The sequence below is a fragment of the Medicago sativa genome, chromosome 4, assembly GCF_051527215.1.
Source record: "Medicago sativa cultivar Bolivia chromosome 4, Bolivia_mono, whole genome shotgun sequence".
NCBI classification, from domain to species: domain Eukaryota; kingdom Viridiplantae; phylum Streptophyta; class Magnoliopsida; order Fabales; family Fabaceae; genus Medicago; species Medicago sativa.
Genome location: NC_140752.1, coordinates 92566577 through 92637802, shown reverse-complemented (window position 1 = coordinate 92637802; position 71226 = coordinate 92566577). Strand labels below are relative to the sequence as shown.

The 71226-nt window shown below is 34.8% G+C and overlaps 8 protein-coding genes, 1 long non-coding RNA gene and 1 pseudogene across 12 annotated transcripts; 7 read left to right on the top strand and 3 right to left on the bottom strand.

The window, feature by feature from the left end:
- Positions 1–6406: 6406 nt before the first annotated feature.
- LOC146933849 (uncharacterized) lies at positions 6407–7091 on the top strand. The gene is made up of 2 exons (XR_015008442.1): positions 6407–6601; positions 6697–7091. It is a non-coding gene; the product is annotated as an uncharacterized LOC146933849 (long non-coding RNA).
- Positions 7092–10300: 3209 nt separating this feature from the next.
- Positions 10301–12853, top strand: LOC146933848 (uncharacterized). Its single transcript, XM_085705641.1, has 3 exons — positions 10301–10399; positions 10748–11811; positions 12511–12853. Exon 2 carries the CDS (start codon positions 10758–10760, stop codon positions 11784–11786), a length of 1029 nt encoding a protein of 342 aa, XP_085561767.1. The 5' UTR covers positions 10301–10399; positions 10748–10757; the 3' UTR covers positions 11787–11811; positions 12511–12853.
- Positions 12854–16062: 3209 nt separating this feature from the next.
- On the top strand, positions 16063–16741 carry LOC146933847 (histone H3.2). The gene has a single exon (XM_085705640.1). It carries the CDS (start codon positions 16140–16142, stop codon positions 16548–16550), a length of 411 nt encoding a protein of 136 aa, XP_085561766.1. The 5' UTR covers positions 16063–16139; the 3' UTR covers positions 16551–16741.
- A 4799-nt stretch (positions 16742–21540) lies between these two features.
- LOC146933846 (telomere repeat-binding factor 1-like) lies at positions 21541–27446 on the top strand. 3 transcript variants are annotated; one of them, XM_085705638.1, is made up of 7 exons: positions 21541–21849; positions 22629–22803; positions 22929–23149; positions 23994–24078; positions 25461–25544; positions 26450–26814; positions 27158–27446. In XM_085705638.1, the coding sequence occupies exons 2-7, from the start codon at positions 22654–22656 to the stop codon at positions 27159–27161; spliced, it is 909 nt and encodes a 302-aa protein (XP_085561764.1). In that variant the 5' UTR covers positions 21541–21849; positions 22629–22653; the 3' UTR covers positions 27162–27446. The 3 variants fall into 3 exon arrangements, with proteins under 3 accessions (XP_085561764.1, XP_085561762.1, XP_085561763.1); XM_085705636.1 differs by having other exon boundaries at positions 21542–21849; positions 22626–22803; XM_085705637.1 differs by lacking the exon at positions 21541–21849 and adding an exon at positions 21882–22104 and having other exon boundaries at positions 22626–22803.
- Positions 27447–29577: 2131 nt separating this feature from the next.
- LOC146933845 (histone H3.2) lies at positions 29578–33073 on the bottom strand. Of its 2 annotated transcripts, XM_085705634.1 has the most exons (4): positions 32593–33073; positions 30429–30478; positions 29710–29820; positions 29578–29659 (listed from the first exon to the last, which is right to left on the bottom strand). In XM_085705634.1, the coding sequence occupies exons 1-4, from the start codon at positions 32995–32997 to the stop codon at positions 29578–29580; spliced, it is 648 nt and encodes a 215-aa protein (XP_085561760.1). In that variant the 5' UTR covers positions 32998–33073. The 2 variants fall into 2 exon arrangements, with proteins under 2 accessions (XP_085561760.1, XP_085561761.1); XM_085705635.1 differs by lacking the exons at positions 29578–29659; positions 29710–29820; positions 30429–30478 and having other exon boundaries at positions 32421–33073.
- A 4520-nt stretch (positions 33074–37593) lies between these two features.
- LOC146933844 (uncharacterized) lies at positions 37594–38520 on the top strand. The gene has a single exon (XM_085707861.1). It carries the CDS (start codon positions 37594–37596, stop codon positions 38356–38358), a length of 765 nt encoding a protein of 254 aa, XP_085563987.1. The 3' UTR covers positions 38359–38520.
- Positions 38521–43898: 5378 nt separating this feature from the next.
- On the bottom strand, positions 43899–44771 carry LOC146933843 (pterocarpan synthase 1 pseudogene; annotated as a pseudogene).
- A 447-nt stretch (positions 44772–45218) lies between these two features.
- LOC146933842 (uncharacterized) lies at positions 45219–47062 on the bottom strand. The gene has a single exon (XM_085705633.1). It carries the CDS (start codon positions 46830–46832, stop codon positions 45486–45488), a length of 1347 nt encoding a protein of 448 aa, XP_085561759.1. The 5' UTR covers positions 46833–47062; the 3' UTR covers positions 45219–45485.
- A 1346-nt stretch (positions 47063–48408) lies between these two features.
- On the top strand, positions 48409–50724 carry LOC146933841 (BolA-like family protein). The gene is made up of 3 exons (XM_085705632.1): positions 48409–48508; positions 50075–50097; positions 50204–50724. The coding sequence occupies exons 1-3, from the start codon at positions 48446–48448 to the stop codon at positions 50397–50399; spliced, it is 282 nt and encodes a 93-aa protein (XP_085561758.1). The 5' UTR covers positions 48409–48445; the 3' UTR covers positions 50400–50724.
- A 759-nt stretch (positions 50725–51483) lies between these two features.
- LOC146933840 (Plastid-lipid associated protein PAP / fibrillin family protein) lies at positions 51484–54017 on the top strand. The gene is made up of 7 exons (XM_085705630.1): positions 51484–51855; positions 51972–52087; positions 52316–52438; positions 53091–53189; positions 53280–53324; positions 53429–53502; positions 53642–54017. The coding sequence occupies exons 1-7, from the start codon at positions 51621–51623 to the stop codon at positions 53727–53729; spliced, it is 780 nt and encodes a 259-aa protein (XP_085561756.1). The 5' UTR covers positions 51484–51620; the 3' UTR covers positions 53730–54017.
- Positions 54018–71226: the final 17209 nt, after the last annotated feature.

Below are 71226 nucleotides of genomic sequence, written 5' to 3'. Positions count from 1 at the left end.
AACAGTTGACATAATACGAACATCGCACATGATCGCAAGTTAAATTGCTAATTGAAACCGTAACGAGTTTTACGAAAAATAAATTCAATCAGCAAAAAAAAAATCAAATACGACTACTATACATGAATCGTATAAAATAGTAACCCCGAACATTAGGGTTCTAAATCATATAACAGAGGCTCTGATACCACATGTAAAAAATTAAATCATCAAGATCGAGTTATTATATGAAATTAGAACAAACTTACTTGGAAACCATGGTGACCGGATTCGCCGAGATTGAAGACAAAGTCTTCCTTTGCCTTTCACATGCTCCAAACTTAGGGTTTTCAATGGGGCAAACCACTAATGAGCAGAATAGTCAGAGTGATGGCAAAGGGGACCTAGCCTCTCTATTTATAACCGTGCAACCCTAGGCATCACCCATCATGGGCCTAGTGTTTGGGCCTACACTATGTTTCTACACAAATCAGATTAAGTGTCCAAAAGCCCATTATTTATTGATCACTCTTATTAGGGCCTAAAGCATCATCAAATGGATCACAACATCAGTCCGTTTTTATTAAAACCAAAACCAACAATTGATTGTAGCCCACAAAATATTAGAAGAAATTCTAACAATAAAAACAACAAAAATTAAATTAGCATGGTAGTAACAAAGCAAATTAAGAGAATTGGTTTTCAATTAATTAACATGAAAATTCAAGTCAAACGATGGAAAAAATGGAAAAGAAAAAATGGAAAAAAACGCACCCATGCAATCAGAATACCAACTAGTATGTCAAAGGCTTTTTCCAATATTTTGAAAACGATGCTTCGACGGCAACATCGGCGATTGCTGGTGTTGTGAGAGGAATTTCCGGTTTCCGATGATGATAGGCCACATCGGCAATTGCTGGTGTTGCGAGAGGAATTTCCGGTTTCCGATAATGAGCGAGTTGAAGAATTTGAGTTGCTCGGAGCGCTGATGGGAAGGATGCTTGGTGCTACACAGAACAATTTTCTTGTAATGGTGTTGTTAACGATGCCGTGATTGCTGGTTAAGATGGCCGTTGACACTATTCTATGTAGGGGTTGGTAGGGTAAAACGGAGCTCCGGTTATCTAGTGGTGGCGGTGTTGAGTGGTGGTGGTGGAAGGGACAAAGGTTGAATCTTGGCCTGTATCGTTCGACCCTGGTCATTGTGACATTGCTCTTCTTCAAACGTGATGGCGGTGGCGGTAGTGGTTAGCGGTGGTGGTGGGAGTAAGTTGTTGGTGTTCGAAGCCGGCAACAGAGGGGGAGAAAGGGTCCCATTGCTCGACCCTTATGACATTGCTCTTCAAGCAGCGTCGAGATGGTGATGAAGGTGGCGGTGGGAGTGACAAAGGTGGCTTCTTGGTTTCTGGAGACATTTTCTTGTCTTTTCCGGTGACCGATCAAGTGTTTGTTGCTGCTTGGTTAATTAATTACTACGCAATAAAAGTTTAAGCTGAATATATATATAACGCTATTTATGCAGTTTTATTTCATCATTTCTCTGCATTGCTCGGGAATATTAGTGCAAATGAGACCCTATTTTGTCTTTAGCCACCTATGTAAAACAACAAAAATCCTATTTATGTAAAAATATATTTTTACACTGTTTAAATATAATTAAATAAACTATTTTCATCGTCAAAAAAAAAAACTATATTCATATATTGTAGTTTTTATTTTTTAATATGCTTTATAATATAGTATACTTGGTTCATAATAAATAAAAGCTTCAGTTATCCTCTTCTTCTAATTCACATGAAAAATGTTGTAATATTCAAACCAAGTAATTAAAGGAAATAACAAAGTTAGAAAAGTAAACCAACATTATAGGGTCCATTTAGTTTTGACCAGCGCATGTTTTGGTCCAACTTAAACCACTTAAATGACCTAGTATTGCAGGTTCTCTTTCAGTTAAAACATACTATACATCCTATTATCCAAAAACACACTAGCAGCCCCCTTTTCTAATTTAATTTTGTTGAATATTTAGATGTGGAATTTTCATGTATGAGAAGAAATTAAAAGAAATATGATAACAAATAATTAAGACCAGTAATAATGAGAAATAAAGTAAAGGAACTTATCGAATTTGGTTGCCGACACAACTCAATCAAAATCTTCACAAATCAAATTAGAGGAAACCTACAAAACAACACACTGTTAAGTAATCTGAGGCGTGACATAATCACTGTCCTTGAGGATTTTATCCGCCTCATAAGCGCATATCCTCCCAGGATACAACAGTTCTTCCCCGTTATGAATCATAACCGGAGGTGACAGAACAGCTCAAATTTATCTCAAAGATATCAGGAGATGTGACCCAAAAACTTAATATTTTGGAGGAGGGAAAATAATTTTTGTATGGGTATATGAAGTAAGGGAGTATGCATGTACTATATGCAGACTGATCATTTTTTATATCTTGCGTATTGCTCAAAGCAATATATATAAGCTATATACAAAAAATGACCATAGCACAATAATAAACGTGGGAGCATAAAAATAGCTTCTTTGAAACAATCATAGCATAAATATAGGGATGCTATTAAGCTAATTTAATGAGCACGTTAATAAGTCAAAATTATGCCAACATATTACATAGATGGGTAACTATATGAAAAACATGTTTATATGCTTTGATGAGTCATAGAAAGAATAGAGGAATGGTTTGTTAGAATAGAACCGGTCAAAAGCAATAACTTCAGTATAATTCTAATAATAAAAATTTTACAATTAATTTATTTTTTTCAACTAAAATTATTTTTCACTTATTCTAAGGAATATTTATATTTGAACTTTTGAAATATAAGCAATATTTACAACAATCCCCCACATATTTCAAAAGTTAAAATAAAAAGTTAAAAAGAATTTTTTTTGGGTAAACATCGTAGATGTAATGCATCGGAACGGTATAGCAAGCTATGGAACCCGTCCTAGACTAATAAGACTTAACACACAGTGAATTGGTTTAGCAAGCTATGGAACCCAAGACACTTGTTGTATGTTAGAGGTCTTATAATCACACTACACCCCCACAATTCATGCTGTTACGCGGTTGTGCGCGAATAGGCCGTGCGCGTGCCTGGTATTCATGAGTGCTCTAGAGATTTTGCCAAGATCTCATGCAAGCGGCCCCACTTGACACTCATATAGGCGATTTCATCAAGTGTATGCTGCAAGTCATACACCACCCATAAGGGATATGATAATCGTTGAAAGCAGTATAGCTTATCCTCTCAATATTGCAGTGTCTAGCACTTACTCAAATACACCATAGGAAAGAGACTAGGATTAAATTTAGCGCTAGCAGAACTAACATGTGACTTGTTCTTACCACATTGAACCTTCTTCATGGGATCTCCAATCACAAAGGTTGGGTTCCTATCACATGTCAATTTCGATTGGCTTAAGTCTCAATCCCCTCGATGCTCACAAATTTATTTCATCCCAGGGGCTTTATTAGTAGCTACTTTATACACAAATGATGAAGACAATTTTCTTTCATCATATAAGATTGACTAAGACGTCTCTAAGTCAATCAATCTCATATTTCATCAAGTCTATGAAAATAAACTTGGTTACACAATAATTTTATACAAGTCGTTATCAACATGTTCATAAATAAGAAAAATCTACTTATAGATTTATTCTCGTTGGATTCATATTTATTTGACATCTTTGTAATATTTTAATACAAAGGTTTATCCACTCTATAAACAATATATCATATATCATCAACATACCTTCTACAGTATACTCTTCAGGTCTACTTAGATAACTTCTAAGCGACAACATCTCTACAAAGGAAAAATTGATTATATTTATCACACAGGTCTACTTAAAAGACTTTCAAGCGACAACACCCCCACATTAGGTAACATTAGTGAATGTTTATTCATTTACTTGAATAATTTCCAAGTAACAATGTCAACTCAATTTTATTTAATCAAGCAGCATTAAAATCATGAAATATACTCAACATTTTAATTTCAAAATATTTATCTAACTATAATATTTTCATAACTATAACATCAACTAACTCATTTATTGAGGTCAAATAATAATCCAGCTTAATTCAAATAAGTCAGTAGCACAAAGTTTCATATGATCAAATTAATGAGCATCAAACCAAAACTTTCATATAAACCATAAAATTCTAATTAGAACAACTCCAGAAACATAACTTAAAATAATAGTTTGACATTCCGACACATACAATCATATTAAAGGAAAATTCCCCACTTTGTATGTCATATATATTATCATGAGAACTAGATAAAATTTCACTAAATTGAAGTATGTAGAATCATATCAAAAGTTCATGATCATAACCATCACACAATAATGCGAGAAATAAAATTAGTCATAAAGTAATATTATCCCCTTAGCTCACAATGACTATCACTTGTCACAAACAAACATAAGTTCTATCTTCTAACACAATAATTATGCAGCTTATTCCAAACTATCAAAGTCAAGTTTTCCAAAACAATAATCCAATATCAAAAGCATTAAAACATGGCATGCTTTGTAGTAGTTGTTAATCACAAAGTTGAAGATACTGAGCAATAGTGAGCATGGAGAAATCAAGTAATGTCATGAGGTCAAACTAAATACAAAACAGCTTCACATAAAAGTTAAAACCCCCACATTTTGAGAATTGCACATCCATCAAAAGCAAATTCTCTTATTGAGAATAAATGACACACACATGTTAAAAGGATATTTCAGTTATTCAAGCATGTAAGAAATTCACCACTGGGTGCATAACCAAACTTTAATTTAAAGAGAAAGATAATTTCAAGCTTAATTATTCTCGTGAAAGTTTTGGCTTAAGAAATTGTCCATGCTCACCTCTTAAAACCATGAACAAGCAATTTAAATATGATATTCACATAATGAACAAAATAGATTATATGCAAGTGTTGATTCAAATAAATCTCAAGATCAGAAACTTGGACTAGTATCATCTAGATTAATTAACCATTCAATAAGTGCACATATTTCAGTTTCATTGTATAAATTATAAAACCATTAGGAAGCTGAAAAATCAATCAAGTCTCATGTAAATTCAATTATTATCAAATAAAGCATATACCATATTCACAGGTAAACCTAGCACTAGAATTGCACCAAGAATACACGTAGCCTATAAATCTTATCAGCTTACAGTCACATATGAACCCAATATAGATATACATTTATAACTAGCACAAAGTAAATCATATGTAATAATGATAAATGAGACAAAATAGATAGAACCTGAGAGAAATATATGACTCAGAATTTATTCTCCATTTTCTGCAAAATCAAGTTCACCAAACTCCTGTTGCATCGCTCACAGTTTTCATCAAAATAGTGGCAACGGGTCACATACTGCCGATCTCCCATCCTCTTACTTTTTCCATTCCTTTTCTATTCTTCTACCAGCATATGAAAGCTGCGGCAACAACTTACGATTGTGAGTTGCATTGTAGGGTTTAATTAGTAAAATCCTCAAGATTGTTGAATATTTAGATGTGGAATTTTCATGTATGAGAAGAAATTAAAAGAAATATGATAACAAATAATTAAGACCAGTAATAATGAGAAATAAAGTAAAGGAACTTATCGAATTTGGTTGCCGACACAACTCAATCAAAATCTTCACAAATCAAATTAGAGGAAACCTACAAAACAACACACTGTTAAGTAATCTGAGGCGTGACATAGTCACTGTCCTTGAGGATTTTATCCGCCTCATAAGCGCATATCCTCCCAGGATACAACAGTTCTTCCCCGTTATGAATCATAACCGGAGGTGACAGAACAGCTCAAATTTATCTCAAAGATATCAGGAGATGTGACCCAAAAACTTAATATTTTGGAGGAGGGAAAATAATTTTTGTATGGGTATATGAAGTAAGGGAGTATGCATGTACTATATGCAGACTGATCATTTTTTATATCTTGCGTATTGCTCAAAGCAATATATATAAGCTATATACAAAAAATGACCATAGCACAATAATAAACGTGGGAGCATAAAAATAGCTTCTTTGAAACAATCATAGCATAAATATAGGGATGCTATTAAGCTAATTTAATGAGCACGTTAATAAGTCAAAATTATGCCAACATATTACATAGATGGGTAACTATATGAAAAACATGTTTATATGCTTTGATGAGTCATAGAAAGAATAGAGGAATGGTTTGTTAGAATAGACCCGGTCAAAAGCAATAACTTCAGTATAATTCTAATAATAAAAATTTTACAATTAATTTATTTTTTTTCAACTAAAATTATTTTTCACTTATTCTAAGGAATATTTATATTTGAACTTTTGAAATATAAGCAATATTTACAACAAATTTACCGAGTTTTTTTTCTTTTTCTTTTCAGATCTAACAAACCCCAGGACTGCAATGGCAATGGAGAGAAATTTCTTCTTCAATTCTAAATGTTAAATTAAAACAAGAGAATATTATTAAATTAAAACAACTTCAAGCAATTTTAGGATGTATTTTAATTCTCAACTAATCCATTTGTTGCAGAAATTACTAGGACTTGATGGTTTTGTTGCAACTTCACCCAAATCACGTAAGAATTTTAAGTAAGCCAAACTGAATGTAAATTTTCAGTTTATAAAGCCATGAAGATAAATACTGATATTTATAAATTTGTCAATCCAGCAGCACCTAGAGAAATTAATCTACGAATGGATCATTCCGTGTCTAAAATTGATGACAAAATAATCATAAACTGGAGAAGAAGACAATAGGGATGAAATTGAGGATTGGATTTGATGGAAAGAAGAAGAAGGCGACGCAGGTGATGGAAAGAAGATGAAACTGGAGGATGAATCACTCGTAGGAGAAAAGGAAGAGAAATAAATTTTGGTTTTTAGTTTAGTATAAGGGTATTTTAAGTATTTCACTTGATGATAAAAATGATAAGGTGTGGTTGATCTTACATAAACTCGGGTGTCCTACAACTTGTACAGCAGGTACTAAACTATTAATCCTAACCGTTTATATAAAATATTATTATATCAAATACTAAATTTCAATTGGTCCAAGTTGGACCCCAACTTTCACTAGTCCAAATTAAATTTAACCAACATTATATCAATAAAAGAAAAAAAGGTAAGGCTATAATATTTGGTTAATCTAAGGGCAACCTAAGTCTCTATCATGTTTTCGAAACTAATGAATAGCCACGAGATGAAGAATTAAAAAGAAGAGCAAAAACTATAATACAAAATTGAAAAGGCATTATCCAATTGTTGCTTGGAGAAATCCTTAAAAAAATAGTTGTTTGGAGAAAGTGATGATGAACATAACCAAAATTTGAACTATAAACATTTATAGTTGCCATTCTTATATAGAAGCAAGGATGAAACCAAAGTGAAAATGGAATCATCCTTTATCCTCTTCTCCCAATTTAGATAAAAAAAAACTGTCATATATATCCACGTTAAGGAATAAAAGAAAATAAGAAAGTTAGAAAAGTAGACTAATTATCAAGCATTATAACAATTAAAACATGTCTTAGAAACCAATGAATAATCAAGATATAAAGAGTAAAAAAGGGATGAAATAAACTATAATAAAAAATGAGAAATGATATTTGTATAACCATTTTATGACAACTTTTGACGTCTCTTATACTCATACGATGTTCTTATTCTCTCTTTCCATTTTTTTTCTTTCTATTGTTTTTGACCAATAAAAAGAAAGAAAAAAGAAGTTGTTTCAAATGATTGTTCAAACATCACTACTCTAACAAGTTGAAGAAGTATCATCCGAAAGTTATGATGAACTTATCAAGCATAATAACAATTAAAAACATGGGTCAATTATTTGACCACTCTAAGAGTAACCTGGTCTCTATCATGTTTTAGAAACCGGTGAATAATCAAAACATGAAGAGTAAAAAAGGGAGGAAATTAACTATAATAAAAAATTGAAGAAATATCATCCAATAGTTGCTTAAAGAAAGTCACGATGAACAAAACACAAAATTTGCATTATGAACATTTAACACTTGTGCACAAAATCGCATATTTGTATGAAAACTTTATGTTTAAATATCATAATAAAACTCTATGTTTAAATATTAGAGACATGATTAAATAGCTTATTTAATAGTTATCATGTCTCTATTAAAAGATTGTAACTTACCAGATTTTTAATTAGAATTTTGTGTTAATACAATGAGACCTATTTATAGTCTAAAATTAAAGACGTTACATTAAATTCGATTTACAAGTCTTAAACTAGAGAATTGTCAAAGTTTGTAACAACCATTTTCTGATTGCACAGGACGCACGACCGTGTTTAGGGGTTGTGCTCCATTTTATGCTTTCTCACAACTTTTCAGGTTCCTATGTTCTGGAATGCGCACGATCGTGCTTGAAAGGCGCACGGACCGTGGTCAACTTCCTACCCTTTCTCCCTTCTTTCCTCTGCACATGCACATGGTCGTGCTTGGGGTCGTGCTCAGGGTCTTGTTCGATTTTCTGGTCGTGAAAATTCTTCTTTTTCTTCATTATTTGTCCTGCAAATGAAAACTAATATTTTGTAGTAAAATAGATCTAAAGTAAGACCAAAGTTCCACAAAAATTATTGAATTCGAAAACTAAAAACACATGAAATTAAGACTTATAAGTCACACGGATCAATCCCAAATCCAAAACACGTGAGTCACTCCCTCTAAAATTTCACTTCAAGCGTTCAAATTGAAATCCCTCTCATCTCATCAATAAGACCCATTTTCATATCTTAACCACACACTAATTTCACATTCAATTTAAAAAATCACTGCAACTGGAAATCAATCTCTAGTAATCTTCTCACAATGGCTCGTACCAAGCAAACTGACCGTAAATCCACCGGCGACAAGGCTCCACATAAGCTGCTGGCCACCAAAGCCACCCATAAATCAACTCCGGCAACCGACGAAGTGAAGAAGCCACACAGATTCAAACCTTGAATTGTTGCTTTGAGAGAGATATGTAAGTATCAGAAAAACGTTGAGCTTTTAACCCAAAAAATTCCATTCCAACGTCTTGTTCGTGAAATCTCTCAAAATTCAAAGGCAGATATGAGACTTGAGAGCAATGCTGTAATCGATGAAAAAAAAAAACGATTATAATTTTGTGATAATGTTTTAAGTTGAGTATTAGAGGGAATTAAAAGGGTCGATGAATGACTAGAAATAGAGCGAGTGGGAAAGGTTTGAGTCACATAAATTTGCAGAATGGGTCATTGAAGGGAAGCCATTGAAAGAAATATCAAAACATTAGAGAGTTTATATTACGGTCATCAACGCCTATCTCATCAGTTTGATAAATAAGTGAGTAAATATTGTTACAAAAACAAGTTTTAGGTTATTTTCTAAAAAATATTGTTTATACCTATTAAATTACTCTCTTTTATTCCCGTGTCAAATGATGATTTGTAAGAGTGTTAGTTTGAAATGATTTGTTAGAAGGATATGGTGATATGATTTATGGCTTAGCAATTTGTTAGTCACTTGTTAGATCGATAGAGTATGGTTACGATATATGTAGAATGGATGAATAGATAACCGAAATATAAATGGAGTTTTAAAAAAAAAAATTGTGCAGCGGAATTGTGGAAAAGTCGAATTATGGTTGTTGAACATACATAAGTTAATCTAACAATAAGAAAAATCGATGCAAATTACAAATACGAAATTAAAAAAAACCAAATGGTCAAGTCAAATTAAATGACTGAGATAATCACTTAATTTGAAGTCATTGCTTGATAAGCAAAAATATGATAATCACTTTTTTTTTTTTGGTGGCCGGAGTTTGAACCTCAGACATTGTATATATTATGCATATTGTCCATACCAATACCAACTGAGCTAAGCTCACAAGAACAATCACTTATTTGAATAAGCATTCAAGTTGTTTTTTTTTTTTTTTGAAAGAAAACACTTAACTTGTTAAAAACTAGATTAAGACTAAGTTGAATTTATAATAACTTTGTTGCAAAAAGTGAGGAGAAGTGAAATAAGATGAGATTTTGTGTGATTGTTTGGTGGAAGAAAAAAAAAGATAAGAAAATATATTTGATTTAATTAACTGAAACTAAATTATTTAAAATAAAAAAAAATAGATTAGAGTCCATTTAAACAGATTTTTGTTATAAAAGAAAATATAAATTTATTGAATTGATTTTAGTCCACCTAAATCGCTTTTAAAAGAAACTAACCCTAAATTACTATGAATATAAATAGAGGGCTTATTATACTCTTATTATTATTATTTAGCTTAAAGCTAATAACTGCTCTACGATTAAAAGAATCGAAAAGTCGGAGGAGGAGAAAAGGAGATCGGGAAAAACGAACGCGGACCTAAGCAATCTGGTAAACTTCTGTAGTTTCTCTTTTTTAGTTATATATGCTCTTAGTAAAAAGTAGCAACGTTAGTATTATTTTCGATTTTGTGGAATTCGATTTTTGATGTTTTTTTAAATTCATGCTCTTGTGTGCTGGTAGAGGCATCTATCTGCATATGTGATGGGTTTATCGGATTTATCTCTTCCCTTGTTTGTTAGCACTTAGAATCATTATTTAGCTTTTAGTGTTATTTTGTTTTTGATTCCAAAACCATTCATTTACAAACTACAATATGTTCTGTTATATTCATTCATAGTATCCATCTATTATTATTATTATTATTATTATAATCTCATCGTTTCTTGTAAACTGTAGGTTTAAAGAGATGTTCTACTATTCAAACGGTGATGTCTATGTTGGTAACTTCAAGGATGAACTTCCTCATGGCAAAGGAAAGTACACATGGTCAGATGGATCAATATACGAGGGTGATTGGGTTGATGGAGAGATGACAGGGAAAGGACTGCTCATACAATCATCAGGAGAAATGTACGAGGGTGAATTCTTTGAGAATTGTCGTCATGGCAATGGCACCCAAACTTGGAAGGATGGAGGTAGCTACACTGGGAATTGGGAAAAAGATAAAAAAGACGGAAAAGGGACTGCGACTTGGGCTAATGGTGATGTTTTTGATGGTTGTTGGTCAAATGGACTTGTACATGGATATGGAGTTTATAGATCTGCAAATGGGGATGTCTACACTGGAAATTGGAAAATAGACAGAATGGATGATGGGAGAGGGATTTTGGATTGGGCTAATGGTGATGTTTTTGATGGTTGTTTGTCAAATGGACTTAGACATGGATTTGGAGTTTATAGATTTGCAAATGGGGATGTCTACATCGGAAATTGGATAAAAGACAACATGGATGGAACAGGGATTATGAGTTGGGCTACCGGCGATGTCTTCGATGGTTGTTGGTCAAATGGACTTATACATGGATTTGGAGTTTATAGATATGCTAATGGGGATGTCGATATTGGTAACTTCAGGAGTAAACTTCTCCATGGCAACAGAAAATACACATGCTCAAATGGAACAATATACGAGGGTGATTGGGTTGATAAAAAAGTGACAGAGAAAGGACTGATGATATGGGCCCTTCAAAATCCTGATGGTTCCACTTCATTGCAGATTTCAAATAAAGCTGAGTCTAAGGCATCTGGTGTGAGCCCTTTGGTTCTCGAAAGGGAATATATGCAAGGAGTTCTAATTGTTGAGAAAATTATACAGTATTCAGAAGTAACACATAATAATAACAAGAACAAAAAACAGGATGCATTTAGTGTGAAGAAAGTAAAGAAGAGATCGTGTATATGGGCATTTTTTAAGACCATCAAAGCTATTATCTGAATCTTAATCTGCAACTTGGCATCCGGTAAATCATTTCATCTTTTAAAAAAATATTATGGAAAATTTACTATACCATTCATGGTTACAACTATTATCACCTTTCTTTCAACTGTTATATGCTTAACTATTTTATATAATCACGGCCTTCTGTAGAAAATCATTTAACTTATAGAGTAGATGGGTTTCAAGTGTTTAAAAAAAATGTCCGGGGGCGGTTTGATAAAATGCGCACTTGCTGCTTGATTCCCAAATCAGATTAGTATAACAAATAATTTATAATATAAGCTGTGTTTAATATTGTAAGGATGATATTTGAAAACACTGACAGAAACGTTTTGGTATGGATAGAGAATGTAAACAGATTAAGAGTACATGAATTCCACAAGAAAATCCAAACGGGTTCCGTTTTTCTACTCACCATTGATGAGCGTAACCCAGATGGAAGGCTATTTAGTATTTAGTTTGCTTCTCTATACTTTGACCTGTGGCCGAGATAAATATAGTTTCGAAGAAAAAAAAATTAGTCTGGCATATGGCTGTTCAATTACAAAGCATTGGGTTGTTTATCTTTTTTTATATATAAAAAAGAAGTCTTGGCGTATTGGTAGACGTGTCTGATAGGATAAGGTTGCGGTAATTACAATCATGAATATGTGCATTACATTTACTCTTTGTTTAGGACATCTATTTCCATGTTCACTAGTGTTTTATTTTTCGTATGCAGAGATCGTGAAGAAGAGAAAGGGTGATCTCATAGAAATACTTAACACTACCAATGAACATGATGATGAGGGGATGACCAGATGGTACAGGAGATGAAGATGGAGAGCAACTTTTTACATTTGAACTCTATTCTGCAGTTTCAATTTAGGATTTTAATGGATGAATATGTGAAACTCTCATTTTGTTTATCTTCTGATGCAATATTCAATGCCAGTTAATTTGTTCTGTTGCTATTTATAGTCCCATGATTTAGTTAGTTTGTTATCAGGGCCTATAATTGAATCATGTATGTTTCAGTTCTGTGATGAATGTAGACATGCAAGCTGTAGATTGGATATTCAAAATGCATCTCTTACAAAGAATGTGATTACGTGCATGAGACATGTTCAATTTACTTAATGACAGGCAAATTTTACCAGGTATATGAAGGTAATCGTTACACAAATTGACTTGTTCACTCTCTGTTGGGAACCTAAGGAGTGTATACAAATGACATCGGGTTTAAAACGTTTACTTTTTGAAACCATTGTCTTCTTATCTTTTACAATAAAAAGTACAACTATGGTGCTTGGCGGATATTTTGAAGGAAGGATTGAGGATTAGAGCTCCTCTCGTATAACCATAAAACTCAGAATAAATCGTCAAATCAAATTTGTTTGCTAATAACTATCTTATAAATAATGTGTATTTTCATTAATATAGTTCCTCCCCCCAAATAGAGAGAAAAAAAACTGGGAATTGCTATAAAAAAATAGAATTTTTTTCAAGTATAATCCAACATAGAATCTAATCTTGGAAGACACTCTCCCCCCTTTCTTCAAATTAGACATGTACTGTGCTCGGTATTACTCCTAATAGGACCAACAATGCCTGAAATCATCATGGTTCTGCAATGGTTCTTCTCTCGGTGTGGATAAACAAAATTAAAGAATTTTCATATTACCATTTTTTTTTTATAAAGGATAACCAAAATTCACTAATATTAAAGGGATAAACATGTATTAAACCAAAAAAATTACTCCATCCGTCCCATAATACTTGACACAGTTGACTTTATTACTCATGTCAATGCATAATTTTGAGCTTAAATATCTTGAATAATATATTAGAAAAAATTATGAAAATTTGATATTTTGAAAATACTCATCGAGACAAATCTAACGACATCTCATATGATATTATTTATCTTTATATATTAGTAGAAAAATATAGTCAAAGTAAGTTAGGTCAAAATTACATATTTTTAAATGGGTCATATACTACCTCCGGTCCTTTTTATAAGAAGCAAATGGGTCAACAAAAGTTAATGTATTTGGTCTATATTATGAACCAAATACATCAACTTTAGTTGACCAATTTGTCTCTTGTAAAAAGGACCGGAGGGAGTATTACGGGACGGAGGGAGTAAAGGATAACCAGGGTATTTGCTCCGTTTATTTTGAGAGTTTTGAAGGTGAGGGAAGGGGAGGAAAGATTTTTAATTTAACTTGTTTGGTTCAATTTTCAGAAGGGAAGAGTAGAGTAGTAAAATCCTTTCAAGATCCACTTTTTGCTTCCCTCCAAATTGGAGTTTTTCGGAGGGGAGATGAGATTATCTCTTGCAAATTTTATTGCAATCCCAAAATTATTCTTAGATTAATTTAAAATCTCAATATTATCCCCATAACAATATTTATTATTATTAGGCTATATTATTCGTCCTCGTAAGCTTAGCGCAGTTGGTTGGGACAATGCATAAAATATGCAAGGTCCGGGGTTCAAACCCAACCCCGGCCACTACAAAAATACAAAAAAAAAAGGCTATATTATTCTTATTTTTGTAACAACTTTTATTATTGTAACAACTTTTATTATTAATTTATATTATCCTTGTAACCACCTTTATTATTGGGTTGTCCATCATTCTTATTTGTTACCGGTAAGAATCAAATTGTTTTCTAGGTTATATTATCATGTAACAACTTTTATTATTATGTTATATTATCCTTGTAACAAATTTTATTATGCGGATGTCCTTCACTCTTATTTGTTACCCGTAAAAATCACTTTTCCAACTCTAATGCGACTTTGTTGCTGTCAACTGCTGCTTCAGACCTCCATTAACGTGAACTATGAGTAATCCATTATCTCATCGTGTACATTGTGTTGTTATCAATTATATAGATGTTGTTTCGTTAATTTATTATCCTTATTTAATTAAGTCTAAGACTAAAACAATAAATTAATTTTAAAATCCCTCCCCTCCCCTTCTCTCTTTTGAATCAAGCATATATTTAATTAGGGTCATGTTAACTTGTGCCCTTATGGCACAAGTTAAGAAACTAAAAATAGAATTAAAAGACAACTTTTGCATTGAAAATATAAAGTTTTAGACTTTTAATACAATGAATGTACAATTTCCAAGAAAAAGTTTCTATGTTTAGTTTTTAAACTTGTACCCTAAGGGCACAAGTTAACATTTTTTATTTAATTAAAATATCTACCCTCTTTTCTTTCCCCTCCCTTATATTAAAATCCTTCCCTTCCCCTCTGTAAAACGAAAAAGACCCTAATGGAAAACCTATGAAGCCCGAATACGGATACGGGTGCGGGTACAATACAATACGAGAACGCGGATACGCGAATTTTTTAAAATTTAGGATACGATACGACTAAGATACGTTAACAAAAATTTTATACTAAAACAAATTTTAAATAGTTCATCGAGAAACAATTATGGTGATGCATATCTAAAATTCAATCATATACATCTCTAGTGAATGTTTACAACATTGTCTCACTTTTTTACAGTTAATTTTTTAACTTTTTCTAGGATCCATTAAAATACTCCCTCCGTCCCTTAATGTAACCTCCCTTTGTTTTTTTTTCTTCACATTTCTTAAGAAAAACTGTCAGTGTAATTATTATGTCTGTTTTGTGTGTTAATATTACCATATTGTCCTTTGTTTGTATATGTATTAAATTTGACTTTTTAAATTTCAAGGTAAGTTAGTAGTATTAATTAGGGATATGTTTAGGAAAAAAATAATAAATGCATCTAGTAATTTGAAAAAGGGGTTTAGATTTAGGGACAAAAATAAAGTCAAATGGATGGTTAGATATAGGGACGGAGGGAGTATTTTTTAAAAACTTAAATAATTAATTCCAATACTTTGTGTGTGTATTCACAAGTATCCATAGAGTATCAATGTCTAATACATACTATCTGATACCGATACGTCTCTGTTTTGTAGTACAAGACTTCACAGGGGAAAACCAAAAGGCAAAAGTTGAAAAATGTGAAAACCACGGAATCTCATGGCGCCAAACCAAAGTTTAAGCGGAGCAATGGGAAAGATATGAGGACAAATAAATAAATAAATAAAGGGAAAGTGGAATCCGTGTGCTATCCTCTAAGCTAATCATAGCCGTTAGATTGACACTCACACGGATCGATCCCGATACTGGATGATGGATCCCTCACTTGACTCCCTCCAAAATTTCACTTGTTCAAGCTTTGAAAATTGAAATCCCTCTCATCTCATCTCATCTATAAAAACCCTCTTTCAGACTGAACCATACACATCAATTTCACATTCAATTTTACAATTACAGCACAGTTAGTAATCAATCTTCAAAAATCTTCTCACGATGGCACGTACCAAGCAAACAGCTCGCAAGTCCACCGGCGGCAAGGCTCCCCGGAAGCAGCTCGCCACAAAGGCCGCTCGGAAATCAGCTCCGGCGACCGGAGGAGTGAAGAAGCCACACAGATTCAGACCTGGAACAGTTGCTTTGAGAGAGATTCGTAAGTATCAGAAGAGCACTGAGCTTCTCATCCGTAAACTTCCATTCCAACGTCTTGTTCGTGAAATCGCTCAAGATTTCAAGACAGATCTGAGATTCCAGAGCAGTGCTGTTTCTGCTCTTCAGGAAGCAGCTGAAGCTTACTTGGTTGGACTCTTTGAAGACACAAACCTTTGTGCAATTCATGCTAAGAGAGTTACAATCATGCCCAAGGACATTCAACTTGCAAGAAGAATCAGAGGCGAGAGGGCTTAGTTTCAATTTCAATTCCCAATTCTTCAATTTCGTAACCCTAAAATTAGATAATTGGTTGTAGTATTAGCAATTGTTAATCTTAAATCGTTTAGTTATGTTTTATTTACTTAATTTGATTTCCTTTGTTATGTGATTGTGTTTCCTTGTCACTGCCAATATATTGGCTAAATCAAAAGTTTAATTAACATTTATATGATTCATGATATATATGCAAAATGTCCCCATCTAAAGTTTCTTGCGCAATTTTAAAATCAAAGTTAGACTGAAAAATCAGAATGTGGTGTACAAGTGATTAATTATATATGCAAAATGCTTTAAGTTTTATGCTGAATGTACTAATTGTGCTTAACAAGATTGGGGCAAATGCCCTGCTTAACAAGTATTGTGGCATGTTGTCATTAGCAATTTTTGGATTTTCCTTAAGTATATTTTATGAGGCCATTAATAAGTAGTAAATGGAAAAAAATTGGGAAGATCAGACTCTTGTATTAATCTACTTTTTCTTGTTAGTGTATCAATCTCGTCTTGCTTTTTTAATTACAAGTGGGTTGTTTACTTGTTTATTAACTCAGCTAATGCCCATTCAATTGTTGTAGAAGATGTTGTGTCTGTTCCTGCTAAAAAGATGTCCTGCATAAATCGAAGTCTAAAATTAAAAATAGTATAGGTAATTTTGCAAAATGGTCTCTAACATTTACATCAACGAAGTAGTGCATGGCACCTATGTGTCCATTGACAGGTCGTCAATGAGGCACGTAATGATAATGTCAGCCGCTAGCAAGTTGAAATCTATTAGTTGACAGAAACTGACGAAGGAACTGACTTGATTAACATTCTATAATGCGAAAGGAGCTAACTGAATTGAAACAAGTGACCAAAGTCAGAAATTATTTTAGGTATTTACTCCGTAGATACTATGCTTCTTATATCTAAACATACACTAACCAGCACTTTTGAAGTTCATCAACTTTTGAAAAGAATCAATAAAGGTATCTAAATAGTAGATGCTTTTTCTGTTCCTCAATAACTCAGGTATACATGCATGTAGATCAAAATAATGTAGGAAGGGATGGAAGTTAGAAAAAACACTTACAAAGATGAAAGACTTGACATTCTCTCTGGTTAACTTTATCTCATTGCTCTCATCCTATAGTATTTCCAACCAAAACAAGCACCTTTACCATTTTTCTTCCTTTTCCTCCTTTCCTCTTGATGCTCCCTTATCACCCTCTCCATCATTGTGTCAAACCTGTTCTGAGTCCTTTAAGCCTTTTGCTAATTCCCTGCATATACAAATTCTTACAGCACTTATATTCTAACAAATCAAACTTCCCTGCAATTCTGAATAATCTTGAACTAACTTCCTAATATCTTCAACATCACCATCATTTTCACAACAAGTTTTACTCATTGTCATCCTTGTTATGATTCTATTGGTGTGAATCAAGAGCTCGCCACCAATATCAACGGCCTCCCCAGCTTCGTCTTTCTTCTGAAAAAGTCTCAGAAACCTCGCAGTCTCTTGCTGCCTCAAGGGACGGAGTTGATCGAGAGTTCTTCCACCAAGAAGTTATGACATGCATATATATTTTTTTTCATGAACTTCCAATAGTCACTATACGATGCAAACCGAACCCTGTGATCAATATGATAAATAGTGAATTACATAATTATTAATTTACTAGAGAAGAAAGTTTCATGAGTTTTGAGAAAACCTTAGGCTATTTCTGGACTAGAAATTGCTATACAAGGCAGAGCCTAGGAAAAGTTTCACTATGGGTCCATATTGAATTGAAAGCTTGTGAAAATTTTGGTGAGCTGGTGGTACAAACTTAGGCCTAAGGATATTGCCCAAAGATAGGCAAGACTGCAAGAAAAGTTGGATATAGTATTGCATAAATTCAGCCATACTTGAAATATTTGGAAGAAAAATATGGTGGTTTAGGTGGCTTGAAACATAAACTTAGGAGTAACACATGAAAATCGTATTTGTGTGTACATGAATAGATATGATTTGATAGCTGATGTGGTTGTTGTCTGTACCTATATGACAATATGAAATTACAATAAGTTGTTTTTGCTTCCCTCGTTATCAGCTGGTCAAGCTCAAACTATAGAATGTTAGATTTCATATTTGCTTATCAAACTTGATATATTTTTTTCTCTTACATATTTTCTGTGTTAATGAAGGTGAAATTAGAATGGGTTTACTTGGCAAAACATACCACTGAGTGGGAGAGTCAATCCCCACAAAACGTTTACTGAGACAGAGTTTTAAATCATTGAAAAGATAATTAGGTCCATGATGGCTCAAGAGGTTGAAGCCACAGGCAAACCTCAGCCAAAAACTCTATTATGGTTACGTGATTTTAAATTGTAGTAGTGGTCGCTTATACGGTCGTTGCGATTGTGGTTGTTGGGCGTAATTTTTTTTTTTTATTAAAAAATAAACAACATTCATTAATTCGAAATCGTTAATAAAAAATGGGTTAGTATCAAATGACACCAAGGTGTCAAATTAAATATGACACCAAATCTCATCCATTCAATTTGTTTAATCCAAAGGCTTAAACACAATCACTAAAACAATTAAAGTGATCAAATATTTCTTGATTTGTTTTGCTATATCTTTTTTTTAATGGTGTATTTTGCACTCAAGTCTCAATTTGTTTTCTCACATATGCCCTTCATTTCAATTTCAAAATACTCATGTATTTATCTTGCGTCTACCATCACTTATGGTATTTTTTGCCTTTATTTGCGTCTATCATCACTTATGGTATTTTTTGCCTTTATTTTTTAGGCTTATATATGTGATCAGTCCTTGCAGTTTGACCATTTTTTGGTTTTGGTCCCTGCACTTTTTTTTGTTTGGTTTAGGTCCCTCCACTTTGGAAAAAATTTGTTATTAGTCCCTCTGTTAGTTGACTGTTAAAAAAAAAAACCAAAATTAACAGAGTGCCACGTGGTCCAGTAATATCATGCCACGTGGCACACTAAAAACAAAATTTAAATAATAAAAGAAATCAAATAAAACAATGTTTTTTATTGTGTTTTATTATCATTGTTTAATTAAAAATAATAAAGTAAAAAAAAAAAAGATATATCAAACACGAAAGAAAAGGGGAAAAACAATTGAACTTGCGGAAAGGGGAAGAAGTGGATTTAGGGTTTCAACCCAAAAATCCAACCTGTTCTTGTTCGATTTTCAATGAATTTTTTGGGCTATTTCTATTTCGCGTTTCTGTTCACTATCATTTATTTATTTGTGTTTCCTTCGTTGTTTCTGCCCATTTTGAGCTGTTGTTCACCATGCTGCTGCATTTCTGGGAATTCGATTACTGAGCTTTTCCGTTCATCAGTTTGACTTGGCATTTTCGTTTTCACGTAGTCGCGTTTCTGCAAAATCAATTATCCACAAACCCAACTTAAGCTACGTTTCACTGAACTGCGTTTCTGCAGAATCAATTTTCTATTACAGAGTCGTCGCGTTTCTGCGTTTGTGGTATTGCTATTGAGGATTTTGGCCTCACGATTAATCCGTCATTATAAGGATTTTGTATTTTTATTTTTAATTAAATCTGAATAAATAATAATAATAATAATAATAATCAAAAAACAATTATTTTATTTGATTTCTTTTATTATTTAACTTTGTTTTTTAGTGTGCCACGTGGCATGATATTACTGGACCACGTGGCACTCCGTTAATTTTGATTTTTTTTTAACAGTCAACTAACAGAGAGATCAATAACAAATTTTTTCCAAAATGCAGGGACTTAAACCAAACAAAAAAAAGTGCAGGGACCAAAACCAAAAAATGGTCAAACTGCAAGGACTAATCACACATATAAGCCTTTTTTTATCGAATGATTTTCTCAATTTCTATATAGTTATAAGTGTCTAAATCTCGGTCCACTTCTTTATAGTAAATGCAAACCGATGGATAGTGAAATTAAATTGAGTGATAATACATTTTAACAAATTTATCCGAAAAATCTTGTGTTATTCAAAAAGAACATTAGCATTGTTGCAAATAAAGTTTGTACAAAATATCAATTTAAAAAATTAAGAAGAGTGGTATGGTAGCAATAGAGAAGTGATCAAAGAAAGCGAAATACGTGAGTGAGTATTTTCAAATAGAAATCAAGGGCATATATGAAAAATTAAATTCATACTTGAGTGCAAAATCCACCATTAAAGGAAAGATATAGCAAGACAAATCAAGAAATATTTGATCACTTTAATTGTTCCAGTGATTGTTTTAAGCCTTTGGATTAAACAAATTTAATGGCTGAGATTTGGTGTCATATTTAATTTGACACCTTGGTGTCATTTGATCCTAACCCATAAAAAATATATGAACCTATAAACAAACACATAACATCTATGTTGATAACATAAAACGACAAGATACAAGAACCTACATATATGACTATATTTTCTTAGAGAAATGCTAGCAACACTCTCTTTTGAGCACTCTCTCTAGCACCCACTCTTTTATTGGGTCAAATCATTGTAGGACTAACACTTTGGAAATGGAACCTACATAAAGTGGTGGGACATACATTGATTTCACCCAATAAAAGAGTGAGTGCTAGAGAGAGTGCACAAAAGAGAGTGTTGCTAGCATTCCTCATTTTCTTATTTACATGGATCATATAAAAATACATATATTTATTATAATTCTTTACATTTACTTTTTATTTATTTATGATGTTATATAATTTTTCCTAAGAATTTGCATACAAATTAATTTTATCTAAGAACTCTAACTTAGTAATTTTTTTTTATATGTAAATGAAATTTAACTTAATTAGTATTTTTCGTAGTAGTAGTATATAATGATTAAAAAAACATTCATAGTGTACCCAAAGAAAAACACATTCTAGAAATTGTAGAATGACATAGCCCAATAATATATAACCAAAAATAATTAGAAAGGCCGATGTAATTCCTTTTACCCAATTTAAAATGCACCATTTGAACAATACACCACCGGATGTCCCCACTTTCAGTTGTGTACTTTGACAGATATGATTGCAGATTGAGAGCATATGTTTGGTTGGCGAAGGTGTCCTTCATCCCTTCTTCTCTCATGTTGGGTTGGTTGGGGCTACCCCTAACACGCATACTACTCTTGCTATCTTAATGTAGCTAAGCTTAGGGATTTCGAATCCCTTCTCATCAAAATCGACACAATGGCCAAACATGTTTACACTGACAGTGCTTGTAGCTATTGATTGAAGAATGATTTCTCTCCAATTGGTTCAACTCATAATGGTGGCCAGCCAGCCAGGTATGAATTTTTCATCACAATTACTTTCTGGGCTTCCAAACGCTTATAAAATAAACTTGAATTTCCAAACTTGGCGAGCAAGCAATAGCATTGATTAAATAGAGGGCCAAAAAGGAAACAAAAAATAAAAAATTCTAATTTTATTTATAGCATTAGGGTTGTGTTGAGCGACAAATCGTTTACAGTTTAACTCTAAAGCAACAAACCTAAGCAGCGAATCCACATTCTCAACGCAGCAGCCGTCGGAAGTTAGGGGTGAGAAACTCTGCTTTTTCTTTTATTTTTTCGATTTCCCTTCCTCTCACTGTAGCGCCGTGAACGTGCGATTCTGACGCAATTTAGGGCGCCATAGGAGAGAAAGGGAAGGGAAGGGCTTTACGAAGCACTGAAACGTATCAGACACTCATTCGATCATAAGTGTCGGTGTTTTCTAGAGGAGGGTAAGGGAATGAATAGGAATTTCTCAACTTGTTTAGGTAAAAAATAAGGAAAAGAGATGAGGGAGAACATTCTTATTGTTACTAATATATATATTTTTTTATTTTTTATGAGAAAGAGTAGAATTATTTGGATAGATTAATAAATCCCTTTCAATACCTTGATCCAATTCCTTTTTTGGCTACCCATGTAGGAAAGTTTTAGTTTGGCGGGGAAAAATAGTTCGCCAGGGCAAGATGGAACTATTATCGCTTCTGCTTTAATTTCGCTCCTAAAACTTGTGATTATATGTTTGGAGGTGAATTTGATATTTGTATAATTTATGATGTTGGTTGTAGAAGAGATTGAATTTTTGGGTTGCTCTAGATGGGTGCTACTAGACAGAAATGGTCATCAGAAGAGGAAGCGGCTCTCAAAGCTGGAGTTGTGAAGCATGGCGTAGGTAAATGGAGTAAGATACTCAAGGATCCTGAGTTTAACCATGTGTTGTATATCCGCTCAAATATCGATCTCAAGGTTTGCTTATGATGTTGGTTGTTATGCTTATTTGTTTATTTATTCCCTTTACACATAATAATGTATTGAATAAATGTTGGACCGTCAAATGTGGATCTCAATGTTTGGTTATGTGGGTTGGATAGGATAAATGGAGAAATATGAGTCTGAAGGCAAATGGATCATCCTCCGGGGACAACTCTCAGCTAGCAATAAAAAGGGTGCGTCATCAGGCACCAGAACAGCGTGACGACTCCGTGGCTGTAAATCTCGTTACTACTATTGATGATGAAATTCTTGATGTTCAGCCTCTTCAAGTTAAAACAGATATGCTGGAAATTAAGGGTCCGGAAAGGTCTATCAAAAGGTTGGCCCCATATTTTTTGTTTTGTTTAGTATGGTAATTTATTTAATGGAAAATGCTAACAAGTTCCCAAAGACATTTGTTAAAAAGTTCAAAATGAAAAATTTATCTTGGAAATTATGTATTCAACACATTGAAACATTAAAAAGAAATTTTTTCTACATAAACTTATCAACTGTTTCCTTTTTTGAATCCTTAACTTAGCATGACCCTTATTTAATTGCATCTTATAGAGATTGAATTTTAACAAACTGCTATTGTTCTGCGATGCACAATTTAATACAAAATATCGACCGTAATATCCCTATTGGTTTATTTGGTCGAAATGCGGGAAAGCTCCGTTTGGTGGAATCGAGTTTTGTGAATTATCCTTGGAAGTGGAAGATAATTTTGAGATCTTCAAAAGATATCCGGGGGTTCATTGTGACTAGTGTCACTTCAGCCAATACACAAGACGAGACTTTACCACAGTGGAGCGGCTTTTTGCAAAAAGATGACGGAGAAACTCAGCAATAGACTATAGCAGCACTTTATCACTGTAGTGTAGCAGAACATGAACAAACTAATATTTTCCGTGATCTGTGATTGGCAACACTCGCATCTATGAACCTTGTTTGCAGAATAGGACATATATAATTTAATTGTGCTACCGGCGATTGTCTTTCAATTAGGGATTCTTGTTAATTACCAAGCGTGTTAAGATCATCCAGTTTCCTTGCTAGTATGCTTGCCTAATTTCATTCTCTTGTTTTGCTAGCATCGTGTAGAGTATTCTTTTATTTGAAATTTTGTTTATATGCATTCCTCATTTTGACAGTGTATGCTTAACCATGTTTACATTATACAGATTGGACAACCTTATAGTGGAAGCAATATCTAGCTTGAATGAGGTCGATGGTTCTAATAAAACAACTATTGCTTCTTTCATTAAGGTATAATTATGATTTCTAGGCCCAACTTTTATTTGTTCTGCTTTTAAATTATTAAATTTGGTGTCATGCTATTATTTTAACTTCATGATTGAAGATGTTGAACTACGTAAATATCACATAAAATCATTGTTCTATCTGAACAGTATTTTAGAATATCTTAGAAAATCTCTCGTCTATATTCCATGATGTTATTTGTTTAATTTTGATTAGTACAAAAATTGGTTAGTACTTCATCTGCAAGCGAACCTTGGCACATTGGTAAGGTGACTACCTTGTAATATGGAGGTCATAGGTTGAACTCCTTGCAACAGCCTCTTCGCTTGCGGGTGTAAGGCTGCTTACATCTATACTCACCTAGTGGGAGCCTGTGCACTGGAGTAATAAATGAAAATCACTTTTGCGTGAATAAATTACAAGAAAACTATCCTTGTTTGCAGTCGTAGAATTGTATAGAAGAAAATGTAAGAAGTAGGGAAAGAAGATATACAAATGTTTAATCAACTACATATAATAACACTTATTACGCAAATATTTAATTGCATCAAATTTCTTCTTCATTTATATATATCAAGGATTGCTTACACATGAATAGAAGGCAAGCGGGCAACAAGCTGCGCTGCTAAGCCTTTTTGGATGGAAAAACCAATCCTCGGAAACACAACATTCATGGACCTAGGAGACATGACATTGCTATGCATGACCCTTTGAACTCTATGTAGAAGGTTAACACCCTCTGGTGCTAGGAAGCGGAAAGTGTCAAAAGCAAATGGTATAAAAGCATGTTGATTGTCAGAACACGCTTTCTCATGTTTGGCCACTTTGTTTGGCGCGGCTTTTAGGGCTGTCTGTCCTACCATAAAAGCCCCAACCCTTAATCCCACAAGTGGTGATACCTCAGTCAAGTCCACACATGCATGTTTTCCTCCTACCCATCCGTACACCATAATTGCTTTGATTTTGCCAAGACGATGCCATCATGAAGCAGAGCTAGTTTAGAAGAAGAAGGTTAAAATTAAGCCATGTGCTGAAAGACAAGTGAACCTATTTGCACAAAGAAGCTTGAGTGGTGTGAGTGTCGTGCAACTCGAAGCCTTTTGAAACCTGGTTACTGTGACTTGTGATTTCCATGAATGGAAGCTTAGTATATCTTGACCCTTTGGTGCTTCAAATGCCCCTTGTGGTAGAATGCGATCTATGATGCTATTTCAACTTTCAATTGGCTAAATCTTATGTGGTTAAGAAATGATTATATTGATTATTGCAATACTAACTAAAGTTCTATAGCATTCCATTTGGTTGGATACTTTTCTATTTTATTTTTTCTTATGCACTATTGTTTTTGTGTTAAACATAAGTTGAATTCATTACTCTGTATTCTGTAGAACCAATACTGCGCACCGGCAGATTTCAAAAATAAGCTGTCAGCAAAACTGGTGGATCTTGTATCTAGTGGAAAACTGATCAAGGTATATTACAACATGTTTCATTATGTCATAACTATTCCATCTCATGCAAACATACAATAAAAATTGTCATAAATGCATTTGTTTTCACAACGTATTTTTTTGTGGTTTTATCCAATCACCAGTATCGGTGCACTTTACAACCCTATCCTATGGGTTAATGTAGGAACATGAGCATCAAATGATATTGAAACATGGATATCCCCATTTGTAGCAGAGGTTGGCCTGTCTTTACATCCCCTATCTTTTGAGAGTGGGTTCTTCTCTGCAATACTGTTTTATATTTACCGCTTCATGGACAAATACTAAGTCAAACATTTACTCTAAAGAGGTAGTGGATTTGTATTCGGAAAAACCAAAGTCTCACATTGGCCAGAAATAAGGCCTAAGTAGAGCCTTAGAAGTTAGCTTGGTGGAGTTGAGACTGCTGTATTATCCATGAACCAAGTTCAGTAGTGTTGGGTGTGAGAAGATGTATTAGAAAAAACTCGTGCGTGAGATAAGGCCTAAATAGAACTTCTAATATCTAGGCAATCTCCTCCTTACAAGCCACTTTTTTCTTTCTTTTTTTTTAAATTCAGAATACATATATTTGTTTCAAATAAGCTGTTGCTGCTGATGCTCTTGTTATATTCTATTCTCTGTAGTCTGCTGCTTAGATACAGCTGCTGGTTGTGAGTTTGGGTTCAGATTCTAGTATACAACTCTACATTTTCTAATGTTTACATGGACAAAATTAGTATTTTTTGATGTGAATTAAAAACAGTTTTTGTTCTTTATATTTTAGGAATCAATATTTTTTCTTGATTTAGTGTTATACATTTATTGTGAGCCATATTTGGGTGCTATTCTCATTTTTGGTTGATTCAATTAGAGATCTTACTAATGGGTTGAGCTTTATATTTCAGGTGAAACATAGGTACATGATTACGCCTACCCAAGCATATTCAGATAGAGGAAGAAACCGACCCATGTTATTATTGGAAGGGAGGCAGAAAGCCTCTATTAAATCTGACAGGGGTGGGGGCAATATCCCTAAAAAGTATGACATAGATTATCAAAAAAGAAAGGCTGAGATAGACTTGGAATTGGAAAAGTTAAAGTCCATGTCTTTACAAGAGGTAATCGCATGTGCTGCTCAAGCAGTTGCTGAAGCAGAAGCCGCCATGGCAGAAGCTGAAGAGGCAACAAAGGAGGCAGAGGCTGCAGAAGCAGAAGCTGATGCAGCGGAAGCTATTGCAAAAGCTGCAGAAAAATCACTAAAATCACTGCGGTAAATCTCGGCTTTTCCTTCCGTTGTAATACTACTGTTACATAATACATTAATAGGGAACATGGAAGATTCTTTTGTATGCAACTTAGAAGCAAACTGACATAGAATGATTTATTTATTTTTTCATATATTTACATATGACGTTATTTGGGAATGCCAATTTTATTTGCGTTATACATAAAACCTGCTTGTGAGGGCACAAAGCCCGTCTCTTCTCAAAACCGATCATCTAAATATTGAAATGTGATTAGGTTGCAGATGGATTTATCATTTCAGAGACTTTCTTTTAGGCATCGTAGTGATTATTTGGTATTTTAATTTTTTTGCATATATTAATTTGTAGATGATCCCTGCTCTTGATTGAAGTGTGAAGAATGAGACATGAGGAGCCTGATCCGTGGCTTTGAGTAGGAATGATAGCCAGATTCAATTCGTTTAGAGGAATGATAGCCAGATTCATATTAATCATTTCCTTGCATTTTCTATATCTTATATTATTTATTGAAAGTGGCTCTAGGCTTAGCCTTTATCAGGGGATTATTATGAAGAACTAGACCTTGAAATTTCCTTGTTGGAGAAAGGAACATTGTTTGAATCTTTTGTCGTAATTTCTTGAGTGGTTGTTTCCATTAGCCATTTGTAGAAAGCATATGTTCAGATGAATTGGAATCTATTCAAATTTCTCCAAAAAGCATACAGATTTATTAGTTCGCCCTGACAAATATATCTAAATGTCAGTTGGAGAGAGTGAGGTGAATGGATGGAGGGAAATACTAATCTCTATTCCACACACCTCATTACGCATTTTTCTGTCTAGATTTCAAATATAAGGCCTCTTACAAGGAATTGTGTAGTAGAAACTGATTTTTTATACAATCGTGGTGCTTTATTTTTTAACCCGTTTGTTATAGCTTTTTTAAGAAAAAAATCATTTTTTTAAAAAAATAATCACTTTTAAGAGTTTTGCATCCGTTTGTTACAAATTTTTTAAAAAATCAGAATCTAAAAATAATCTAAAAAACAGCTTCAAATGAGAAGCTGTTAAAAGCAGCTTCTCAAAAAATAGATTTTTTTTATAGGAGTGAGAAAATATGATTTAAAAGATTGAACTAATTTTGTAACAAAAAATCACTTTTATATAGTTGTATCCAAACAAACTAGATTATTTGTTTAAAAAAAGTGATTTTTATTACGGTAAACAAACGCAAAATAGATTCTGATTTTTCACAAAATCTCTAAAATATAATCTCTAAATTATTTTATGTCAAAATCACTTTTATTTTAATCCGTAACAAACAGACCCTAAAATAGATTTTAAAACATATGATGGATATAACGTAGATTTTGACAAGTTTCGGTGTTTTTGAACAGAATTGTTTTTGTCTCCAAATTTAATTTGATTTTTTTTCTTGTTAACACTGTTTTTAATATAACAAAAGGACCAAAACTGAGTTATTTGAAATTGGAGAACCAATTCCATGAGTGAATGAAAATAGGGGGACCAAAACAATAATTAAGCTTTTTTTATGCATTTTTTTATGTTATTTCTAAAAACTTAAAGGGGTTTGCTAGAACACACCGACTAGTTTTTATGTGGGAGTGTTTTAGCAAGTAAATAACTAAAAAGTGGTTAAATACACCCTAAGGTGTATGTTGCTATAACACACCTTCTAACAATAACAAGTGGGTGTGTTCTAGCAAATCCTATAGGCATTTGCTAGAACACACCCACTAGTTTTTATGTGGGAGTGTTTTAGCAAGTAAATAACTAAAAAGTGGTTAATTACACCCTAAGGTGTAGCTTTGCTAAAACACTCCCACATAAAAATTAGTGGGTGTGTTCTAGCAAACCCCAAACTTAAATGTCGATATATTTGAACCTAAGTAATTTTTTTACATTCAGTTGACTTTCATTAAAATTAATTTTTGCCATAGTAGAAAGGGTGGATATGCTATCTTTGTATGAAGAGTTATTCGTTTTTAGGATCATGAATTTATGGGTCTCATTGATGCTGCACTTTCACACCCTAATTCTTTTTCATTAGCTTTTACTTGAGTAGTCTTATCTGTCAACTTATACCCACAACGCAACAATCACTTTCCATTTTTTAATTATAATAAAGCAATAGTTTCTTATACAAGTAACATTGTTACGTGCCACTGGAACTTGTGTGTAGTATGGTCCAATGGAAAAACTCAATACAAGACCTTATAAAATGACTAATCTTGTGATAGGAACATACCAATGGAGTGTTTGGATGCACGTCTGCACCTCTAATACCGCGCTCCGAGGCACAGTAATGTGAAAATGGAGATGCTACAATATGTAGCTTTTTGGCAGACGCACATTTAAAGCAAATGTGTCGTGGTTCCAAATGAGCACTAAATTGTTCTTCAAAACATAGCATCTGAACTCACTTCCACCATCGGTATCCTTTTTTTTTTCTTCTCACGTTGGGGTTACCACTTACACGCATACTACTGTTGTTTTTCTTCTCTCTTGCTATGTTACTGTAGCTTAAGGATTTTATATCCCTTGCCGTCGTCATCACAAAATGGCCAAACCCATTCACAAAATTAACTAAAAATTCAGACCTGTTTTCTTATTTCCCAGAGTATCACGTTGCATAGAACATTTGTTTAATGTAATTCCCTTACAAAATAATGCATGCACACATGTTCTGGTGTAAGTAAGAATTATAACGATGCGAATGACAGTAGAAAATCATTTATCATCTACTATAGCCCTGCCTTAACCTTGGCTTAAGCAACATAAACCAATTTAATCACCTCCCTATCATCAACACCTCCACATTTTGTTAACCTATCATCAACAACTTCCATGATTTTCCCTTGTTTCACTTTCTCTGTTTCTCATTAACAATCTTTGAAAAATACTGCCATTTCCATTTTATGTTGTCCTTTTCATCTACAGCCAAACACACTTGTTTTCTTCCTCCATCAATTCTAAATAAAACTATATCATTATCATAACTAAAATCGTTTCTTGTTCCAACATTCTCATACATTAATCTCATCAGAAACACCCTTTTCTAAAATATTGAAGAGCATAGATTTTTAACTTCTTACTATTACAGAGGCTACGAAAAAACAATAGAGTCGTCTTCAGATAAACATAGGTTCTGGATATTGAAACTATTGCAATGCACTGCAACTGGGTTCTAAATCACAGCAGTGCAGTAAGATCTTAAAACTACTACAAAATATCATCAACAATAAGGCTTTAAAATGTTGATGATATATTAATGTTCTGACCTAATAATTTCAACAGTAAGATCTTAGTATTTTGTAATAATGTTCTGACCTATTAATTTTCAATTTGAACTATTTGGCTAGAAATGCAATCAAGATACAAGAGTATACCGAAATGCTTTAAGGGTATGTACTCTATGAAACAAAACAACAAAAATATTAGGGACATAAACAAATTACTAGAGTGAAATAGCAAACTCATTGATTAACATTCAAATTCAAATAGTGTTACAAGTAGAGCTTAAGATTCACATCTAGAAGCAAGTACTAACTATCTAACTCTAAGGATACGAAAATGAAAATTTGGGAATTGGAATTGAAGTGGATAATAAAACTACAGCAACTTCCATGATTTTCCCTTACTTTCACAAGTTTTTCTCCCTCCAACAATCTCAAATAAAACCATCTCATAATTATACACATAAATCTCCCTATCTCAGAGGCTACTCCTTAAACATTATTGGAACTCATCAAAATTCAAGGGCTTACTAGTAAGGTTTTTAAAACTACTCACCAAATAAAACCATCTCATAATTATACACATAAATCTCCCTATCTCAGAGGCTACTCCTTAAACATTATTGGAACTCATCAAAATTCAAGGGCTTACTAGTAAGGTTTTTAAAACTACTCACCAAATAAAACCATCTCATAATTATACACATAAATCTCCCTATCTCAGAGGCTACTGCTTAAACATTATTGGAACTCATCAAAATTCAAGGGCTTACTAGTAAGGTTTTTAAAACTACTCACCAAATAAAACCATCTCATAATTATACACATAAATCTCCCTATCTCAGAGGCTACTCCTTAAACATTATTGGAACTCATCAAAATTCAAGGGCTTACTAGTAAGGTTTTTAAAACTACTCACCAGGATATACTAAAATACTTCAGGGTATGTACTCTATGTAACAGAATAACAAATAGTATATGGGAAATAAACAATTAACAAATTCAAACATCTATCTTCAAAGTGTAAACAAAGAAACTAGAGTGAAATTGCAACATTACTGATTAGTATTCAGATTAAAATAGTGCTACAATTAGATCTGAAGATTCACACATGCCAGTGCTAACTATCCAATTTTAGGGTTACGAAATTGAAATTCTAGCAAATAACTAAGCGCTCTCTCCTCTGATTCTTCTTGCAAGTTGAATGTCCTTAGGCATGATTGTAACTCTCTTAGCATGAACTGTGCACAAATTGGTCATAGTACAGGCTTAACTGTTAGTTTGAACTTGTGGTCAAATGCATTAACGGAAGAAATCCGATACCATTCAATGTCAGCTTTGGCAGAGTTACAATCACTTGATCTTTCTCTAACTAGTCTCATTTCACTTCCTTGAATATCTTCTACAACGATTTCTCGGGTCCTATTCCAGTAAGGCAGTAACACCATTCTTCAAAAGTCTAACTTCTAGTTCATATCTTCAAAACCTGCATTTGTGCCAAACTGTCAATCCATTGATGCTGCTACATGTTATTTAAACCTGATTCAAAATAATGGCTTAAAATCAGCAAAAAACAATATCTATGATGACGATTATTCTAGCTTTGGTTACCATAGTTTTTGTTGTATCTTGGATTCTAGTAACTTGTAATAATCATCTATATAAGGTTGAAATAGCTTTGAGGATATCAGGTCCTCCTGAGGATTTCTCTTACCCTTGAACTTTCATCCCATTTCAGAAACTGAATTTCAGCATAAACAGTGATATCTTGATTGCTTGAAAGATAAAAATATGATCAGAAAAGGTTGTTTTGGTGTTGTGTATAAAGCTGAGATGTCAGATGGAGAACTTATAGCAATGAAGAGTCAGATGCTAAGCTAAATGTGGCATTAAGACAATATTTAAGATAGCTTTTGCAAGTTCTCCAATCAGTGATGAAATTTAACCACCTCATTAGTACAAGTGCTAGTGTCAGAGGCTAAAGTGTTACTAAGTTACACTTGTAGAGAACAAAATGACAATTTACCAAAGTAGAATGACATTGATTTGTGCCCTTTGATTAGACATTGTGTCCAACCATGGCATGTCTGTAACATTATCATCACCAACCAATAGAAAATCATATACTAATTTCCTCCCTCTAAAAAACACCCGCATATTCCATTAACTGAAGATCAGCAACTTCCATGATTTTCCTTTGTTTAAGTTTTCATCTTCAATCAAATCCACATTTCACCTTCAGCAATAAGGTTTTAAACGTTCCATATTATATTATTCTACAATAAGGTTGCGACCTAATAATTTCTAGGGTATGCTAAAATACTTCAGAGTATGTATGTACTCATTTCAAAGTGTAGTAGATAAACAAATGACTATAGAGAAATTGTAACAACACTGATTAACATTCATAGTCAATTAGTGTTACAATTAGAGCTTTTGATTCACACATTGAAGCTAATACTATACTACTACAAGCATTCTAATTCTAGGGTTACGAAAATGACTTTTTTTAGGAATTGAAATTGGAAAAGATGAAAAGAACTAAGCCCTCTCTCCTCTGATTCTTCTTGCAAGCTGAATGTCCTTAGGCATGATTGTAACTCTCTTAGCATGAATTGCGCACAGATTTGTGTCTTCAAAGAGTCCAACCAAGTAAGCTTCAGCTGCTTCCTGAAGAGCAGAAACAGCACTGCTCTGGAATCTAAGATCTGTCTTGAAATCTTGAGCGATTTCACGAACAAGACGTTGGAATGGAAGTTTACGGATGAGAAGCTCAGTGCTCTTCTGATACTTACGAATCTCTCTCAAAGCAACAGTTCCAGGTCTGAATCTGTGTGGCTTCTTCACTCCTCCGGTTGCCGGAGCTGATTTTCGGGCGGCTTTGGTTGCCAGTTGCTTCCGGGGAGCCTTGCCGCCGGTGGACTTGCGAGCAGTCTGCTTGGTACGTGCCATCGTGAGAGAAGCTTCTGGAAGATTGATTTCTAACTATAATTGCAAAATGGAATGTGAGATTTTAGATTAGATGTGTATGGTTCAGATCTGAAAAATGGGTTTTATAGACGAGCATGAGCTGTTTTGAAAATTTTGGAGGGAGGGAGTTTTGGTTTTGGGATCGATCCGTGTGAGTTTCAATCTAACGTTTAATATTGGTTTTAGATCTATCCGTGTGTGTTAATCTAACGATCACAATTTGTTTTGGATCGATCCGTGTGAGTTGAATCTAACGTTTATGATTGGCTTAGAAGATAGCACTCGGATTCCACTTTTGTTGATCCTATCTTATTTCCATCGCGTAAATTTTGGTATGGCGCCAAGCCATCATACTGTGTGTTTTTCACATTTTTTGTTTTCCCCCTTTTCTTTTTACATGTCACCTCTATAGAAAATTAAAATTGGGAAAATGTTATATAATAATTATATTTTGGTACTTGTGTAATTATATTTAGGTCCTTAACAAATTCTCTTAGGGGTCGTTTGATGGTCAGGATAGGATAAAGACATGATAGGATATGAAACAGGATAGAGATAGGATATGATATAAACAAGATAAACACTAATCATATCATGTGTTTGATGCGCACATGATAACAACCCATATAACACTATTTTATCTTATTAAATGACAAAATTATCCTTATAATTAATTACATTTTTAACATATTTTAACAAATTTTCATAAAAAAAAAGATGAAAAATTGAAAATGATAAAAAAAAAAGAGATGAATCTATAAAAAGAAAACAAAAAAAAACTAGAAATTTGTGTAACGAAGAGGAAAATAAATTGAAATCACAAAAACAGAAGTGGAATGCATAAAAATAAAAGGACGAAGAGGAATTGAAATCGAAAAAGAAAAAAATGAATTTATAAAAAGAAGATAGATGGAATCTATAAAAAGAAAAGGACGAAGAAGAATTGAAGGAAAAATGATATGAATCCATACAAAAGTAAATTGATATCAATAATAATGATGGATGAATTGAAATAAAAAAAATTATGGAATGAGCAGGAAGAAGATAATAATAGTGATGGATGAATTGAAATCGAAAATGATGGCATGAGTAACAGGAAGAAGAAGAAGAAGATGAGGGTAAATTTGGGATTTCTTTTATCAATCTGATAGATTAATTTTAACCCAGGTCAGTCTCAGGATAGGATAAATTAAAGGAATAATTTATCATATCCTATTGATGCATCAAACAAAGGATTAAAACAGGATATGATATATCTTTCCTATCCTGACTCTCTATCCTGACCATCAAACGCACCCTTAAAGTTATGAAATGTTTTTCGGTATAATTCTTACGTTAAAAGATTATAAGAATACTCCCTCGATCTCTTAATATAATCACATATTATTTTTTTCACTCTTATTAACAAAAGTTGATAGTATAATTAATGTTTCTATCTTATGTAAGAGTGTATATGGGTTGGGTAATTTGGTTAGTTTGATTTTGAAAAATGAAAAAGCCATAAAAAATAATGGATTTAAGGTAAAATCAGACTCAAATCCAATAAGATCACTTACTCAATGATGTCCATATTTTTATTTTTATTTTCGTAGGAAGGAAGGAAAATACCAAAGGTCTTGTCGTAAATCAAGTCTAATTTCCAAAATTGATACAAGTCATCCTCTATGTTGAAAATCAAAACATACTAGAGTTACAAATTAATATGTTGCACTATTTAGTTAGTTTGATTCTAAAACAATTTTACATCATCAAATATTAGTTTGTTTTAAGTATTTTATGATGAAATTTATTATTTAATATTATAATTTATTATTTTATGACGCTAAAATATAATAAAAATAGGTTGCACAATTTTCTTAAGAAAATAAAAGTTGAGTAATTTTTATGAAAAAAATATGAGAACTCATTATTTAGTCATTTACTATTAACAACAAAATCATAAAAATAATTTGGGTAGTCCACTATCTAACACAACCTAACCCAAACTGTAAATTAGTGGGTTCACCCAAATTGACCCATTAATGTATCAGATGACCATTTTAATTCATCCAAACCGAAGTATTTTATATGGCTCGGGTCTTGGGTTCGACCAAATCCAACTCAACCCGACTTGTGTACGTGAAGAAATTATTCTTTTTAACAATTTTGTGCGTGAAGCCGAGTTGGATGATTTGAATGTGGTGGGTAGGCGCTTTACGTGGTACCATCCAAATGGGAGAGCAATGAGCCGTATTGATAGGGTGCTCATTTCCGAAGAGTGGGGGACTTTGTGGGGAGACGCCACCCTTTGGGTGCTTCCTAGAGATGTATCCGATCATTGCCCGCTTATTCTTAAAGAAGCCGGGTGGAATTGGGGTCCTAGACCCTTCCGTTTTAATAATTATTGGTTGGAGAATAGAGATTTTAAAAGGGTGGTGGAGGATGCATGGAGAGGTTCTAATATCCAAGGATGGATGGGTTTTGTTTTGAAAGAAAAACTTAAAGAGTTGAAATCTACTATCAAGGCTTGGCATCTAGGAGCTTATGGGGATTTGGAGTCTAGAGTGAGTAGGGCGGTGGAGGACATTCTTGAATTGGATGTTAGAGGGGAGGATAGTGGTTTGTGTGATGAGGAGGTTGAATTGAGGAAGACTTTGTTTAAGGAATTATGGAGATTACTAAAGGCGAAAGATTCTAACATGATCCAAAGAGCTAGATCTAAATGGCTTAAGGAAGGGGACTCTAACTCAAAATACTTCCATAAGTGTGTTAAATTGAGAAAGAGTAGGAATGCGATTAAGGCTCTTAGGGAAGGGGAGGAGTGGGTGCAATCTCCGATGGAGGTTAGGAGGGTGGTGATGGAGTACTTCTCTAATCAAGTGGCGGCGGAGTCTTGGAACCGGCCAACGCTTGATGGGGTGCCTTTTGAGAGGGTGACCGCGGAGGATAATGCAAGGTTAGTGGCTCCTTTCTCCTTAGAAGAAATTGAAAGTGTGGTGAAGGATAGTGATGGGGACAAAAGCCCGGGCCCGGATGGATTTAATTTTGCTTTTGTTAAGAGATTTTGGTATTTATTAAAAGGGGAGATTAGAATTATGTTTGATCAATTCCATGGTAATGAGGTTATCCCTAAGGCTATGTTGGCCTATTTTGTGGCTTTGATTCCAAAAATAAGCTCTCCTTTGGAAGTTAAAGATTTTCGGCCTATATCACTTCTAGGTTGTCTTTATAAGCTTTTGGCGAAGGTCTTGGCGAGGCGTTTAGCTAAGGCGATGAATCATATTATTTCCTTAAATCAATCGGCTTTTCTAAAAGGTAGAAATTTGGTGGATGGGGTGGTGGTCATCAATGAAATTGTGGATTATGCCAGGAAATTTAAAAAGGAATGTTTGATTCTTAAGGTAGATTTTGAGAAGGCGTATGACTCGGTGGATTGGGGATTTTTGATTTATATGATGAAAAGGGTGGGTTTGAGTCCAAAATGGATAGCTTGGATGAAAGCTTGCGTTTGTGGTGGTAGCATGTCGATTCTTGTCAATGGGAGCCCAACGGAAGAAATTAATATTCAAAGAGGTCTTAAACAAGGTGATCCTCTAGCACCTTTTCTTTTTCTATTGGTGGCGGAAGGTTTTAGTGGTATAATGAGGAATGCCGTGAGATCAAACTTGTTCCAAGGATTCAAGATGAAGGATGGGGGGAAAGAGTATTCGCATCTCCAATATGCCGATGACACTATTTGCTTGGGGAAAGCAACGGTGGGAAATCTTTGGACCTTGAAGGCGATGCTTAGAGGGTTTGAAATGGTTTCCGGGTTGAAGGTTAATTTTTATAAAAGTTGCTTGATGGGGATAAATGTAGATGCGGATTTTATGGAGATGGCTTGCAACATTTTGAATTGTAGTCAAGGGAGTTTTCCGTTTCGGTATTTGGGCTTGCCGGTAGGAGGTAATCCGGGTAGAGTCTCTACTTGGGACCCCCTTTTGGAGCACCTAGTTAGAAAGTTGAATTCTTGGGGTAATAAGTATATTAGCCTTGGAGGGAGGATTGTTCTTCTTAACTCCGTCTTGAATGCTATTCCTATTTTTCACCTTTCGTTCTTTAAAATGCCGGTCAAAGTTTGGAAGAAGATTGTTAGAATACAAAGGGAGTTTCTTTGGGGGGGAGTGGAGGGGGGAAGGAAGATTAATTGGGTGAAGTGGAATGTGGTGTGTCAACCAAAGGAGTGTGGAGGTCTTGGGGTTAAGGATGTGAGGTTGATGAATTTGAGTTTGCTTGCTAAGTGGCGGTGGAGGTTATTGCATGGGGAGAATTCCCTTTGGAAAGAGGTGCTTGAGGAAAGGTATGGGGGGGAAAGTGTGCACGAAGATAGAAGGAGGGGAAGACCTTTGTCCAACAAATGCTTCTAAGTGGTGGAGGGATTTGGTTAATTTAGATAAGAAAGGGGAAGAGGTGTGGTTTAATGAAGAGATTGAAAGGAGGGTGGGGAATGGGGCAACCACTAAATTTTGGAGGGTTGCTTGGAGAGGGGAGGTGCCTTTTATGGTTAAATACAATAGACTTTTCTCTATCTCAAACCAACAAGAGTCTTCGGTGGAAGAGATGTGGGAGGATAGTCAAGAAGGAGGGCGGTGGGCCTTTACTTGGCGACGTCGTTTGTTTGTATGGGAGGAAGAGCTTCTTGCTAATTTGTTGAGTGATTTAGAGTGCTTTGTGTGGAATAATGAGGAGGATAGGTGGAGGTGGGTTTTGGGGGAGGAGGAGGTTTTTACGGTGAATTCCTTGTATGCGAAGTTGGAAGAGGGAGGGAGGGGAGAAGGTTCTTTTGCGGAGGATGAATTGATAGTCTTTCGTAATATTTGGAAGACCGGTGTACCTTCCAAGGTTTCCGCCTTTGTGTGGAAGGCTCTTCTTGACCGTATACCTACTAGAGTGAATTTGGAAATTAGGCGTTGCTTACCTCCGGACATAGCCTCTAATTGTGCCTCTTGTGGATTGATGCCGGAAAAGACTTCTCATATTTTTCTTCATTGTGTCGTGGCTAGGCGAATTTGGTATAAGTTAATGGAATGGGTGGACGTCAACTTTATCATGCCTCCAAACTTGTTTATCCATTGGGAATGTTGGAGTGGAGGGTCTTTGAATAAGAAGATTAGTAGAGGTTTGAGAATGATTTGGCAAGCGGCTATTTGGTCAATTTGGAAAGCAAGGAATGATAGTATCTTTAATGCGATTGAGATGAGGTGGGATGAGGTGGTGGATGCGATCAAGGTGTTGTCTTGGAGGTGGTTGTTGGAGAGATTTAAGGTTCCGGCACCTTTATTTTACGAATGGGAGTGGAACCCCCGTGATTGTCTTATGAGATAATGTTGTGCAGCTGTCGGTTCAGCTTGACTGTTGGTGTGTGGTAGCGGAGTGGCCTTTGCGGGAGACTAGGTGTTGAAGCAGTGGTATTCACGGGGTGTTGTCAGTTCTGGTTTTGTGTGCGGGAGGAGGTGCTGTTCTGGCCGGCTGTATACCTCGGCTTCATTCTCGGTGGTGCTGATCCTGTGCAGTAGCCGGTGTAGCAGTATGGTGCGTGCCATGAAGTATCATATCAGCAGGTTTTTCCATTTTTAGGCCAGCTGTTCCTGCTGTGTTTCTTTTGCAGTTTATGGTGCGTTTGTGTTTGGTGCTGCTGTGCTGGGGGTTCTCTTTGTATTCCTGCCGGCAACTTTGTCTTACTGGTGTTGCTTTGTGAGGGTCCTCTGTGTTCCTTGCAGGATAGCGCCAATGCTTCAGCAGTAGTTCAGTTTGTTTTGTTTTGATAGGGTGGCTTTTTGGTCTTGACGCAAGGGTATGCATGTGTTTCATCAATTGTATATTCTTGCGTCATTACTCTTCGGGTTGATCCTTGTGTTTTTGGGTGGTTTTTAAAGGGGTTTTTGTTCGAGCCTGGTGATTGTATGGCAACCGATTTCCCCTTATTGTATTTTTTCTCCACCCGAGCTTATTAGTGCTTCTCGCACGGGCTCGTCGGTTAATAATATTTTGCCGTTTCAAAAAAAAAAACCCGACTTGTGTACACCTCTAATTTTATGTATGAATATACCTAAAATGTTCTTTGTTGTATGTGTAGTAAATTTTGACTTTTCATATTTCAAAACACATAGTCGTATTAATTAGAGGTTTATCTCAAAAAGAAACAATACATATATTCAATAATTTGATCAAAACACATAGTCGTATTAATTAGAGGTTTATCTCAAAAAGAAACAATACATATATTCAATAATTTGAAAACGAACTTATATTTAAGGACAAACAATACATATATTCAATAATTTGAAAACGAACTTATAACGAACTTATATTCAAGGACAAATTTTTAGTCAAATGAATGTATTTTTTTTTTTGTGGTGGTCGGGGTTCGAACCTCGGACCTTGCATATTTTATGCATTGTTTTACCAACTGAGTTAGGTTCACGAGGACAGTCAAATGAATGTTTATATATAGTGACGGAGGAAGTATTTGATATATTAAATGCAGGTTTGAATGAGCAATTTCTCAAATCGATCAAACACAAATTGTGAACTTATAAAATAAAAAAAAAAGAAGAAGAAAGACTCTTTGAATTTTTTATCCCTTTCATGAAAATCATTCGAATCATCCATCAAATTTTGAATATTTGTTCGAACCAATTGAATTTACAAATTTCTTGTTAGCATTTCCCCATTAATATTAGATTTTTCTGAGAATAAAGATGATTACATCCATCAAAAGCAAGAAAATATAAATTGCATATAGGCTAAAAACTCAGAAATTATCTATAAAAAAAAATTACTTTTTCCAATAAGTTTTTCATCGCCATAAAATAATGCTCTTTTGGTGATCTTCTATATTTTTTCTTCTCTTCTATCTATACAAAACTTATATTTAAGTTATTTTGTTTATGGAAATATTAGTCAATATATAGTTTCATCTTGTAAGTTCTCAAATGATGGATACTATTTTTTCTACTTCTTGATGATGGTCTGATACTTTTTTGGTTTTTAAAACTTTCGCTGTGTACCCCACACTAAACAGTTCTCACTCTCTTGGTAATAGATGATTCCATTTAAGTAGAATTTCATCTTGCTTTTGTGTTATAAATTTTGATTGGATAAACTGCAATGGTCTGATAAATTAAATTAACATTCCCTTGAGTTTTGCTTCATTTTTTTTTTGAGAGATTGAGTTTTGCTTCATGTGCATCAGCATAATTACGGGAGAATTGTGATGGACCAAAATCAGAAAATGAGATGTTGTTCTGCCTCAAGTTAAATGACCTAAAAATGGGGCATGGATTCTCTCCTGTGAAGTTTTTACTAGAGGAGGTCCAGTGCACATCCACATCATTTATATATTTTTAATGATTAGAACTACATTAATTATAAGGAAAATATGGGGTTGAGATTTCAGAGGACAAAAACTGCATTGGAGAGGATCTCTTCCCCTAAAAATGTTTCAGGATGGTGGCCTTATGTAGCATAGGACATTATGTTCCATAATAATTGTAATTTGTATCAAAGTTTAGGCAACTGATCTGGTGCGCTTTTAATTTTGAACCTAACCTTTGTTTTTTATTTATTTTTGGACAGATTTTGGATTTAGTCCCTGCACTATCGCACCTGTACTTCCAAGAAAAAAATCCTGTTACATTATCACATGCTCAAGCATGCGTTTTGCTCTGCAGAAACAGAATATTTTGCACATTGAGGTTAACATTTTTGGGTGAAATAACACAATCATGTGATTATTTAGCAGTTAACACCTAATGTACAGGCAATAAATTAAGGGCAACCAAATGCTGAGTACCATTATTGGATTAGTGTTTCAGAAAATTTTAGCCTCATTCTTTTGAATTTTTTTATATTATCTGGTCAATTCATCATGATACAAATTGTCTGTTTAATCAACAAGGTCTTCTAAAATTCATTGCTTAATTTTGTGAGTAGGTTTGAATATACCATATTTTTTTGCCATTAAGTAGAACTATTTATCCTGTTTGATTACTTCCCTGTTGGTGCCCTTTCAAAAAGATGGAATCGCATTCTTATTTGTGCACTTTCGTTTAATAGGGACAAATTAAGTTGGAAAGGCAACAAATATTGTCTCTATTTATAGAGGTTATGAAAAAATTCTAACTAGTATCTATATGGCCTTGCATCCAAGGAGATTGAATCAACTATGACACTACTGAAAGAAGTACGTTAATAATCGTTGAACATTGTGTATTGACCTGATGTTTTCACTGAATTTCATAGCAAGTTTGGTTAGTGAAGATTGAAATTCTCACATGCACGTGCTGCAGTATGTTTGTTTCAGAATAACATGGCAACTTCGCTTTTTATCCTTCACTAATCTTGAGACTCTTTTTCTTTTCCCCATTTATCCTGGTTTTCTTCTGTTTTGTCCCCTACCTCAATAGTGTTTCTGTGGATGAAGACCTCAACGATGGAGCTAAACAAGTTGTGGTATGTACTTCCATCTTTTGCTTTAGTTTTTTATAAGATCCTAAAATAATCCCCATCCTTGTTTGTTTCCACATCCAATTCTTGATAAATCTTATCTTTAACATTATCACTGGATTACTGTATAGGACGATATGAAGGCAAAATCAGAATCACTCTTTACTCATAAATTGATCTAGCGGTATGCCTTTGAAGACGGAGCATCTAGCTTTGACGATGTTTTGCAAAATATTGGTGATAAAATACCCACAGGCCACAGGAGTTCTGGTCAGTATTGAATCGAATAGGAAAGTAAATTCTGAAAACGAGAACGGAATTCATAAGAGTGATGAAAAGCGACACATGGACAATCATAACCATAAAACAAGTAAAAAGGAAAAGAGGAAAAGGTCTTGACCTAGAGAAGAACCATTGCAGAACCGTGATGATTTCAGGCATTGTTGGTCCCGTTAGGAGTAATACCGAGCAAAGTACATATCTAAATTGAAGAAAGGGGGAAGAGTGTCTTCCAAGATTAGATTCTATATTGGATGTCCGTGTCTTGTTCTTGATGGTTGAGTGGAATCATATATGTTAATTTCAAGTACAGGAATCTGTACTACTGCTGTACTTAAATTCTGTTTTTTTTTTTTTTTTGTTTTGGCAATTCCCAGTTTTTTTCTCTCTATTTGGGGGGAGGAACTATATTAATGTTATATACACATTATTTCCAAGATAGTTATTAGTAAACAAATTTGATTTGGCGATTTATTATGAGTTTTATGGTTATATGAGAGGAGCTCTAATCCTCAATCCTTCAAAATATCCGCTACGCACCATAGTTGTACTTTTTATTGTAAAAGATAAGAAGACAATGGTTTCAAAAAGTAAACGTTTTAAACCCGATGTCATTTGTATCAAACACTCCTTAGGTTCCCAACAGAAAGTAAACTGAACATGTCTCATGCACATAATCACATTCTTTTGTAAGAGATGCATTTTAGATATCCAATCTACAACCTGAATTTCAACATTCCTCACATAACTGAAATATACATGATTCGATTATAGGCCCTGATAACAAACTGATTGCTAATAACTAAATTCTGGGACAATTAACAGCAACAGAACAAATTAACTGGCATCGAATTTGGACTACAGAATGAAAACTTGGACAAACTAACTGGCATCGAAACTGGACTGATTGCTAATCACAGAACTGAAATTAACTGATTGCATCAAAAGATAAACAAAATGAGAGTTTCACGCATTCATCCACTCTTTGATTAATCACAGAACTGAAATTAACTGGCATCAATGCATGAACAAAAAAAATGCTCCCACACTTTGATTTCACATTTCTCTAGTGCAGCAACAATTTTCGTCCTTTCTCTTTCAGTTGGAAATGCTTAACAAGTATTACCCCAGTATAAGACCGCACAGCAACTCCATTATAGTGGAACAAACCCCAACTAAGATCATTAGCTACATCCACAATTGTCCAAAACTCATTTGAAATAACTCCATTATCTAATACACTGAAATAGAATGTGCCATATATCTTACCTTTCTTAACCCTACATTTTCTCCTCCTGCATACCATTTATAATGATAATGTAAATTGTAAAGTCTGAGTATAATGATTCATCATACTGCTTTGTGTAAAAAACGGTTATAGTAACTTAGATGCATAATTTCAGCAAACTACTTCTCTGGTCTCTTCCACTCACTGTCCCTAGTAGCTACTTTTATGCGACCTTATTTTCAATACATATAATTTATTTATTGTATTTTCCCATTCAAACATGATATGCACCAGCTAGCCCACCATACAGTTGGAATGTTGGATTGCCTTGTAATCTAAGGAATGTTTTTCCGATTAACATAAATTTATTATTTGCCTAAAAAAGTTTTACCACAGGTCAAGCAATCCTATTTAACTAACTTTAGAGAAAAATTGGAGCATTATAGCTCATTATTAGAGTACATAGCCTACCTAAGGAATAACAGTTTGGTAGCACTGTAAATTGATTAAGTTGACGCAGTTAGATAAGGCAATATGTAGTTAGATTTAATTATATTGCTTAACCATTTATTCTAGTTATAATTATTCAAAAAATTCTATAACCTCTCTCACATCATCACATTCATCATTTGACGAAAGAAAAAAATGAAGGGAAGATTATTCTGTTTTCTGCTAACTCTTCAAATAGTGAGTTTGGTTTCTGTTGTAAAGAGACTTTTATTTTCAAATCAACTTACTAATTTTCAGTTATTAATGTTAACTCTTTTCAACTTTTATTTTTTGCAGCTCAAGAAAAGGCTCCAAAATCTTCACCACCTTATACCATTGAATCAAAAAAGGTATGTTCTAATGTACATGACTATAAAGGTATTTAGGTGAGAGTGTAACAGGAACACAATAATAATTTAATAAGAGAAATGATATTTTGATAACCACTTTTTGACAACTTTTGGACAACTTTCTCTCTCATACTCACATGATGTTGTTATCATCTCTCTTCCTTTTTCTCTCTCCATTGTTTTTGACCAATAAGAAGTGAGAAAAACAAGGTTGTCAACAAAGTTGTCATCAAATGGATGTCAAAATATCATTACTCATTTAATAAATAATAAATAAAAAAATAAACTCTACTTTAGTAGTAATACACCTAGCTAATAATGGAATACAAATACATCATATTCCACAATAGCATCTCCTTTGGTATAATCAACGGAATAAAATTTAGCTTGAGCATACTGCATACCCACGTACAAAACGAAAAGCCCCAGTTCCACCAATGATGGCCATTTCTCTAATAGGTTCACTCATGATCATGTTCCTTTCCAATATACTAAGGGTGCTTCCATTGAAATCTCCACATAGTGAACGCAATGGTCATCACCATCATTAGTCCCATCTCCTCTTGTGATATGGAAGTGTAAATTCCTTGAGCCTTACCCACAAAGTCACGTTCAGGACCAGCCGTCAATGGGTCGTTCATCACCACAACCATCCCGAATGGCAACACATTTTTTACCTTGCCATTGGGCTCAGCTACAAATACCATGCTTGGTTTTGGTCCTGACACGATGTCGTGAAAGTAAAAGTGAAGGTGAGTGAATTTCTCTTCTTGAAAACCCAACATTGTTGAGGATAGGCTTTTATAGTAATTAGTGGCAGTGACAATGGATATTATGGAGAGGAGAGTAAGGTTCAAAAAATGAGAAGAGTTATGGAGGATTGTGAAGATTTTGCCATGGTTGATGCGAATGAACTAAGAATGTTGTTTTGGTTGTCATTGTTGTTAGTCTCATAACTGTTTTTTTTTTAATTGGCCAATATTATCCACGTCAAGTAGTACTAAAAACAGTGCCACTCGCGGCTAAGAAAAGGAAAATACAAATGCACCGAATATAGGCGGAGCACTAATAAAACACATGTCAAACAAATAACCCCATGATTCAAACTAGAATAGTCAAATGAATATTTAGAAGGATTCATTGCACACTTAGTTCACATTAGTAAAATAAATTTCAAATGGATTTGTTCAATTTGACTAGTTACTAAATCATTTAACCAAAAAATTATCTCTGGACTTAAAATATCACACTAGCAACTTTTGGAAGCCAAAAAGAATGCGCAATGAGTTCGAAATAAACAAATTCTTGCAGGAAAACTCATTAGTTGACACCAAAAGACTCACTAAGCAGAAAGCATGAATTGATAAACAAGATAATCTCAAGAAAATCTGTAAAGACTAAATCCACAAATTGTTTTATTAAAGAACTATTTAAGCAACATAGAGTAGATGGATAATAGTGTGAATTAACTACAAATTCAGAGTTTCACTTCATGAGACAAAGAAGTTTAGCACAAACTAAAAAGAACTAAGCAACAGTGTGAATTAACTACATTACATGGACAACAGTGTAAACTTACTAACTACAAATTTCATAGAGATTCAATTCAGCAGAGAAAGAACTAAACCGCAATCTTCATCATCATCGAAGCATCGCACTCATAGGCCATGGTGATCTTCAATCTCAACCATTGGCTTGACCTGAGGCATGGGAGACACACCTGCTGCAGCAGTGACATCAGCAGCACAACCACCACGTCCATCAAGAGCAGAGCAGGTTTCTTCCGTCGCCTGACCAGCAGAATCTGATACAGTAGCAGCTCTGGCTCCGACACCCGCTCCTTCCGATGCTCCTTCACCTCCTAAGATAGTATCATAAGTAGCCGCAATAGGATTGATATGCGGAAAAGGCAAATACACGCTGTGCACAACTATCTTCACATTACAGATGACGTCAGCAACCTTCACCCTCACATAGTTAATCCTCATCGGCGCTGATGTCACTCCTCCGCCAGAAGTAGAGATCAGAAGCGGCTGACCACGCTCCAATGTAGGCAGAGCAGTTCCAACTGGAAGCTTCTCAAGATCGGCAATCGACAAGTAATGATTCGGTATGATATGGAATCGCACATTGCTGATATACGATTGAGAGCCGGAGAATATAGAAAGATCATCGACCGCGAAAATAGTCATGTTGTTGAGAGTTATTAGCTCTGCGTATTTTACCTTCATCGCAAGGGAGAGGATGCTGAAACCGTTATTACGAAGCCTGAGCATTGCATCTCGTAGCATGAGGCGCATAATAGCAGGGAGCACGGTGGCGCCGGTAGTGTGAACGTGAGCACTGGAACGGTGATCAGGATGAAACGGAAAGGAGAGTGAAGTCATTCTCTCAACGTCGCAAGAAAACGGAGAAAGCGTAGAGACGAAACCTTGAAGACCGTGAACCACAAGCATTCCGTTGTTGAATAGATTCGGTTGAGTAATCTCAACGCCTCCGATGAAGACTTTTGGAGCATCGCCGGTAGTGATGTTCGAATGAATCGAATCGGAAGTGACGGTTATGCAACGGCCTGGACTGAGCGTCTCGATCTTGGTGCCAAAAGGAAGGGTACGCAAATATTCGATGGTGAATAAACCTGGAACGATGTGTTCGCGGAGTAGATTCGGAACAGAGCAAGAAAAGCAAGCGTGAAGCGAAGCATCGGAGGGAGCGAAAATGGTGGAAGGACCGGTCCAAGCAGAGGAAGCGGTGGTTGCAGCGTCGGAGAGCGACGGAGCGGCGGTTGCAAGCTCGTGAAATCCGAGATGAGACAAAATCGGTGGAAGTAATGCAGTGTGAGAGAAGAATGAATGTTCTTGAAGATCGTGTGGAGGTAGCGGTGGGAGTGAAGCTTCGAAGCCTTCAGTGGCGGTGACCTTGTCACCGGAAAGCATGGCGGTGAAGAAGATTGCGAAGAGCATTGCGGTGAATCGTAGAGAGGAAAAGGTTGAAGAGTTTTCCATAGTTGTTAGTGAAGATTTGATTTCAATTCTGTGAGAGGGAAAATGAATGGAATGGGAATGAAATGCAGAGTGAAGTACTTGTATACGCGCGGGGAATGAAACGGTTAGAGAAATATCGTAAGCGTGTGAGTTTGTTACGCGATTGTTAGAGGTTTAAAGTTTTCGAATCTTTGGGATTGTAAGCGTGCGAAATATATTTTTTGTTTATTTTTATTTTTCAAATGGAAGTGGAAAAAATAGAAAATTAAAATTAGTGATTGATTCATCTTTTGAACAATGTTTTTCATCTTCCGATCAACTCTTCACATCATTGCGGGTTAATGGTTGTAACACATCTCATATCATGGTAACAAGTTCGCCTCCCTCAAGAGGGAGGAGGATAGGCTTAAGAAAATTTCAATGGTTGAATTAAACTTATGAAATGGACTTGACATTTGATTATCTGCCCATATAAATTTTGGGTCAAGGTAGTGCTAAATACTCTTGCGATGATCTTAGAATTCCAACTGTAAATAATAATAAGTCTATTTATATTTCTACTTGGAGGGCTATTGTTAGTGTTTAAGAGGATGTCTCTAGTAACATAACTAGGTGTATTCAGAATGGTCACCAAGTTTGATTTTGAAAAGATGTTTGGATTTGGGATTATGAGCCTTTACGAAATATCGCCTCCAATGGTTTTCCCATTGTTCATATGGAGTTTTTTTTGTCTTCTCATTATGTTATTGATGACCGATGAAACTCAGAATTGTTCAATCAACTTATTCCTCGATAAATTTGTGAGAAAATTATAGTTATCAAGCCTTCTTCTAATGGAAAATATGATTTTCCTTGGTGGAACCTTGCTAGAATATGGAGTTATCAAGCCTTTCTCAAATCACCGTATTCTATCATGCATGGTAAACATCACTTCTTCTCAACAAACCATGATATCTTTCAAGACATCTGGTCTTGGCAAGGCCCGAACATGTATAAAGCTTTCTTCTGAATTTCCATGTGAAATGAACTTAATTAAACGTGCGTGCAAACAAGTTTTACATCAGTCGCGTATAACAATCCCTTTAAAAAGTCTTATTGAACTTAACTTAATTGGACTTGAGTTCGAATTGCGAATACCTCGTTTTATTCACCTTCAAATTTCTAACCACCGTCGTACTTAAAAAACAAAAAACAATTCATTAAAGAATATTAGTTAAAATAAAATTAAACTAAACGTGTATTAAAAAGTGTGTTGGTAGAGTATTTTTTTAACGAAGTCCCCAAAAATTGAAGAAAAGAAGTGAACGACAAAATAAGATAACGATATGAGAAAGTCTATCATGGTCACAAATATAAATGTACAGTGTTTAGACACACACACATAAAAATATTTTTTCTAATAATAAAAAAGAACTTGATAATAAAATGATTTAGTCTTTTAAAAAAAAGGTTTTTGATGTGTGTGTGACCAAATACTATGCATTTATATTTGTGTCCATGCAAGAATGCCTCTAAGGATATTTTTCTTTTTCTTTTATCGATCCGCGTGTGAGCAACGGCAAGTTAAGACGCGAATATATATTTCACAAAAGGGTTTACACGAGAAATTGAAGAACGGCAGAAAGGTCAGAGAAATGGGTGTGACAAAGGAACAAGTCGAATCATCTTTGAACTCCAAACTCAACCCTTCCCATCTTGTAAGCTTTTCTTTCCCAATTTCGTTCCTTTCCTTTGATTTACGCTGTTTTCACTAATGAACATGCCTTAATTTCAACACACCATGTTTTTTTTTTTTTTTTTTTTTTTGCATATCAAATCCATTAGCATACTCAACTATGATGTTTAGGTCATATTACTATTTTCCATCCTAAGCCCTAATTATTTTGAACTGTGCAATTCCTTTGTCTGTCAATACATATGCTTCATACCACTTAGCATTGGAGATATAAAAATCCCTAATTGTGTAAGACGGTGTCATTATAGTTCCCAAATGTATCCAAAATTCAAAAACATCATCGAGTTTGTTCGGTTAGTAGTTTCATAGACCAAACTAATAGATACATTCAATGACCAAACTAACTAACCTAAGACACTTGAGGACTGAATTGACTAGCGAAAGACACTTTTAGGAAAGTTGTTGTAATTTTGATACAACCAAGGGACTACATTGACACCGCCCGTTGTATTCAATATTCATGCAAGGACCCTAATAGTTTTTATTTGTGGCTATCTGGAGTCTATATTGCAATTTCTTCTGATAGACTAAGAGCAAATTCCGAAGAGACTGTTAAATTAGTGTTGACTCGTGAAGTTTTCACACTGGTATGATCTGATTGTTAACATGATCAGAGTTTAATGGCTGTGCACTGGCAGCGTACAATTTTACACTCACATCTAACGAGAGACTGCCATTTTTCCCCATCACACAAACAGTTTCAAAATAACTATACAAAAGTGGTGGTGACGTGGCAACTTAGTGAATTCACATTGGATGTCAGTGTAAAACTGGTTTATAGTAACAACGCATACCCTTTACTTCCTTTTTACTTTTGATTTGACGATACTATTTTCTTTTTACTAAATTTGACAGTACTTTTGTTTGCTTTGTTATAGAACATCATTCAGTAATCAGTATGCAGTTCTTTTGAAATAACTTGTCATTTTAAATTTCATTTATATGTTTTTTTAATTAGATTTATTTTCTTGTTTTTAAGGGGTAAAACGCACATTACAAAGCCATTAAGTTTACCCTTTTACACATTTGCAGCGTACACTTTTTTTTTTTTTTTGAGATAATTGTCAGCAAGTTATGTTAGTTTTTCAGGGTTCGAACTCCTACTGCTTAAAAACTCCTTATGTTATTTAGCTTACCAACCAAACTATCTACTTGGCTACTTAGGACGCACAAACACTTTGTTTTCAAGCACCCCTCTTTTTCTAAAATGAACTTTGGCAAATGTGAATTTTTAACACCTAATGTTACATTTGTTGAAGAGCATCCGAAGTGAAATATGTTAAAGTTGGTACTTCATGCTGAAAGGGAAAATGATCAAACTTCTAAGGGATTATTATTTATTTATTTTGGTTTGTGCTTGAAAACCTAACCTTCAATCTATCAGTTTTACAGTTTACCTAAGTTCACGAGAGTTATGCGAAACAAACTATACTACTGCACCAACTTGAAAATGTGAACCTTTCATTTGTATTTGACCCTTCTCTTTTTTCCTTTTGAATTTCTTATGTTTCTTTTGTTTGTGTTTCAGGAAGTAACTGATATATCTGGAGGGTAAGTTTTGTTTTCCATCTAACACATTTTTTATTAGCTTCTTTCTACCACCGTATACTTGTCGCTTATATCTTACAATCTTATAATTCCATGTTGGTATTATCAGGTGTGGTTCAAGTTTTGCAGTTGAGATTGTTTCAGAACAATTTGAAGGAAAAAGGCTATTGGAAAGGCATCGAATGGTGAATGCTGCCTTAGAGGAGGAAATGAAAGAGATTCATGCACTCTCTGTAAAGAAAGCTATAACTCCAGAGCAGTGGAAAAAACAGCAAGAGTCCAACCAATCAAATCCTGCGGCCTAGAGCATATAATATTTATAAATAAAAAATCCTTACAATATGTTGCTGGCAGTATTTGTTCTATGTATTATTTGCTGCCACTCAAATTTTATGTTGCACTGCTAAATTTTAGTTGACAAAGTCCCTGACTTTCAGTGGGGTAATTTTATGATAATTGCTCTCTTTTATACTTTCTTGGGTATTGCTTACTAGAATACATGTAAGCATGCTCAATAGAGATGAAAGTTGGAAGAAACGAAGGCAAAGTAAAAAGCTAAGTATGCATGATTTATGAAGGATTCTTGCATGTTTGAATCTGAATGCATTAATTAATTTCTATTTTTCCGAACTTTTAATTCTTTCCAAGTTCATTCTTTATGTGGAACCAATTTGTTGACTTGAAGTGGGTGTCCTTTTCATTTTTCTTCTGAGGGTTTTGTTTTCAGTCTGGATTTTTAACCTTGCTAGTTCATTTGGAGGACGTTATGGATGAGTATTATGTTTCAACCTTTAGGTGATTTTCGCTATGTCCTGATACATCATGACAGCGAGTTTGGTAAAATGAAGGCATTGTAGGTTTGCTGAACCTTCGAATTGTATATTAGCCAAAGTTATGGTAGCACACCGTGATTTCGTCAAATTTACCACAAGTTCAAACGTGCACACATCTTTTACACCGTAAATCTTACAATTGTGTCTTGTTATCTCACTACACAAGGTTCAAAGGTGCCTTGAAAGTCTACTGTTTTCTTTACATCTGAACTAAGTAGCTTGATAATGCTCCTCTTCGCTTATGAACACAATTGATTCATAAATCTTATGAACGAGTCTTTATTTTATACGCTGAATGCAAGGAATGGTTGAAAACCACATCAAGTGCAATCAACACTTTTTATTGTTATTGTTGTATACTTTTGTACTCAATTTGTGCACACTATAGGAACATTTGGCTTTTGAGGTCAATAAGTAAGACTAATAGACCAACACGTACAGTGTCTATCTCATGGACCTCATATATTCTATGAATTTTAACCACATGTCTCGATAGACCTATCCAAAAGATTAGAAAAAATCAAATAAAGACAACTAACATGTACATAGTTCCACTGTCACTAAAATTTTGAGACACCCTTTTATCAGAAAACTTGAAAGAACAACGTGCGAGGTGTCACCACCATGACCCTCTACCCTGTTTCATTATTCTGTATTTGATCTTAAAGGTTATGTGAGTCAGTGCATCCATCAATGAATGATTCTCATGTGAGTCCTCTGGTTTGTAGAACCATGAATATCATGAAACTTCAAAGATTTGGACCACCTAGTAATCTTTCATGGATAAACACTTCAAGATTTGGTGAGAAGCCATTATGGTTTAGACCCATTACTATCATTAAAGTTGCAGAACAATCTTCTGGCTATGGCTTAGTTGAAGATGAAGCACTTGGACAGAAGAAAAGAGAGCTTTACCAGGCTCTGGAAGGTAGCATCTTCAATTATTATTCTTGTTATTATTTGTTATTGTGAGCTATTGTTAGCACTGGTTGACAAAGTGGAAAGAGTAATTTGTTTGAAATGGGTAAACAAATGTGTTTGAAGGAATCAACAGAGGGATATTTGGAATTCCATCTGGCAAGAAGTTAGAAATTGAAAGTTTGGTGAAGCAGCTAGAATCTCAAAATCCAACTCCAGAACCAACTCTAGAACTAGAGAAGGTAACTTCATGTCAAGGCTTTAAAATCGACACGGTACAGTCATGCCGCGACTCTTGATATTATGGAGAGTTCTCGTTAAATGTGGTTGATGCGGTGTCATAAGCGGCTGTTATGGCCGCAAAGACATAAAAAAACATTGATGTCGAGGCCTAAATCACAATTTTTTTAAACTATATTAACTGTCATACTCAAACTTTCATAATCATGTTATGTTTCTATTACTGGAAGGTGGATGGGTGTTGGAGGCTTGTTTATAGCACTATCTCTATTTTGGGTTCAAGAAGGACAAAGTTAGGCCTAAGAGACTTTATTGCATTGGGTGATTTCTTTCAGACTATTGATAAAGCCAAGGTACAAATACAACGCACTTCTCAATTTTGTATGATATATGACCCTTTTTCTTTTGACTTAGAGATTTTATTTGATAATGATAATATTAAACTTCAGAAGACACAACTAAGCATAGTTTCCAATCACAAAGTTCGTATTTTTGTGTCAGAACTCAGAATTGCTTAATCCGTGTTTGCTCTTAATTTCTAGTTTGAAGTTAGTTTTTTTATTTTAATTTTTTTGTTTTGTTTCATTATTGCAACTGTGCAACACACACAATCTGTTGCATCAATTGTTTTACAAATTAGAGGGTTTGGTTTGTGTGCCGCAGTTAGCCACATCTAAACCGTCTGTCTGACCAAAATCATATGGTCCATAATTTAATGTAGATTTTGTTTTGTTTTTTAAAATCTAAAATACTAAGCTTGAAATCTGGATTGTTTGATTTTGACCGGACAATCCAAAATTAGAACCGAAAAAACTATCGTAGAAAGTGAACTATAGGTCAATTATGCTTACATTGTTAAAGTTTGAGTCTTTTAGCACATGCAGGGCTAAATTGAATCAAAAATAATTAGATGAAATTAAATTAAATGACCAACATAATAATCTCGTCTATTTTGATTTATTATTGAGTTTAATTAAACATTGGTGTTGTGATTTGAAAATGAAGAGCAAAGCGGTGAACGTGATCAAGTTCAATGCAAAAGGGTTGATATTGTTGTGTGGAGAGCTTAGTATTGAGGCCTCATTCAAGATTGCTTCCAAAACAGTTAAATCTCCTACTCTTTGTTTGGTTGCTTTTAGTTAATGATATTGCTGCCAAATAACTACTTATTTAACTTCTACTTCAAATTCACAGAGGGTTGACATTAATTTTGAAAATTCCACAATCACTCCTGATCAGGTATATTACAAAGATATTAGTACATTTCCTTTTTGTTCTTGGCTAATCAAAATTTTCACTTCAATTTCCTATGTTTAATTAATTTTTCCTTCTTGCATGCACAGTTGATGAACCTGTTTCGGAAAAATTATGATATTTTGTTGGGCATCTTCAATCCAGAGGGATGGCTAGAAATCACGTATCCTAATTTTCGTTGATTGGTTTTCTTTTCTTTCTATTATATTAGTTGACAACATTGTTACATTGATTGTCTTTCTATGTTTTCATACTGCTAATATTGATGACAATTGTTGTTTCTTAATTCGATTATCTTATAGATATGTTGATGACAACATGAGAATAGGAAGGGATGACAAAGGCAATATCTTTGTGTTGGAAAGATTTGAAGATAATAGCAACTCGTAGCCGATCTTTTTTGTTTTCCACATGTTTCCTTCACGGAAAGTAATTTTGTCGAAACATGGTCAGGCATTAATTGTAGACACTTTTATCAGCCGGGATTCGAAGTTTGTTTCGACATAGTGGGAAAGTATCCCCTTCCGCTCGACACAACCCCAGTTGGTAACTTGTATCCATTGTGTTGGCCATGATTCATTCTAGGAAGTATTACAAAAATTATGCAAAGAAATTGCAATGATGCTTAATACTCACTGACTACTGTTGCATAGATGTCAGTCATTATGTTTTTATTCATTTGTCTCTATTTTTTTTTCTCTTGGGATTTATTAATTTAATGAAAGACAATAAAATGTAATTACTTAGCAAAAATAAAGAAGGTTCTTAAGCAGAATAAATGTGTCTCATACGGAATGTGAGGTAAAAAGGGGGGGAAAAAATACAATAATGAAATATGATTAAAAAGAGATGTAAAAGGGAATGAGAAGGAAATAGTTTGAGTGAATTAGCTAGCATATATGTTGACCATTACTGCTTGTTCAGGTGTGACACCAAATTAAAACCTTTTTTTTTTTTTTTTTTGGTAGTAATAACAACTTGTTTAGGACTGACAGACCATCAGAAAACAAGGATGTTTAGGACTACGGTCATCTGGCACCAAATCCACTCTCACATTTGAATAATGAATGTCAATAGCTCTGAACCCCGACCAAACGCTAACTACAATTCCTTAATCCTCAAGGTTTCAGTTTCGATTCTCCTCGATGCCAATTTAGGTGAGCAAATTTAGCTTCTTTAAAAAAAAAACTACAAATCTTTAGAATGGGTCAGGGCCACAACTCAACCATGGTAATGAGTTGTGTTATTTGAACAATCATTTCAATGATACTTACGAGACAACTATAATTTACAAAGAAAATGAGGTAATGACACAAAAACTAAAGCAATAGAGAGAAAAAGTAAAAACATAATGTGATTATAAAAGAGAAAGTTGTCACAAAAATTGTCAATTTTTTTTTTTGCGCAAATATCATTTCTCTTGATACTATATTATGTACCCTCCCAAATCCCAACTATCACAGTGCTTACATCCTTAATTACAATTTACAGGACTAATGCAATTACACCCATGCATTAGTCCCTGTAATTATAGGCCATTTGATTTTTCGTCCCTGAGCTTACTAATCCTCCCATCTTGTCCCTGTAAAAGTTAATCATTTGAAAATTCGTCCCTCGTCAGATTTAATCACTGCCACGTCACTGATTTGATGACGTGGCACTGCTAATTGAATCATATGCACGCGAAATGACCAAAATGCCCTGACTCATTTTGAAAATTGTTTTTAAAATTACAAAAATATGAAAATAAATTTAAAAAATTTAAAAAACAATTTAAAAATTCGGAAAATAAATTTTAAAATATTAAAATAATTTTCTGAATTCATTTTTTTGACCACGCGTGAAATGTCCATAATGCCCATGTTTTCATCTTCCCTCTTATTCCCTCTTCTTCTCACTCGACATTCACAGTAGCATTGTGGACATCATCAATTTCTTCATAAGTCTCATCATCAATTTCAACAGTAACAATTTCTTCCTCTATTGCTTCCATTCCAACTTTGCTTCTTCTATTTTTTTTCTTTTGTTGTGTGTTTCATCATCAATTTCAACAGTGGTAACAATTCATCCAAAACTCAACAATTTCTGGGTTTGACAGTTAAAGAAATTTATACAAAACTCAACAATTCATCCAAAACCCATTTCTTCTTCCTTCACCTCTACCACTCCCCAAACAGTCACACAATTATCTTTTCCTAAATCAATAACACAACAAAAAAAATCAAGACATAAACAGAACACAACACAATTATCTTTTCCCATAAACACATATGCAGAATAACATTTTTTTACCCTTCTTCACCCTCTTCATAAACCCTTCTTCATTTATCTTCATCCTTCCAAATATAATTCAAACTTCTTATTCTTCTTTTCACCCTCGATTCAGTTCTTCGTGGTCCTCTCTTTCACTCCTAGATCTAAATCGAACTCGGAGAAGATGAAGTGGGAAGGATTAGGATGTTGGTTTTTAAAGATTGATGGGTTGAAGATTTAATAGTGACAGTTATTAGGGCTAATGGTGTTTGATGTTGTGTCGATATGAATATTGTTGATTTAGAGAGAGAGAGCGAGAGAGAGAGAGAGAGAGAGAGAGAGAGAGAGAGAGATGGTGAAGGAGATGAGATTGGAGGAAGAAGAAGGTGAAACACACCGGAATGAGTGGTGGAACACGACGGCGGAAGAGGAAGAAGGTGAAACACGATGACGGTGGCATGAGTGGTGGACCAAGAGTGGAACGGCGGCGTGAAGACTGGTTGTGGTGGTGTCCAAGGAAGGAAAAAGGAATTTTTTTTCGGAAATTTTTTTTTTGCTCAAAATTTTTTTTTTATTTTAAATGAGCCAGGGGTATTTTTGTCAATTCCCATGTCATTTTGCTAATATGATGACGTGGCAGTGATTAAATCTGACGAGGGACGAATTTTCAGATGATTAACTTTTACAGGGACAAGATGGGAGGATTAGTAAGCTCAGGGACGAAAAATCAAATGGCCTATAATTACAGGGACGAAAAGCATATTTTACCCAATTTCTTTATCCTCAAGTGGTGGTGCTTTTGGTAGCTGATCATTTTCCCTGTTTGAATCACATTGCTTGGATACAATGATTTCCTCTTCTTTGGATGAAAGGTTTCTAGTATCCCCTCTTCTTTGGATGAATTAAAAATGAAAAATGATTCTTGTATCTCTTCTGTACATTTTTTGGGCACGTACCCTATGTACCTTTTCTTTTGTTGTTAAAATTGTTAACAATATAGATAATCGAGAGGGAATAATAAAGAGACTAACAAAGACGGTTAGAGTTTCATAGAATACCAAATAATTTAACATTACAAAAGAATACTAGAAAATATATATAAAACATATTGAACTCTAAACTATCAGACTCGATAACATAACCTATTACTTTATTATCTTCAATTTTCACTTCTTAAATTTGTGATATAGAACTTTTGAGTCTCTTGCAAAACTTGTTTTCATTATCGTCTGTTTTAGTTATACTTGAGTTAACATCTATTTTGCTTATCCTCTTTCAGTCAAGTAAACACATGCATGCAGAACAATTTTTTTTTTTTTAATAGAATAACCATGTAAAACTTTCTAGTTTCTACATTGTAAACATACCATAAATCAATTAAGTGTTTAATTAATCATGCAGAACAATTCTTTTTTGGACAGAATAACCATGTAAAACTTTCTACATTGTAAACATACCATAACTAAATACTTTTATTAATCATTAAAAATCATATATGTTACCTTAAATTGTTATGATTTTTTTTTCTTTGGTAGAACTAATTTGGTGATTAGAGAAAATTCTGATATATTTTCTGCCTGAAAAAGAAAAGTGTTAAATAATTTTTTTAAAATATTTTAGTGATTAAAAATTCATCTCTTAATATAAGCAAGTGGGATGTCTGATATTCGAGCACGTCTGTATATATAATGCAATGTCTTTATCAACTGAACTAAACTCATTGAAACTATAATTAATACGCTAATATATATAAGCGTTTTTCTTAGGGAAGTATTATATAAATCTCTCTCATATTTTTATTTTTTATGACGATGTATAATAATAAATCTCTCCTCACTCTCATATTTTTATTTTTTATGACGATGTATAATAATAAATCTCTCCTCACTTAACGCAATGATGAACGTTCGAATGTACAAAGTATAAAAGCGACAGCACCGCGTTGCAAGGTTGTCCAGCCGTGCACTTTGATTTAATAAATAAAACTTTGATTAAGAAAGACACACAAACGCAACAGCAAATATCTAACAAACAAATTTTGCTTGAAAAAAACAAACAAATTTAGTTGTCTTAACTTGGTCCAATATTGTATATTGTATAAGATAGGCAACCCATTTCAATAAACTTTTTTTTTTGAAGAGACTAAAATGAAATATATTACCACCGCATAGGCCTTCCCAGCACAAGATGAGCCAAGGAAGAAAACCTAAAAGTTAATACAAAGTATATACAATAATTACAAAACAAAACCCTTCACCACAAATCACCTCAAGAACAACTAACACCAATCAGCCTATGCCTAATAAAGTAAACGGACTAAGCCACCAGCCATAATAGTTAAAAGGAAGAGATGGAAACTTCACCTTCAACCACTTGAAAGTTAGTAACTTAATCCTGTCTACCACCTGCATAATTAGGCTACCTCTGGAGTTAAAAATAATGTTGTTCCTTTCCTTCCAAATTTCCCAAACAGTCGCATACCATATAACCTGTAAAATAGATTGCCTCGACTTATTGGCACCGAAAAGGTGTTGAAATTGAGTAAAATGCCCTGTAACATCAATAGGCATCGCCGAGACAACCTCAATCCACCGTAAAATATGGTTCCATACCGTACCAAAATGAAAGCATTGAAAGAATAAATGGGTGGATGATTCAATCAAACCACAACCACCAGCACAATATTGATCCTCAATGTCCAAAACCTGTCGCCTATGTAAGTTGTTTTTTGTAGGGAGACGATCACGGAACAAACGCCACACAAACAGCAAAACCTTTAACGGGACATCCTTATGCCAAATAGAAGGAATTGCCTCCGCATAGTCAACTGAATCCTGAGCAATAATAGAGTTATAAGCACTCCGAACTGTATAAACTGAAGAAGAATCCTCCTTCCATTTCCATTTATCCTCCAAATGAACCTGTAAAGAAACATTCTGAAGTAAAAGAGTGAGTTCTTCCACCGACTCCTCCTCCCACACAAACAACCTCCACCTCCACCTCCACGCATCACCCTCAACTCCCCATCCTAGATCTCTCATTGACGCCACTGACTCCCCTTTTCGTAACGACAAATCATACAACCTACTAAATCTATCTCGTAACGTCACCTCACCTATCCAAACATCAGTCCAAAACAGCGTATTTCTACCATCACCCAACACCCGACTAACATTGCCATGGAACCACCCCTCCCACCTCAATGTCGAGACATTCCTCCACCACACAGAACTATCACGACCCCCCGCGCACACCTGACCATCCCTCATCCCATATCACGCCACCAACACCCTATACCACAGACTCTCCTTCTCCACCAACAACCTCCAACACCACTTCCCTAATAAAGCTAAATTAAATTCCTTAATTCTCCTAACCCCCAAACCACCAACCTCCTGACTCCGACAAATAGATTTCCAGTCAACCCAAATAATTTTCCTGTGGTCTACACTCCCCCCCCAAAAAAAATTATTTAAAATAGATTCAATAGAGGAAACAATACCTGACGGAGCCTTGAAGAAAGAAAGAGCATAAACAGGCAGTGATGACAGGACAGACTTCAGTAAAATCAAACGGCCACCCAAGGACAAATGTCTCGATTTCCAACCCAACAGTCTAGAATTTATCTTATTAATAAGAGGCTGCCAAAATACCAACCGACTAGCATTCCCACCAATAGGCAGACCAAGATACATAAACGGAATGGAACCAACCTTACAATTCAACACCATGGCAGCTTCAGATAACCAGGACCCAGCAATATTAACTCCCACCAATTGACTCTTAGAAAAATTCACCTTAAGACCAGATAAATCTTCAAAGAGCGATAGAATGGCACGCATAGCTCTGATATTAGCCCAAGATTTTTCACATAAAATAATAGTATCATCCGCAAATTGAAGATGAGACACCACCACCGGAACATGGCTGCCCACAGAGTATCCAGTAAACAGATTATTGTTTTATCTTGGTTTTCGGGTGTCAAACATTGATTACGTTTGAACCTTTTAAACCGGTGATATCTTATTTTTTCTTGGGAAGGGAAAAAGTAAGCAAAACCCTTGAGAATCGAGGTCCGGGAGTTGTTTTCGCTACGGGAAGGTGTTAGGCACCCATAACGACTATAGTAACCTATAGGAACCGTCTTTAATTTCTACGCGCGCGCTTTATTTTTAAATGCTATTTGAAAATGTTATTTACACCTAAAGTTTGCTAAATGAAGAATTGGAGGGAGAAGAATGTTTTTGGATTTTTATTTTAGTTGAATTGAAGGAATTTTGTTCCTTGCCTACGTACCCGTTTAAGGGATCAAATCCACCGTAGTTCTCTCTCAAAAAAATGTTTTTGTTTTTGTTGGTTGATTTTAAGTTTGAAAATGGATTTTGAAAGAATAGAAAGAGGCCTCAAGGGCATGAGATTGAAAAATTGTGAGGTTGAATTAGTGAATTGCAAAATATGGTCAAAGTAGGATTAGAGTTCATTGAAATTTGATTAAGAAAATGGAAAAGAAAATACAATGGGATGTTGGATCCCAAGGTTTATTTGGAAAAAAATTTGAATGAAGTTGTTCACATTTGTTTGGAAAATTGGTTTTTTCTAAGTATAAGTCCTAGGCATTCATCTAAACATACAATCCTAAACATACATCTAAACATGCATATTCTAACTATTTATCTAAAGTGGAGTGTGTGCATGTGTCGGTGCTTGTGTCGGTGTACATCATTAGAGTCCATTGTCCTTTACATCATTGGCCTAGTTTACATTCTATGGTCTTGCAAGAAATTAAAATTGTATGAAAGTAAAGTACAAAAGATTCCTAAGCTTTTACATTCTAACTTTGCATGAAAATTAAAGTGCAAGAAACAAAGTGGAAATGGAGGATAGGATGCTTTAAGAAACATGAAACAAAAGGGTTAGTTGCACATGACAATATCAAGAAGTAAAAGCAAGTAAAAATTACTATAACAAAAGCAAAGAAATTGCCACAAAAATATAGCGAAAATGATGCAAAATAGAGCTAAAATCCTACTACAAAATGCAAGGCTCATATGACTTATAATCCTCACGTTTTAACACATTTTAAAGACATGAACTAAGATTGTAAAAATGGGGATCGAAGGGATGTGATAGACCATGCATTTTAATAGTGAACTTAAGCATATTTTGCATTATTTATTCACCAACAAATCTTGCAAAGCAAGCAACTAGGCACAATACACACACATACAGCAAAAACACATTCAAACAGCAGAAAAACCTTCACAAAAATTTTATATCATGAACCAAGAATATCCATCAAGAATTGGAATCGAAATCATGCAATTTTCATGGGTTTTTTACATAAAATCTCACAATTAAAGCAAGAAAATTCCTACCATTTTTATATCAATTTTTCAACACAACTACTATCATACAAGAGTCACAAAAAATAAAGAAACACACAGGAATTTTTATAAAATTTTTCAAGAAATTAAGGGCATAGCAAGGGTGCATACAGCAGCACTGGGAGGGTGCAAATAACAAAACTGTAGTGGTTTTTTTTAACACAAGAAAAGAGATGGGCCTGGAGCGGGTATGGACATGGGCATGGGTCAAAAACGGGTTCCTTCTTCTTCCTCAAACACACACAGCACGTATTTCTTCCTCCCTCTCCACCGTTCAACACTTCTTCATCCTCTTCTTCTTAAAGCGATCAAACACACGCACCCATAAGCCAATACGCAGAAAAGCACTCATATCATTTCTCTTCTTCATCCTCAAGTGTTCTTAGCCGTACCACACAACAAATATCCAAACACAATTGAACAAAAACTCACTTGAAAGCTTCAGTAGCTAAATCGATTCAAGAGATGAAAGAAAACGACGGCAAAGCATCAATATGAAGCACATGTGCGTGAAGGAATGAAAAGGACGCGTACCTGAGCTGAACGTGGTGAAAATGATGGATCAAAGCGGAATACTTCGCATAAAGTTCGATCTGATCGGGACAAGCTCTTCTTGATCTGAACAAATCTTCTTCCTCGCTTCTGGAACCGGTCTTTGCTCTGTTTCCACTCTCACTTCTTCTTCGCTTCTGCTGTTGTTGTTGATGTTGAAAACGCCAATGATCATGTGTGTGAGGATTCGAATCCAGCTCTGGATTTGTGTTGTCGAAGCTTCGATCGACGGCTTGTGAAGTTGGTTTGATTGTGTTGATGCTGGATTCGAATCCAGCTCTCTTTCCTTCTTCTTGGATTCGAAACAATTCGTGCTTGAAGTGTTGCTTGCGTGAGTTGTGGTTTACGGCGTGAAACAAATCACCGTTCGAGGATGATGATTGCGGCGGCGTTGGAATGAATTTGGACGAATTTTGTGTTATGGACTTTGGGAAAATTGTGATGGATGATGATGATGATGATTATTGGAAGTTAGAGGTGATGATGAAGATTTTGGTTATGGAGGATTGTGGTGGTTGAAGATTGAAGATGGTTTAGGATGATTGTGGTGGTTGAAGGTGGTGGAAGCAAGTTGTTATGGATGAAGATGAGTTAGTTAGGGTGGAGAAAGTGGTGGAGGAAAGTTAGTTAGGGTGGTGATGGAGGTGGAGAAAGTTAGTTAGAGGTTGTTAGGGATGAAAGTGAGAGAACAATGGGAGGGAAAATAATTAGAATGATCTTTGGAAATTTTTGGGGATTTTTGTGTAAAATGATTGAATGAATCACTTTGACTTGACTTTGACCCATTTATAGATGATGTGGTAACCCTTGGACCAATTGGAATGAGACATGTGGCACTAGACTTGTAACAAACTCTTAAGGACCAATAGCATTTGGACACATGGCACTTGGACTCTAACAAACTTAAAAGGGATTAAAATGCAAATGACAAGAGTGCGCGGACTAAAACGAAAATTAAAACTAAAATTGAATTGAAAAAGTAAATTGAAAATTAACATAAAACGAGACGATTAAAAACAACAAAGCAGATTAAAACGAATCAGAAATATTATGTGAAATGACCAAAATGCCCCTAGGGGCTAAAATGCCTCGAAATGACTCAAATGCAATTTTAAAATGGATTTTTAACAGGACGTTAAAGCAAGAACTTATACAGACAAAATTAAAAGACTCAGAGACAATTTTTAGAATTTAAACAGGGCTTTAACACGTGAAAAGACTAAAATGCCCCTAGGGGCAAAACTGACCCAAAATGACTTCAAATGCAGTTTTAAAATGGATTTTGACATAGAATTGAAATGAAAACTTATTCAAACTATTTGAAAGGACTCAAACAAATTTTTAAAAGACTGAAAGAAATTTTAACATAGGAAATGACTAAAATGCCCCCTAGGGGCTAAACTGACTAAAAAAGACTCAACTGATGTTTTCTGAAATGAATTTTGACATGAGATTGAAACAAGGACTTATACAAACCACTTTAAAAGACTCAAGCAATTTTCAAGGATTAAAATGAGTTGAATGCAGGAAATGACTAAAATACCCTTACATGTAAATTTTGCAAATAACATTGAAATAAAATGCAGAGAAAGATGCAATTGATCAGAGACAGTTCAAATGATTTATAATGCAAGAAAAGAAGAATTGAATTAGTATTTTTAGGTCCAAAATTAGGGTATAACAATTATGAGCAGCAAAAGCTTCCATCAACACATGAAACCCTTCCGCCGCCAGGAGAAAAAGAAAGGGAGATAGGGGATCCCCTTGCCTTAAACCCCTACCCAAAGGGAACTCATTTGTTGGAGACCCATTAACCAACACTGAAGCCGTAGCCGTCCCCACACATTCCTTTATCCACTTGCGCCAAAGAGTAGGGAAACCCATCTTTACCATCACTAACTCCAAGTAACTCCAATCAACCGAATCATAAGCTTTTTCAAAATCCACCTTGAAAAGTAACAATTCCTTGTTATGTTTTCGCGCGTCATCAACAACTTCATTTGCAACCAAAATTCCATCAAGAATCTGACGACCTTTAATAAAGGCTGACTGAGCATCAGAAATAACAGAATCAATTACTGATTGAAGCCTGTTTGCAAGGACCTTAGCCAGAATTTTATACAAGCATCCAACTAAAGAAATGGGACGGAAATCATTCAGACGTTGTGGACTATCCACCTTAGGTATAAGAGCAATGAACGTACTATTTATTCCTTTAGCTAATTTGCCATTCCTATGGAACTCCGTCAGAAAACGCATCACGTCATTCTTCAGCAAGTCCCAGAAATGTTTAACAAAACCGAAAGAAATCCCATCAGGGCCAGGACTCTTAAGATTATCACAGTCCCAAACAGCAGCCTTCACCTCCTCCAACGAGAACGGTGTTATTAAATCAACTCCTTCATGAACAGATAAAGTGCGAAATTGCAACCCCTCCATGCTAGGCCGGCTAACTCTGTGAGCTTTGAACTGAAATGAAAAATGATTAAACACTGCTGCCCGGACATTTTCAACCCCCTCAACCAACACACCATCCACTAGAAAGAAAGGTATAGCATTCCGACGACGCCTACTAGACATAACATTGTGAAAAAACTTCGAATTAGCATCACCTTCCCGTAACCATTGAAGCCGCGATTGCTGCCAACAAACACTGGTGTTAACCCGAGCTAACGAAAACAACTCTGCTGAATACCCATGCATAACTTCGATATCCTCATCTGACAAGTCTAAAGTCTCGCCCTTAACATCAAAAGCCGCAATCCGGTCCTTTAGAGAATCAATTCTAGCTGGTAAATTTTTTGAGTGTTTCACATGCCATTCTTTTAAAGCCAATTTGATGAGCTTTAATTTTTCCTTCAGCACAAAACCACCCCAACCCTCCAGATGAAAAGTACTCCATTTTTCACGAACAAAAGAATCACACCCCGAAAACGTCTCCCAGCATTTTAACATGCCAACCGGTTTTGGACCCCAATTCGCAATATCAACACACAACTGAATAGGGCAATGATCCGACAAACCTCGGGACGAAGCCATCTGAAAACAATTAGGCCACGTCAAACACCAATTTTCTGACAACAAAAACCGATCAATCCGACTCATAGATCTCCCATCCCCTCGATACCAAGTGAATCTGCGCCCCCTAAGAGGAAGATCAATCAAGCAATTATTCTCGATCATATTATTGAAATTTGCACTGCCTGAAACATTAATATTAACGCTCCCAACACTTTTTCTTTCTTCCGCACACCGAACCGCGTTGAAATCACCACACAAACAAACATTAGCCTCCGATAAAGATGCCAACCGAGCTGATAAGTTTTGCCAAAGCAATTGTTGAGAAAGAGTATCACACGGAGCATAGACATTAAAAAGAGTAAACTGCTCACCAGTCTTCACAAACTGACCTTGAACCCCTAACACATGCTCCATATTAAAAGAAAACCAAACCTCCACCTCATTACGATTCCAGAGCGTTATCAAACCTCCTGAAGCACCACGCGATGATTGATAAGAAAATTCAACATTATCATCATTCCAAATAGCTTTACATACCAAATCATTTACCACAGACAACTTAGATTCTTGTAAGCACAAAATGAAAGGATTTTTCTCCCTCACCATGTTAGACACTTCCCTCCTTTTTTCAGAGCCACCTAAACCCCTTACATTCCAAGAAATTACATGCATCACAACCACTCACACGCCCTCACCACAACCCCTCCCCGCCACACACACTCCCTCGGCCTCATATCCCATTCCCCTCCCCCTCTTTATTTTTTCTTCCCACACCTGACAACACATCAAACCTGTTATTTGGATCCCCTTTATAATTCAACCCCACCACCTTTCCCATATGTCTAACATCATCTGATACATCCTCGCTACGACCATGGAGAACCAACCAATTCATCCAATCATTATTAACTGATGTCTGAGAATCATTAGCAGAAGAACTATCATTAGAAGTTACCTTATCATTAGATGCACCTGATGCCACCTTTCGTCGTCTGTGAGTTTTACGCAAGGTACGTAAAACTTGCTTTCGATCTTCTTCAGATAACCTTGCTATTCGCTTCAAAATTTTTGCGCAATGTCGAATATTCACACTCCCCTTCTTCCTTTTGACACCTGGAGCATTTGTTACTATTTTTTGTTGCCACATGGAACCAATTTCGAAAAGTTTCCCAACACCACTTCCTTATGCCTATGAGCCCACTCCAAACTCCACGGACCCGCCGATCCTGAATGAACTTTTCCAGGAGGACAAGATGTAGTTCGTTGTGCTCTTGACTTGGTGCCACTTCTAGTTTGACGGATCTTTGCATAACCCCCACCATCCACATCTGACCTCACGGCTCCAGCATTGTGCTGAACCGTTTCTGTAGCGTGCGTGTTCTTCCTCACCGCAGGAACTGAAACTGAATCCAACCCATCATCAACCAACGTCGCATCTGGAATAGCTTCTGTCGGCGGATTCTCATTACCCACCGACACGTGATACTTCTCTGATTCAAGTTGTTCCTTCTGCCAATCCTCCGATAAATGGTTCAGCAAGTTTTCAACCTCCCCGTGAGCAACCAAGTCATCATGCTTATCTTCAAGCCCCATATCAACTTCATCTGGAGGTACATCTTCATCAGACAAACATGCATCCTCCCCCAAAGAAAAACCATATTCTTCAACAATTTTAAAATCACATATCTCACCGTCCACCATAACATTGGCATCGGTATTAATAATGTCTAGAGAAGGTGTGGAAACAAGAACTCGTGCATAATCAAGACGAATTTTTTCCATCGTATGCTCATCCACTTTCAACATTCTACCACAGTCATAGACACACAATTTAAAAAACTCTGCATTCCAAGCTTGCAAAGGTACCCCATAAATCCTCACCCAAGCTCCTCTTTCACGAACCACCACATCTTGCTTCCATTTAACAATATTAGTAAAGAAGTTGGCAAAAAATTCTGAAGCTTCCGACAACATAATGTTAATATCACTATTGTCCTCAGTCCGCAATAAAACCTTGTCAGCTCCCATCGGAATAATATCTAACTTCTCAAATCCCGCATCAAAAATACGGCGTTGCAACACGGGAATGGCTTCACCATTCAGCACAGTAGCTAACATGCCACTGCTCGCCCAAACGACATCATCTTCCTTTGAAGTATATTTAGGAATAAAACCGATCGGACCCTTCACAACCCCCACCACATCCTCCTCCGCTCGTTCTACAACCTTCCCATTCCTCACCACTCCCGACATCCCTCCTCCTACCATCGTCACAGCCCCACCATCCTTCCCAACCACTCCGACTTTCCCCTTCCTTCCAACATCAACTCTCCTCACTCCCTCATCTATCTTAGCCTTCCCCACCTCTCTTTTTTCTCCCTCTAAATTTTTTACTCCCTCTCTATTTTTTTCTCCCTCACCTCGCTCATTACCTTCCTTCCCCTTATTGCCATTCCGACCAAAATTCGCCACTTTGCCACCACTTTCCAGTCACCAAACCAAACGTTATTTAAAGCCTTCAACAGTTTCTCAACATCTTTCACCTTAGCATAACGTACAAATCCAAACGCACCACCATTAACATTGCGCTTACGTGCCAAATATACGTCCTCCATAATACCGCAGACCTCAAAACCTTGTCGTAAAGCACTGTATGATATATCAGCAGGAATATTTGTGAAATAGAAAGAAACTACCTCCTGCACCACCTTCTCTGTATGCGACTGAATCTGCTGAACTGCAACTGTGCTGCACTTCTGATTACATTGATTTTGTTCAGAAACATCACCGAGCCTGCTGGGTATAGATACCAACGCTGCACTGGACCTCTGATTATCATGCTGATCGCGATTTGCTGCCAATGGGTCGGTATCATCCTTGCCACGCATGCTGGGAATTGAAGTCAGAACCGCATTTTGCTTCTGTTTACTATTCTGATCGCGAATTGGTTCCTTAGGATCAAAACTGTCCTTTCCATGCCTACTGGAATATGATCTCCGACGTTCCAGAACATAACCATCCTCATATCGCAGCCTGTCACGAACCTTTGCCCTACCTGGACGAACATAATGAACGGTAACCCTACCTTCGTCAGACAGTTCTTGATAACCATAATCATTGTCCTCTTCTGCATCATACCAATCCGTATAATCATTCAATCTCCTAACCCTAGACTGCCGTTGTCGTCGATCCCTAAACCCTTGAAGCCGCTGATTGTCCCTTTCAAAAAAAAAAAAAACTTAGAAATAACAAATTTGAATACGCATGGAGACTAGCAGAAAATCCAATCATATAGTAACACAAAATAGTTTAATTTTGTACGTATAAAATTGGAGTAAGATTTTTCTTCAAAAAGAATTGGAGTAAGATTTGGCTAGAAATTTCTCACCTGTTTACAAGTGGCTTGAAAAAAAATCGTATTGTTCCTTGACATTTACGGAATAGATAAATGAGTTGCACAGAGTTAACGAAGAAAATGTAGTTTCATGGTTCTCATATTTTTAGGGAGAGCATCTAGTGTACCTATAAAATTGCCTATATTGGCTTTCATCAAAATAAACTCGTTTGAATGGATTCTACTCCATTCTGCATTTTAGATTCTTTAAATCTTGATAGATTAACATTTACTCAATTCAAATTTTGTTGATGTTGATTTTTGTCAAATATTTCTTTTTTATCTTATGGTTCTTTGTTTTGTACTCTTTTTCCTTGTCGGATTATATCCCTTTGCATTTTTGTGACAAAGTTTTTAATGAAATAGATACCAAGTTCAAGTGGTTAAAACTTCGGTATCCTGAAGTTTTGTTAATTATGTACTCCATCCGTTTTAAATTATAAGTTGTTTTTACCATTTTACACATATTAAAAAATGTAATTGATTTTGTATGAGAAATAGTAGTAACGTGTTATTTTAGAAAATTATCTTTAGTTAATGATATTAAAAACATAAATTAAAGAATTGAAAGAAAATATAGTAGTAAAATAGTTAAGGTATAGTGGAAAAAATAAAATTAATGCATCATTGATGTTGTAAATCAACTTATAATCTGTGATACCTTTTTTTCCTTCAAAATGATTTATTTGGGTCGTAGAGAGTATCTAATAACATCTGATCATTCAAGTTCATGTCATCTTTTTACATTATTTTAAAAGAAATCTTCATAGTATTAGTGGTATAAAATTTTCATACATTGTTTTAAAGTTATGTTAACTAGTATCTATGAAACACTTGCTAAGAAAATAGAAAAGAGTAAAATTTGTATCAAAAATCGTATTTTTTACATGCTGCTGAGTGCTGAAGCCGGAGCTACCCTAGGGTGGTTTCCATCAAATTTTTGTGGGGGTCCTTTGTCTCTGCTCAATCATTTTCGTCCTCTTTTTTTTTTTTTTATTTGACAAGACATTTTCGTCCTTTTAGTTTTTGCATTATATATTTGCCTGCAAATAAACTCTATTTGAAAGATGCTCTAAAGTCCGACCCAAATAACAGTAATTTAGAAGTTTATTTTCATTAGAATAGAACAACATGTATTAAAATGTCCGTCCTCATTTGCAATCGTGATATACATGTACTGAGTACGTGACACCAACTTATGGCTACTATGTTATTGTCTAGTTAGCATCAACAACCTAATATCTACCAAAGGCCCCCACTAAAATGGTTGTCCTCTATATATATATATATATATATATATATATATATATATATATATATATATATATATATATATATATATATATATATATTATGCATCCAGGGATTCAACTCCTATCCTATACAGCTGGAATGACCATTTCTTATGTGTAGAAAAATAGAAATATATGGTATAGCCACATGATCAGGGGCGAATGGCTGTGTTCTCCATATAGCTCAACTTTTATAAATAACTATTGTTAGCTTTAATTTATTTTTGTTTTTTTAAGAAAGCTTTTATTTTCTTTGTTGGCGTTTCATTAAATATAAGTAAAAATTATTGTGAATTTATTTTACTTAGTTATTAAGTTTAATATATTAGTTTTTAAAATATATTTTATTTCTTCTTTATGTTTGGCCCCCTCGTAAAACTTGTGGTAGCTTCGCCGCTGCACATGATACGCTTACTTTCCATTCCCTAAATTGTTCTTCTAGACTTCTACATATAAAATATTTAGAAACGATGAATTTTCTAACTAAATATTAATTGTTTTTTTTAGGGAAACTGAATATATTTTTTTTGACAAAAATAAAACGATATTCATTCATTCAAATCGATAGAATACATCAGAATCAAGATCGCTAAAAACGTAAAGGATGAATCTGCGAACAAACTCACAGCACCCAAGTTAATAGCATACAACGGCAAAATGCCTGCAAATATGATAAAATCTAAATCACCAGAACACTCTTGCTTCTGGATCTGCAACGTTGACGTCCAAATCATTGATTGAATCTGTGATTGACTGAAGCTGATCTTTCAATATGAACCAACGAACACCGCAACAAGATGCCAAATCAAACAACGCCGCACAAGACGACGAACAACACAAGGTCGCACTCAGACGACGAAATCACAAAAAAAACACAAAAGAAAACGCTTGTTATTTGTGAAAATCACTTATTTAGATCGAAAGAAAGTGGAAAAAAGATTCAGAGGGGTGATTTTAGGTCAAAAAATGACCTAAAACCACCCGTCCTCGATGAGTGAAAGAGAAGGAAAACTTAGAGAGAAGTTGGAGTTTCTCTCACTAAAAAAACTAGGGCCAAAGTACCCTTAAATTGGACTTAATATCAAAAAAGAAGGGAAAAAAAACCCTTAAATTATAATATCGCATAAACCATAACAGCTATATTAATAACTCTTAATATCAAAAAAGAAGGAAAAAAAAAACCCTTAAATTGGACTTCCATAACAGTTAAAAACTCTTCATCTTGAAAGTTATTTTTTAAGGAAGTTATAATATGGAAAGTTTTTTTTTAGAGGAAGTTATAATACTGAAAGTTAAATTTCCTTAACATCGCAACAATATATTTGCCCGTAAATGACCGTTATAAACAACTTGCACTAATTTATTCATTCAATTTAAATGTTGATGATAAAAAAATTATAACTTCCCTTTCTAAAAAATAAAAAAAATTAGCTTCCCTACAAAACAATATAACAACTTACACTAATTATCCATATTTATAGGCCTGTCTATTTTGCAATTTTATGCTACTATCTTAACTTGAATGATATGAGTTTGTTTGCAAATTTATCATTTTGTTTTTAATGGCTTGGAATTTGTATTGTATTGATTTATTCTATTAAATGTTAAAGAATTGGATCAGAATTTTTGTCAAAAAAAAAGAAAAAGAATTGGATCAGAATTGAAGTAAAGACTGATTAAAGATTAGATTAATTCTACGGTGAACATGTAAGATGTTTTTGTATCATGTATAACTTTTTTTCTACCATTTTATTAATAAGTCTCGTCATATTTGATTAATGATGGAAACAAACTTGCACATTTTTATAGAAAAAAGAATCACGTGAATTAGATTACAAGGGTTCATTCGAATTTTAAAACTCAGAGACCGCTAAAAAATATGCTTACAATCGGGTGTAAGCTCACTAAAACATGTATTTTCAATCGGGTGTAAACTCTATCCGTCATAAAAATAGATGTACTTACATATCATTCATTGATTAAAGAGATTC

Excerpts from the sequence above, each read along its gene's own strand:
- LOC146933844 (XM_085707861.1), top strand. The coding sequence starts at position 37,594 with ATGTGGGAGGATAGTCAAGAAGGAGGGCGGTGGGCCTTTACTTGGCGA.
- LOC146933845 (XM_085705634.1), bottom strand. The coding sequence starts at position 32,997 with ATGGCACGTACCAAGCAGACTGCTCGCAAGTCCACCGGCGGCAAGGCT. Across the intron at positions 30,479-32,592 it reads GAAGAATCAGAGGAGAGAGG|ATTGTTGGAGGGAGAAAAAC; the intron begins GCTTAGTTCTTT and ends GTTTTATTTGAG. Across the intron at positions 29,660-29,709 it reads ATAAAATGGAAATGGCAGTA|CATGGAAGTTGTTGATGATA; the intron begins TTTTTCAAAGAT and ends ACAAGGGAAAAT.
- LOC146933842 (XM_085705633.1), bottom strand. The coding sequence starts at position 46,832 with ATGGAAAACTCTTCAACCTTTTCCTCTCTACGATTCACCGCAATGCTC.
- LOC146933841 (XM_085705632.1), top strand. The coding sequence starts at position 48,446 with ATGGGTGTGACAAAGGAACAAGTCGAATCATCTTTGAACTCCAAACTC. Across the intron at positions 48,509-50,074 it reads AACTCAACCCTTCCCATCTT|GAAGTAACTGATATATCTGG; the intron begins GTAAGCTTTTCT and ends TTTGTGTTTCAG. Across the intron at positions 50,098-50,203 it reads GTAACTGATATATCTGGAGG|GTGTGGTTCAAGTTTTGCAG; the intron begins GTAAGTTTTGTT and ends TGGTATTATCAG.
- LOC146933848 (XM_085705641.1), top strand. The coding sequence starts at position 10,758 with ATGTTCTACTATTCAAACGGTGATGTCTATGTTGGTAACTTCAAGGAT.
- LOC146933846 (XM_085705638.1), top strand. The coding sequence starts at position 22,654 with ATGGGTGCTACTAGACAGAAATGGTCATCAGAAGAGGAAGCGGCTCTC. Across the intron at positions 24,079-25,460 it reads CTATTGCTTCTTTCATTAAG|AACCAATACTGCGCACCGGC; the intron begins GTATAATTATGA and ends TGTATTCTGTAG. Across the intron at positions 25,545-26,449 it reads CTAGTGGAAAACTGATCAAG|GTGAAACATAGGTACATGAT; the intron begins GTATATTACAAC and ends TTTATATTTCAG.
- LOC146933840 (XM_085705630.1), top strand. The coding sequence starts at position 51,621 with ATGAATGATTCTCATGTGAGTCCTCTGGTTTGTAGAACCATGAATATC. Across the intron at positions 52,088-52,315 it reads CAACTCTAGAACTAGAGAAG|GTGGATGGGTGTTGGAGGCT; the intron begins GTAACTTCATGT and ends TATTACTGGAAG. Across the intron at positions 52,439-53,090 it reads AGACTATTGATAAAGCCAAG|AGCAAAGCGGTGAACGTGAT; the intron begins GTACAAATACAA and ends TTGAAAATGAAG.
- LOC146933847 (XM_085705640.1), top strand. The coding sequence starts at position 16,140 with ATGGCACGTACCAAGCAAACAGCTCGCAAGTCCACCGGCGGCAAGGCT.